Raw genomic sequence first — 72,089 nt, forward strand, 5'->3', positions numbered from 1 at the left:
ATGTTAACTGTAGAATTTCTTTCAACATGTTGCTGCGTTTGTTTTTGCTTTGTTGCCCTCAAGAATATACCTTCCCAGGGTTTAAGCCCTTGAATTATCACAGGAAGAGACAAAATACCAAAGGATGACTGGTTCTTAGAGTGACTCATTTCATCAAGGATCAGAGTGAACAGTATAACTGTAGCACTTTGAACATCCTGATGACCTCTGATTTTCAAAGGTAAACAGGATCAAGCCTGTTTAGTATTGGATGGGAAGCAGTGGTATAATACCATCTGCCTCCAGTGAGGGGTTGGAAAGAATCCTATTTGACATTCTGAAGAGCCAATGGTAGTCAAAATTGAAATACTGGGGTAGATGGACCAATAATTAGACTCAACATAAGGCAGCTTCCTATGATGCTATGCTATCTAGCCTCCAAGATTCCAGATGGTTTCCAGCAATTAGCACTCAATCAGATACGTCTGTATCTTAGCATCTGGTAGAAACAAAGAAAGAAAAGTTTTGCGATCACCACAAGTGAAATAAATGTTTGCCATACAAGAAGCCAAACACGAAACATCATGGTTTCTTTCTCCTCCTCAAACAACTGATGCATATGGGTAGATAATCAAGTTCATTCTTCACAGTTTGATTAACTTTAACATGCCTTTACCAGTATTGTGAAAGTGAAGGGTTTTGTGGAATACAGCTCCCAGAATCATCCAATGGATGTAATCCAAAAAGTTACTCTTTTGAAGTGCTGTTAATAGAATATCGGCAGAAAAATTAAGAAAGAGATTTGGTTCTGTGGTGAATTTGATTTTAAAAGTTCGAGGACATCCTGGACTCAGGTCTCCAGCTGGTTAACAGGTCAGGTATTTAGTGAAAGGAAAAGATCTTTCCCGGAGACCCTGGAGTCAGGATAAACAATACGGACCAGATAATCCAGTTGTCCAACTCAGTATTAGCTTGTGCTCATGATTTTGATCTATATCAGTGGTTTTAATGAAGAACTGGGGCCAAAATTCAATCCAGGTTAGATAATGCTGAGTACAAAGATGTGTTGCAAAACCTGTAATGTAGTGCCTAGGGTCACCCAGTCACAACCTGGAAGCACTGATTATCATAGCAAAGACTATAAAATGAATAATGTTGAACCAGGTAAAAAGACTTTCAGTTATCCTGCTTCCATCTGTTGTCATCCAGGTAACTCTGAAAAATCCACCACAGCAGCAGTAGAGAATATATGTCCCTTCAGATGCTGTCAGGTTGCAACTCCTGTCATCTGTAGTCAGCAAGGTCAGTGGTTAGGGACTGTGGAAGTAACAAGCCAACAGTATTTCGAGCACAGATTAGGTTGGGTTTTTTTAAAGACAAGGAAATCAATTCTACAGGTCAGTCATGGTTTTCATGTTGTTTTACCATCATGTTGTAATGACAGCACACACAGACAATGCCAAAGAGAGAGAAGAAGAGTCTATTTATATTGGAGATGTTCTCAGATTAAACATGAAGTAACAAGATTTACTTGCAGTGCAACAGGGGCAAGGCTCCAGTAGTGGAGTGCAGAATCAATTGGGCAGACTGGAAGGATGAATGGGGACAAATAATAAGTGTGTGTGTTTAGTCGTTTAGTCGTGTCCGACTCTTCGTGACCCCATGGACCAGAGCACGCCAGGCCCTCCTGTCTTCTACTGCCTCCCGGAGTTGTGTCAGGTTCATGTTGGTTGCTTCGCAGACACTGTCCAGCCATCTCATCCTCGGTCGTCCCCTTCTCCTCTTGCCATCTCCTCTTCTTCATGGATTGCTGCCTCTTCTTCATGGATTGCTGCCTTGTCGTGGCGAAGGGGCTTGAGTAACTCAGAGAAACTATGGGCTATGCCGTGCAGGGACACCCAAGACGGACAGGACATAGTGGAGAGTTCCGACTAAACGCAATCCACCTGGAGTAGGAAATGGCAAGCCACTCCAGTATCTTTGCCAAGAACGCCCCATGATCAGAAACAACAAATAATAAAGAAGATAGCAAAATTTTGCACAGATGGGGACACCCACTAGGAACATGTGGGACTAACATCATCACAACCCAAAGCAGAACACACCCACAGAAATTCTGGGACAATGTTTGATAGGGAGAAAAATCAGAAATGGTGCACATCAAAGCAGTTCATCATACCACACCTCTCTGGTTTTAAAATGACATGGTGAATGATAGTTTACTGTGAGACATAAATCTCAACAAGGCATATATCACGCGATTTCAAAAAAAGTAAAATGAAACACTTTTGCAAGGCCAAAGAGTGATAAACCCCATCTGCTGTTCTTGCTATCTTTCTTTAAAAAGCCAAACTACTGGAATAATCTAAAGGCACATTCACAGAACTTGGTGACATCATACAGGAAACAGTCATGATAGTGTTAAATCTAACAAACACAACAACATATTTTTAAATACTTGTCCTTTTCCTTAAGATGAACCAGGAGCTGGGGTCAGATTTACTTTGGAGAGGCTTAAATTATACCTGATGGATGTGTCCTTCTTTATTGTATGTTGGAACCAAAATAAGCCTCATGCATGCAGAGACAGCAGTGAGCATCTGAGAAGCAGAATCCATTAAGCAGCTAGTTGAGTGATCATTATGATAATAATTTTGTTACCTTGCAGACTATCAGTAAGTCAATACCATAAAGTGTTTCAGATTAAAGGGTTAAACAAAAAAAAATAGGGAGGGCTTCCTTCTTCCCTTGTGGGAACACAATTCAGATGCGTCTGATATTTACAGACAGTTGGACAGCAGCTGAAGCTTCCTTAAGAATCCCACATGTGACCCAGAGAAGCATCATCTCCTTTGGTGTGCTTCCGGGAGCTGCAGGCAGCCAGAGCAGATGGGAGAAATCATCATCCACAGGCAGTCCAACAGGGGAACCTCAGGCCACATGCTTGATTTTTTTCCCTTCTTTTTAAATCAATGAACTGCCTACAAGCGAGGCATTCAATCCATGTGACTGCAGCTGCTGGGTCCTGGGGAAGAGAGAGGCTTTTGATTGGGCAGAGCTCTTTCACAGGTTATTACCAGGTCATGCTGTGACATTAGTAGGCCGGAAACATCCCTTCTCCCAGGAGGCTGAAACAAAAGCGAGAGAGAGGTTCCTGCTCATAATTCAAGCACAGTTCAGTGCTTACAGATTACACCACATAATCTGCTTGGCAACGACATCAGCTTGCAGAGACGCTGCTATCTGATTTTAACTCTTTTCTTCTCTCTCTGTCTCTTTTTTTTTTCCATTTGGAAAGCCAAGGAAGAGTTTCTTTTTACACTCCATGCCTTTCAAAACGTCAAAGGAAAGGGATGGCTTGCTTGTAGCTTTTCAGAGTCAACTGCCCAGGGAAAGAGTAATTCTGATGGTAGCTGGCAACCCTGCTTGCCCTCAGCTGTCCTTCACTTCTTTTCTCTTTTTCATATAGTGTCTTGTTCTCCCTCCCCACCACCACCTTTTGATCACAGTGGTCTTCTGAATTGCTGAACTGATGCTGTCAGCTGTAGCACTGAAGCGTTACCTTTCTCTTGTTAAACAACCATTTCACATGCTCAGAAGGAACAAGGCTAAAAACCCGACAGGGGATCCAGTGGCCTGTTATGTCCGTGTCACCTTTTCTTTATGTTGCTGTCATGGCTGTCTCTTGCTTCAAGTACATGGCTACTCTTAGATCCTTTGGAGAAGATAGAAGCTCTCCCTTGCAATAGGCAACCCCTACTATTGAAACAGATTTTTTTTTTTTTTTTGCATTAACTGGCTTTCTACACAATGACTGCAGCCAGTGTAGCAAAAACCACAACAGAATCTAAAGACACCACGAACAAACAAACAAAAATGAGCAACACAAAACCATCTTCTAGAGCAATTTTGCCACACTTCACCATAATTCATCATAATTTGCAACATTTAACTGCAGTATTTAACATTCTGTAATATTTTGAAGACTTTGGCAAAAAAAAAAAAAACAGAACTGAACTGAAGCTAGAAAAAGCAGTAATATAAGTAGGGATGCAGGCAAGCAGAGCAGGAAAGAAAGGATTTTTATTTCACAGAGAATTACAGGAGCTCTGGGGGTCACTGAAGGTTTCCACATGGCCCCAGAGGAGGAAATGCATCACTAAGAGACAGAAGAAAAAAGGACAGGATGCAGATGAATATAACATTTCTCCATGCTTATTTTCAGTACACCAGCAACATGACATGGGCCAGTCACTACCCTTCAGTCCAGGGTTCTTGTGACAATAAAAGGTGGGAAGAAATGAGTGGGGAATATCAATCAGGTATAAAAATAAGAACAGTTATTGGTGCTACTTTCCCTGACTGCTTTGATTACAAATATATATTTTTTTGGTTTGGCAAAAGAAGGCTTTACAAAGTGAAATATTTCTTGTTGTTGTTGTTGTTGTTCTCCTCATATCCATTAAAATTATAAATAATTCCAGTTCTGCGGTTCTAAGAATATTCAATTTACATTTCTTAGCCATTATAAAAGGAGGATGGGGACCGGGGGGAAATGAACTGATGTTCTCAATGCAAATGTATGGAGGATCATTTCCAAAGATCATACAGAACAACCTTCTGGTATGTGAAAGTAAACAGATGGGATGGGAGTTCATTTTTCAGACTTCCGCTCCAGCCTTGAAAAGAATGCCAGAGGAATAGAAGCAGTGCCACGAATCAGCCATCTGTTGCAAAAGTTAGACTCTGAGGCATCCTACTCTACATTCTCTTAAGGGAACAAGGACAATGCCTCCTGCTTAGGCTAAATATGGGTTAGAAAGGAGATGTGCTGTTGGAAAAAAAAATCTATCAAATCAACTTCCTTTTTGAGGGGTGTGGAATGTGTGTTCTACTGGAGTCTTCTCCATCCTTAAAACAGACTTAAGTTTGTTTCTTATGGTTTGCCACCCCCTTTCAGGGCCAATAAAAAAGGTGAGATAGTCTTGCTATAGATCTACACAAGGCATTTTTCCTCTCTCTCCTTTTTCTTTTTCTTCTTTTGTTACAATGCCCTTTCAACTGGTAAAAGCTGTCTGTTTAATCTTGTATGTGACCTTCCTAATCTATGAATGTTGCATTTATCTTGCTTTATTTTGTGACTGCTCATTGAAAGGTAAACACAGGCTTAATTTGCAATTCTGATTGCTCATGTCCTATTTCTGAGGAAATTTCATTGTGGAAGGGAAACTAGGTTAATCCACCTTAACATCTTATTTGAGCCTTTGCTTTTCCTCCCTTTTATTCCTTTTTCCTGGGTTTCTTTGTTTTGTTTTGTCTTGTTGGGTGAAATAACACTTGAAATGACAAATTACCTTACAATGTGTTACAAGAAAATGTGGTGACTGGCAAGACTCTAGGTATGTTGGGGCAGAGAGTATGGCTGGCAATTGTACATATGTGTACTTTGGACACAAGTCTTAATATAACATGTCAGCTCAAAAGGCCCTGCCATGATCTACAGCAGAAGCCCTTACCAGGATGAATCTTAAAAGTGGTTTTAGGACAGAGGGTATGGTTGTAGAACTTAGTACAAAAACTCTCTCTCTCTCTCTCTCTCTCTCTCTCTCTCTCTCTCTCTCTCTCTCTCTCTCTCTGCAGACACACACATTGATATATTTGCACACACATGCATAAACACCCACTTGAGCTGATTGTTTCAAAATTAATGTCATGTTCTTGCTCTAATCTTCTTATCTCTAAGCTAAACATGCCTAGTTTCAGATGCCTTTCATTATATCCCCCCAATTTCAAAACAAGGAGGTACTTCCAGACAGACAGCTCCTCATGCTAATAAACTGTGGTTGACTTCTACATAATTCAGGGATGATGTGTATTTTCTCTCATAACATCCTCCCTGGGTTCCAGCTGCACCAGGACACTTCTCTTAAAGGGACATGCTTTCACACAGGTAGTGTGTTATCATGATCCTGTCGAAACTCAGCATACCTTCAATCCTATTAGTTATGTCCAGTAGTGCAACGTTCACTCGTGACATTCCTTACAGTGGCAAAATGCTGAAAGTTAAGAAGTCGGTGTAGGCATTATTCTATTTCACACCAATCAAGTGACTCTGTGTGTGATAGGAAATGTCTATTCTGACTTCTTAACCTGAGCCAATTCACCACTGACAGTTACACTGTTGGTGTTACACTAGCAGAATCAGGCAATAGGATTCTTTCTGGCCATTGAGTAGGTGCTCTCTCTGTGTGTGTATGTGTGTGTATGTGTATTAAACAGCATTAAAACTCTCTTCTAGCTATATTTTTGTAAAGATATGATAAACTAGTAGAATGCCTGTTAAGTGCAAGTGTTCAAATGTTAGATTTCCCTAGAAGTTATTTTATGGTAGAAATATTTAAAAACTGATAGGCAGAAATCACTTTTAATCACTGCCCAGTTAGCAAAGTAGTTAATGGCTTTGGCTGGACCATCTGCATTCAGCTGTTCTACTTCTCCTCTCTTGCCTTTCAACCACATGCAGTAGAGCATTGCTCAAAGGAAATGTAATGATGGACTTCCTCTTGCCTTTCAACCACATGCAGTATAGCATTGCTCAAAGGAAATGTAATGATGGACTTCCTTTATGAGCCTGTCATTGAACAAAATACCATTTCCTGGGAATACAAGAGTCCTGCTCACTATGAGACAGTCTGTGAATCTCTCAGCCATAATAAACCTTTACAATGACAGTCCCATAGGTCAGATATCAAGCACCCACCATCAGTGGATGTCACCTACTCAGAGTAGGGCTTGGGTTCATTCTCCTCAAAAGTTTTGAAACAACAAAACCACTTGGCTCCCAACTTTCTCACACTGGATTTCCTTTTCAATCCTCTTACCATCTCCTTCAGCATAGCAGGCTTTAGCTCATACTGGCCGGAGCATGTGCTGACTTGTCTGTGTTGACGTATGTTTTCAGCGCCCTGTGGCATGTTCTTAGAAGACTTGGTAGCAACAATGAGCTTTCTTGTCAGCAGAGCAGCCTAGCTGAATGCACCTTGACGCCAGAGGGAATGTGCAAAGTTCAAACCATTACAGAGCATGACGCAAAAAAGAAAATATCCACATCCCATCTATAGCTATTTTTTTTAAAGGCATGGTTATCTCAAAATATATTTATTTTATCAAGCAAACAAACCAAGTAGCCTGTACTCTCCCAGCACCCTCAGATTAAAAAACACACACAAGTCAATAAGAGTTCTGCTGTGAGACCCTGACAGACCCAGGTTGGGCACAGAAGCCCTCTTTTGACTCAGTCTGGGGATGGCACTTCAGCTAAAAAGTGAGAAGCTCATTCTGTTATGGCTACCAGCCATCACATGATGTCTAAACTATTATTTAAGCGTGATTCTTGAAATTGGTGTGTGTGTGTGTGTGTGTGTGCGCGCGCGTGCGTGCGTGCGTGCGTGTGCGCGCGCACGCGCGCAGACCATGGAAGAATGGAATGATCCTTCTCTTCCTAAACACAAATGGGTACAAATTAGGATTGCCAAATGAGCAGGATCCCATTCCCTTAAATTTCACGGGCAAAAACAGAGATTGGGCATAGGTTTTTGTGATATTACAGGAACAGGCTCTTGTGGTGTCACTGAGGTGAAACAGGAGAGGATAAAAGGGAATCAAACATAGTATACAGATAAATAACTGTGTGCTAAACCAATGAGCCCTTAATCTGGCTAGGTATCAGCAGAAATATATGTTTTGAAGAAGGCACAGCACAGATCAAACTTTCTCTTTATTTAGCACGGCTCCCTCTGAGAGTTGTCTCCCCACCTGAAGACCCAGAAAAGCATTACAGTTCCACAAGACTTCAAGTCTCCTAAGTATTAGGCATGGACTATCCATAGGTCTATGGATGTATGAATCAAGCAGGTACATTGTGTGTATCAAAAAATTGAAGCATTGCTCAGAGTGTGTTTGGGAAATGTCTCATTTGTATGTTGTATTGAGCATAACAAGGTAACATGCAGTCCCAGAATGCTAAAACTCATGTGGCCTTCATCAAATGATTGGTGCAGGTCCCAATCTGCTAGAGTGGAGGGAGAGGTGGAGGAAAGGAGGAGGAGGAGGAGGCAGAGTGTAGGGGAGGAGAGAGAGAAGAAATATATATAGATAAAGAAAAAAGAAGGGATGATCTTGCTGACTTTTGGCTGTGACCCAATCCATTGGTGGCTTCAGACCCATCCACTGCCAGCATGTGGCCTCCAATGGCTTACATCAAATGACTCAACAGGGGAGAAAAAAGGCTTGGCAAAGGTGGTCTTGTGGACTACAGTTTCTAATATTTCCCAATCAGTGTAGGGATTCTGGGAGCAGTAGTCCAAAAAATAGGTTTATTAAATTCTGATAAAAGGTGACTTATCCCTCTATTAGATAGGGGTGTTTGGGACGTCTTACTTCTTCCTTTGAAGTGAAGCCACTGGTATTAATGGCTTACTGCAAGGGCCATTTTTCTCCAACACACTTGGCAGAGTCTGTTGCTTACAAGCAATGGAAAGGTTATTGCAAGGTCATCATGGCTTATTTCATTCTTGGCATCTACATAGAAGGACAAGCCTTAGCAAGTTCAGTCACATGGACTCAAACAAATTGGTTCAATGAGTTTTGTTATAAATCAGTTTCACAAGCAGGCTCTGCCTTTGTCAGCTATCAAACTCTATTTTGTTTTTCACGTAGGTGTAGAATTCTTATGTCGTAAAACATATATAAGTGACACAAACACCACTCTATCCCTATAGTTTAGGTAATAATGATTAAAAGAAAATACATAAAGCAATGGAATTTCCTAGTGGTCTTTGCTTATTTCGCTGGAAGCAAATGGCAGACTATTGTTGTACTCAGTTTTGCAGTCATAGGATGACTGAGGAAACATTTACCTCAGATTTTTGCAGAGATTTTCCCTCAAGGGATAAAAGGCATCTGCAATCATAGGTGTGATTTTCCTCACCTACATAATTTGAATTTAGAATGCTTTGTATTCTTGAAGGCTTTCATGGCTGGGATCTGATGATTGTTGTGGGTTTTCTGGGCTGTTTGGCCATGTTCTTAAGGTTTTTCCTCCTAACGTTTTGCCAGTCTCTGTGGCTGGCATCTTCAGAGGACAGGAGTTAGAACTCTTGACTCCTGTCCTCTGAAGAGCACAGGCAGAGTGCTTTGTTTGGTGACTCATCACAGGAAAGTGAATACTATTATACGTTGCTGTTGTTGTTCAGTCATTTAGTCGTGTCCGACTCTTCATGACCCCATGGACCAGAGCACACCAGGCCCTCCAGTCTTCCATTGCCTCCCGGAGTTGGGTCAAATTCATGTTGGTAGCTTCGCTGACACTGTCCAACCATCTCATCCTCTGTTGTCCCCTTCTCCTCTTGCCTTCACACTTCCCAACATCAGGGTCTTTTCCAGGGAATCTTCTCTTCTCATGAGATGGCCAAAGTACTGGAGCCTCAGCTTCAGGATCTGTCCTTCCAGTGAGCACTCAGCGTTGGTTTCCTGCAGAATGGATAGGTTTGTTCTCCTTGCAGTCCAGGGGACTCTCAAAAGCCTCTTCCAGCATCACAATTCAAAGGCATCAATTCTTCAGCGATCAGCTTTCTTTACAGTCAGCTCTCACTTTCATACATCGCTACAGGAAAAAACATAGCTTTGACTATGCGTATTTTTCTTGGCAAGATGATATCTCTGCTTTTAAAGATGCTGTCGAGGTTTGTCATCACTTTCCTCCCAAGAAGCAGGCGTCTTTTAATTTCGGGGCTGCTGTCTCCATCTGCAGTGATCATGGAGCCCAAGAAAGTAAAATCTGTCACTGCCTCCATATCTTCCCCTTCTATTTGCAAGGAGGTGATGGGACCAGTGGCCATGATCTTGGTTTTTTTGATGTTCAGCTTCAGTCCATTTTTTGCACTCTCCTCTTTCACTCTCATTTCGAGGTTCTTTAATTCCTCCTCACTTTCTGCCATCAGAGTGGTATCATCTGCATATCTGAGGTTGTTGATATTTCTTCCGGCAATCTTAATTCCAGTTTGGGATTCCTCCAGTCCAGTCTTTCACGTGATGTATTCTGCATATAAGTTAAATAAGCAGGGAGACAATATACAGCCTTGTCGTACTCCTTTCCCAATTTTGAACCAATCAGTTGTTCCATATCCAGTTGTAACTGTTGCTTCCTGTCCCACATATAGGTTTCTCAGGAGATAGATAAGATTGTGAGGCACTCCTCATTTCTTTAAGGACTTGCCATAGTTTGCTGTGGTCCACACAATCAAAGGCTTTTGCACAGTCAATGAAGCAGAAGTCGATGTTTTTCTGGAACTCTCTGGCTTTCTCCATAATCCAGCGCATGTTAGCAATTTGGTCTCTAGTTCCTCTGCCCCTTCGAACTCCAGCTTGTACTTCTGGGAGTTCTAGGTCCATGTACTGCTGAAGACTACTGTAACATACAGCCCTGCTCTCACCTGTCCGTCACAGCTGGGCAGTGGAACATCAGCCAATGAGGGGATGGAGGGTAGTGCAGAAGGGGGAGGAGCTGAAATAGAAAAGGGGTGTGTGAGATGAAGACGAGTAGAGGGAGAGATTGATAGATTGATAATTGAGAGTTAGTGTTTAGCATGTTAATAGGCCTGTGAGCCAAATATTCAGTGAGGGAAAAGTCTGTGTGTGCTATAGTGAATGAGAAACAGTGATTTACAACTTGATTGACTACCTGTGATTTACCCATTTTCTTTTGTTAAATCAATAAACAAGTTTTGTTTTGGAAGAAACACTTGTCCTTTTTGAATATTAAATATAAGTGGTGGCAGCAGTTGAAGAAGAGTAGTGAGCACTCCTGGAGGCCTGAGTTGGCAGAGGCTTCAGAGTGGCCCGCTACAACTACCTTGTAGGATTTTGAGTATAACCTTGCTAAAATGTGAAATGAGTGCAATTGTACGGCAGTTGGAGCATTCTTTGGCACTGCTCTTCTTTGGGATCGGGATGTAGACTGATCTTTTCCAGTCCTCTGGCCAATGTTGAGTTTTCCAAACTTGCTGGCATATTGAGTGTGGTGCTTTAATAGCGTCATCTTTTAAGATTTCAAATAGTTCAACTGGAAAGCCATCACCTCCACTGGCCTTGTTGTTAACCAAGCTTTCTAAGACCCACTTGACTTCACTCTCCAGGATGTCTGGCTCAAGCTCAGCAACCACATTATCCAAATCTTTCTGCTTTAATTCCTCTATGTGTTCTTGCCACCTCTTCTTGATGTCTTCTGCTTCTGTGAGGTCCCTCCCATTTTTGTCCTTTATCACACTGGTTCTTAACCTTGGGTTACTCAGGAGTTTTGGACTGCAACTCGCAGAAGCCTTCACCACCAGCTGTCCTGACTGGGGTTTCTGGGAGTTACAGTTCAAAAGCATCCGAGTAACAAAGTTTAAGAACCACTGCTTTATCATGTTCATCTTTGCACAAAATGTTCCTTTAATATCTCCACTTTTCTTGAACAGAACTCTTTTCCTGAACTTTTCCTTTTCTATTATTTTCCTCTATTTCTTTGCATTGTTCATTTATTGTCATTATTATCATTATATGTTAGGAAATCCCATTGTGAGAGGGAAATTGGATTATTTATACAATCATGGATGAATGGGGTTGGGAAGGGTCAATAAGCCCACTGAGTCCAGCCCCTTGCTCACTGCAGGAAAGTATATCTGACAAATGTCTGTCCAACTTTTCTCTTCAATGCCTCCAGTGTTACAGCGCTCACCATCTCCTCCAGTAATTGTTTGCATTGTTGTACGGCTCTAATAGTCTGATTTTCTCAAGATTAAACATGTTTTGGTGTTCCTACCTAGCAAGGCTAAGTGTGCAATCTTATAAATGTTGGCTAATCTTTGGAGCACTGAGGGGCCAGGTTGACTCAGAGTTTTGGGGGAGGGTACTGAAGATTTGCCTCCAGCTATCAGCACATAGACCCCCTGGAACTTACCATGCATACCAGGAAAGTCTGGGTAGTACGGCCAAGTGCTTTGTGAGGACCTCTCTGTCATGCCTAACCTTGACACCATCCCAAGACATTTTCCTGCCTGAGGTGTAGCACAAAATGGCTGAAGGGGTTCTGGAAAGCTGAGGCCTCTCCATAGAGCTTTTTGAACTACGTCCCTCTCCACCATCACACTTTGGAAACACTGGCAAACCCAATCCAATCCCCACTCCATCTCGGATTGGGTAGAGCAAGATTACACTGTCACTAAAGTATAACCCTGTTACAGCACTAGGTATTAAAACATTTCTGAGAAATCTGTTGTCAAAATGGCTGTGACTTATGGTGTCAAGGCCTCCTTTTAGCATGGCTGGGTCACTAACAATAGATGCTAATTCGTGTGCAATCACTGTAGCAGGTCACTTAGCATGGCCTGTTCACATCATCCTTGCAGGGGGTCAAAGAAGTGGCAAAACCAGTTTTCCCAGATTGAGTGTGGTGCAGAGAAGACAGTACAGAGTTTATTGTGGGTTTCTGTATTTTATAAAATGGAGACAAAAACATATTTACCTTCTGCACTGTTGTACTCCTATTTCCTATGTATGAATGTGAAATACAAAAATGAAGAACGCTGAAGAAGAAGAAGAAAAGAAGAAAAACAATTCATTTGAAATATTGTGTTGGAGGAGAGGATTATGGAAAGAATTCCCTCCAGAAGTTTTTTTAAAAAATGTTAAACTAAGGGCATTGTGTTGTGGAAAAATCTTGAGGGAGCAAGAAAACACAACAATGCTAGGAAAAGCAGAAGTCAGTAAGAAAACAGGAATCATAGAATCATTGAGTTGGAAGGGGTCTGTAAGGCCATCAAGCCCAACCCCCTGCTCAATACAAGAATCCAAATCAAAGCAGATCTGACAGATGCTTGTCCAATTTATCTCTTGAATCCCTCCAGCATTGAAGTGTTTACCACCTGTCAAGGTAATTGGCTCCATTGTCATACTGCTCTAACAGCTAAGAACGTTTTCCTGATATTAAGAAGGTCTAACACGAGATGGGTTGATTCAATAAAGGAAGCCATAAGCCTTTGGTTTAGAAGACCTGAGAAGGGCTGTTAATGTTATGTATTTTAGAGGTTGCTAATTCACTGAGTCACTGTTAAGTTGGAAATGACTTCAAAGCATGTGAGAATGCAGTATTGAGTAGACCCGCCAGATCATTAAGATTTCACAGCCCAAACCTGAGACCAGGGAGCAGGTGCTAATGATGTCACAACAGTTAGCCCGTGTGAGGTAGGACATGAAAGGATTCAGAGGGTGGCTGGAACTGCTTCTGGGCCAAACAATCATGACGATGGCCACAGAAGGATTCTGTCTAGAATATGGTTAAACCCCAGCTAAAGAGATTATGCGTAGCAACCTGAAACCAGGGTTTCAGGCGCAATTCTTTCCTAGCATTACATGAAGATCACTAGTATCGCCTGTTGGTCTCCCATCCAAGTCCCATCTAGGCTTAATCCTGCTTAGTAGCCCAAATTAGATGAGATCTTTGTGTTCAGGGTGATACTATTTAATAAGGGGATTCTATGCTGTTTTTTAAAAAAACAACTTTGAGTAGATAGGAAATCAAGATAAATATGCCCATTCCTTACAAATTTGTAGGAAAATATATTTTACATTGGATTCACCATGTTTTAAATGCTTCAAGAAATTGCTCAAGTGAATAGAAAATCTGAAAACCCTGGGTTACTTTCTAACTATTTCCCATCCTTGTTTCTCCAGAGCAATATGCCAGCAACACAAATGGAAATGAGTGGAAGTTATCAGTTAATAATATGCAGTGGATTAAAGCAGCTTAATCGGAAACAACATCCAGCATGATTAATAGCTAGGAAGTACTCACTGAATTGAAGGCTTCAAGGAATTACAATCTGATTAAAATTCCATTTTAGAAATGAAGGGAAGTAGGATGCTAATCAGTCTAAACCACAGATTATTAGGGACAGCTATTTGAAACAGCTGGAGCTACTCTGACCAGAAAGAAAGAAAAAAAATGAGAAAGAACCCACTAACCTTGACTTATTTTTTAAAAATGAGAAATCTGGAACATGTCACAGTGAATTTGCCCCACATCAACATTTGGAACATGTCTGCCAATTCCATATTCAGAATTTTTGCTGTTCATGAATGGGAATTTTCAAACTTTAATTTACAAATGTTTGCTTCAGTTCATATCACGATTATAGCAAAACATGAGCAGACAGCAGTGTGAGCAACATCGAATGCCATGCACTGTAGCTACAAATAAGACAATGTCAGGTTTATAGACCTATAAGTGTGGGTCCACAGAATATATTTGAACATGCACTCATACACAGAAACTGCTTTGTGTAATTCTCTAGACCTCAGCTCTGGGAAACCAGATGTTCTTGGACTGCAACTCCCAGACACCCCAGCCAACACAGCTTCTGGGAATTGCAGTCCAAAAGCAGATCTCAGTTATCGTGGTTGGGAACCACTGCTCTAGACCATGGTCCCAGTCTGACCTATGGGACCAGTGAAGTCCAGTGAAGACTGGACTCTGGGGCTGGAAGTTGTTCATCTCGCTCCTGATACCACTTCCCCTCTCTGAAGCCCAACCTCTCACAGTTAATGGCAAGTAATTAGTGGAATCAATATGCTAGACACAAAAGCCTAAATCCAGTTACTGGCCCCAATGACTATACCTGTTGAATCAACGTGATGAATAGCGAGCCAGCACTTAATGTGAATCCAGTCGATTTAATGAGTCTGTTCTAAGGGGCTCCCAGTTGGATAGGAGCCCCTTTGGGTTGTTGGTGTTTTTCACAAGAAAACCTTTGGGTGTTTTTTTTCCACAGAGACAACAGGAAAATGGACTATATCTGTTTACTGTAACTTCATCGGAGCTTGACAGCAGACAGGTCCAATCCCATCAACAGGTAACAGGGAGATGAGATACAGGATCCACAGATAAAGAAAGGGTTTATTTATACAACAACAAGCCCAACTTGTGCAATGTACTTCTTCTTCTATTATTTGTTTATTTATTCAAGCTATACCCTGCCTTCCATCCAAAACCCGCACTCAAGGGGCTCACAGACCAAAAAGTACACACACACACACACACACACACATGCACGCACGCACGCACGCACGCACGCACGCACGCACGCACACACACACACACACACACACAAACCAAGTAGAGATAAAACACGGGAGGTTATGATATGAACACACAATTACACAAATTTTATTTAAAAGCGGTTGACTTAAAAGGAAAAAAGGGCATCATCTAGCACTTAAAAATTCCTTCTTTTGCAGTTGGTCCTTTGCCAAAAGCCAACCTGAACAAAAAAGACATTTGCCATCATGATGAAATGACTACACATAGAAGGCCAGGTTAGCTTTTGCAGCCTGGGAGCAACCACGAAGAGGGCTCTTTTTTTCTTGTTCTGCTGTTTGGCTTCTGAATGGCTTTGAGCTTTTTAAAAAATTATGTGCTTCTTTTAAATATAGTATTTGGTTGTGTTTTAGTATGGTAGCTTCCTGCAGTTTTAGTTGTACAGTATCTGTTTTTAATGTACTGTATGTGATGCATATGAGAAAGAAATGGGGGGCAGGCCATCCAACCAACCCAACATAGAGCTTTATTTTAATCCAAATGGTATGTAATGGAGAAATACAAAATCATAGCCCAATCAGACAACACAGTTCTGCATCCCCCCTCCATTCTCTCAAAAAGCAGCCGCCCATGTCTGTACAGTCGTTGTGTTATTTCATACACTTGCTGGAACCCTGCAGTTAGCTTTTAGGCTGCCTTTTGAAAGCCTTTTTTGTCCAAAAGTCTGAAACTTTCTCGTTCCCCTAAGAGTATATTCCACTGAATGGTGTTGAAATCTCCATTGTTCTATTTGGACATGTTGTTAAGTCTTGGACACACAACATGTTGACACTTGCAATGTGTAGAATTTCTTTTCTTAGCCTCTGCATGAACCTTCTTCAGTGCTTGTTACATCCTTCCTAGAAATGTTTTACGTTCTTTGTGCTTCCTTGACTTCATTATTGGCAAGACCAGTTTGTTCTGGCAAAGGTTTTGTGATTACTAGATACAAGAAAAAAGATGCATGACATTTGAAGGCAAGCTGAGCAATGCACATACTAGAGTTGAAATTGATCCTTTCTTGAAGTCAACATCTGATACCCATTCAGTGAGCGAGCATTAACCCAAATATGTAACTATTCAGCAAAATTAAATATTAAAAAAACATTTGCCATCATAATCATAAACTCAAATATATTTTGAGGACAGATGGATGAGGTCTTTGTTTGAAAGCCTCTTTTCTCATCTGTACTGTAAACATATCATTGTGCCTTCTTAATGCAAAATGTTTAGAAAGAAATCCCGATCTTCAATAACGATACTGTTCCATTTGTGAAACTAAAACAAGCAAACAAACAAACAAAAGACCCAACTTGGTTTGCTGGGGGTAAAATTATGTGGCTAATGTATGCAGAAATGAATTATATTCATTTATATTCTTATAGTAATAGACCAAGATTAATACAGTGGACCTTCGACTTACAGACTTTTTGAGTTACAGATGTCTCTGGCTGCAAAATTTAGGTTCGACTTGCAGCCAGAGAATCGACTTACAGACTAGAAAAAAACAAAAATGGAACAAAAATGGCCAGTTACAGGATTAATCGGTTTTCAATGCATTGTAGGTCAATGGAGACTCGACCTACAGACTTTTTGACCTGCAGCCACCATTCCAGTATGGATTAATTCTGTAAGCAGAGGGTCCACTGTAATGCCAATGCAACAGAATAGTAATTATGAGCTACTCCAAGATGAAGGGGTAAGTTGTAAAAATGGGTGTGGGCAAAGTGTCCAGTGAAGACTGTTCTTACAATTGGGCCAGGGGTGAGCAAAGTATGGCTTTCCAAATGCTGTTGGACTGCAATGCCCACCAACCCTTGCCAGTATAGCTGATAGTGAGAAATGCTGGGAGTTGCAGTCCTACATCACTTGGAAGTCTAAAGGTTGAGAACCAGTGCATTAGGCAGAATGAAATAAGTGCCTCAGACATCAGGTGCTGGGAATTGTAGTGTTGCCAGATTTTAGCTGTTTCTCTTGAATTCTCTGAGTGTGGCAAATTTTGCCATTGGCAAGATTTTAACAGATACTGAACATCTCAATGCGGTAAGACAGCATTTTGAAGATCCTCTTGCCCCCTCACCCAAGAGGCTGTGCCTCCACTGTGTGAGACGAAGATGCCAAATGTACTTGCAGTGGCTTGGTCAGTGTTTCTGCAATCTTGCACAAAATATATATCATACAAAATTTGTATCTGTTTGTAAAACTTGTGACTTTTCCTCTTGTAAAATTAAGGGTGTGTTGACATGCACATTCGCGTGCACACAAAACAACAATCCAAGGCTATGGCATTTGCCAAGCCATAAAAGGAAACACTTGCTCCATTTTGCATTTTTTTTACATATACTATATTCACAAAACCAGCCTTGAAAATGTATACAATATCTCTAAGACTGACCAAACCAAACAAAAACCAAACACCTCACCATCTCACAATGAAATTTTTTTTAAAAAGTTGCCTCACAATTTTCATGATTCACACAGTCTGTCCTGGGCAGCCTAAACTAGCCAGCCACTGCAGGTTGTGAAGGACACAATAACATTTTCAGTGGTGAAACAAGATTCACTGCTAGTCTAGTCAGATTCTACACGTGGACTGGGCAGGGAGCATCATCTTGTCTTTTGCCTAACATAGCAAAATATCTTGGGACAGACCTGCCTCTAGCCCTCAGTCCAAAAACATGTGACTTCTTCCAGCTTCCCCTCCTGTCAGGATTTCCCTGGATCGCAGTACTTCCATTTGACAGACATTCTTGAGATCATGGCTACCTACACATACCTCATAGATATTCATGACACAGAGTTTGAGAATGACTAACTTCTTACATAACATCATTTAATGTGTTACTGTAACCACAAATCCTGTACCTTTGTTGAAGAATCAGACATCTTACAGAGTCCCCACACACTTCTTCTGGATCATCCATTGCCTACACAGAGCTATTTTGAACATACACTTTCTTTTCTGGGAACATTTTTCCTTCTTCCTTTCTCTGTGGAAGTGCTTTCTTACATTTGTACTTAAATTTTAAACTTACCACTAGGCTTTCCCAAATGTCTGGCTGATGAAAAACAGTTGTGCAAGGGCACACCGTTCTCAAAAAAGCAATAGTCACCCGGGTTTAATTTTCTCGATAATCACTGACTGCTTTTAATGTCCAAGTATATTTCCCAATACATAGATTGAGTACTGGTAGATGCAAAGATCTTAAACAGAGAGACAACCTAAATCCCAATATTCCACATCAGATCTCCTGAGAGGCAGCCCCCAAGAAGTCTCAGGGTACAACTAGACTGGCAAATGGTGTGGGAAAGGCTCCTGGACTGGGGCAGTCTGATTTGCATTATTTTCCGTTGATTACTTGACTTAAAAGTCAATGGAAATCAGCCTGCAGTCCCCACCCTTCACCTGAATGCATAGTTTTTTCCACCACTGCTGTGTCTTCCAGTATTTTGGAATTAAATGCATTTGCATCAGTTCAGGCAGTGTGATTGCTTGAACTGTTGTTGTGGGTTTTGTAGCTGTTGTATTGAAAGTCTTTCCAGACAGCTATGCAGTAGTGAGAGACAAGGCAGCAGGAAAGCTTGCTGCTATTTGAATCCTCTCCAAGCCACACTTGGTGCTTTGGTATGCTTTCATCTGTCCCTCCTTCCTTTCCCATTCCATTCTGTTTCTTTTCTTTTGCTTTACTTTTTCCCTTTTTCCTTTTCTTTGATGGCTTCCTAATCTAACAGTAGAGCAGCTAAGCAGTGAAAGAAAGAAAGAAAAAGAATAGCGACTTGGCTAGGGTTGCCAGACGTCCAGCAAAAGGAGGACATGTCCTCCTTTTTAGCCTAATGTCCTCTGTCCAGCAGGCAGAGCTAAAAACCTTTAAAATGTCTGGCTTTTGTAATATTTTATGTTATAATTTTGGATGGGAGGGGGAGGGGTGGAAGGTAGAAAGCAGTCTCTGATGGAGTCACAATCTAAGACACCACTTTGGGCTGTAAATCAGCCATGCCCACGTGGAGCCTTTCTTTCTTTCTTTCTTTCTTTCTTTCTTTCTTTCTTTCTTTCTTTCTTTCTTTCTTTCTTTCTTTATTTATTTATTTATTTATTTATTTATTTATTTATTTATTTATTTATTTATTTATTTATTTATTTATTAGATTTTTACCCCACCCCTCTAGACAGTGTCTACTCGGAGCGGCTTACAAATAAAACAGCAATATAACATATGTAACATCTTTAGAAATTACAAGTAAAATTACAATTATAGCAATTGATTACAACCAAACATTACCAAGATGGCATTCCATAAGGAAAAAGAAAAGAAAGAAGTAAGGATGAGAATCACTTAATTGACTGGAGAGGGGGCCTGCTTGAATAGCCAAGTTTTTAACTGACTTTTAAAAACACCCAGCGAGGGTGCCAGCCGAATTTTGGTTGTAAGGGTGTTCCACAGCCAAGGGGCCACTGCTGGGAAGGCCTGGTTTCTTGTTTTTTCCTTCCGGGCCTCCCTCGGTGTCAGGCCCCTCAGCCGTCCCTGCTGGCTATGATGGGTGATTTGGGTAGATCTAGGTGGAAGAAGATGATCTGCCAAATATTGAGTGGCCTTTGCATCTGGAGGTGACTTCCTGCATTGTTTTGAGCAAGCTGCGCAGAAAGATTAGGAAGGAAAGGAGAGCAAGATATATACATACATACATGCACACACACACCACAAGTGAGAGGGAACAGACAAAACAAGAGGAAAGAGTCGAGAGAGAGCGGCAGCCAGAGAAGGGCAGGATCTCTTTTTTTTTAAGTGGAAAAAAAGTTTGTGGGTTTGCCTGGAGTTATTTGAGCAAACAGGAGGAGTCAAGAAAGGAGAGATGGTGGCGGCTAGAAAAGATTGAGGAGGACTGGCAGGGAAGAAGTGAAGCTGCAGGGAAGGGGAGCCAGAGCAAGAGCGGGGCTCCATGCCAGGCGCCTGCCAGAGAAAGAGGGAGAGGGAGAAGAGGCGGCAGCTGCTGCCACGGTGGCAAAAAGAGGCGGGAAAGAAAGGGGAACCTTCTCGCAGATCTCGCCTCAGCGCAAGTGAAGGAGCAACAACAGCAGGTGCCGGGATATGTCATGTAATTAATAACGGTTATGAAGTAACAATTGTACAATTGGCTGTTTAAATAATGTTTTTTTGATATTTTGAGAAAAAGCTTCCATTGAATTTATTTTTATTTTTTAACGTGACTAGTTCTTGGTCGGTTCACTAAGAGACATTTATTGGCAGCTATTGTAATAAAATTGTACTGATTGCGGGTTTAATCCAGAACGATTCAAATGGAACATTCAATACGTCCTCCTCTGTCCTCTTTTTTGTCTTTCTGTGTCCTCCTTTTGGTACCCATGTATCTGGCAACCCTAGACTTGGCAGAGAGTGAGAAGGAAGTTTTAAGTAGGTCTGCTCTAACTGTGCTTCCTGCAAATCTTGATGACAAGAACAGAGTTACTTTAACATGCTGGAAACAAGGATGAAAACTTCCTCCTGTCTCTCTCCCAATTTCTCACTCTTCCTCCTCCCCCAACTTTTGTCACCTAGCTGTCTAGCACTAGGACAGCAAGCCTTTAAAAGGAAGTAAAAAATGTAACAGGAAGGGAAGAGGGAAACAAGCAGACCCAAGCACCAGATGTGTGGAGGAGAGGATTCAAATGGTTAACAAGCTGCAAACAACGCTGATTCCTCCCCTGTCTCTGTTGAATCTGTTGCTGTGAGAAAATGACCAAGCTGCCTTTTGGAATTTCTGTCCAGATTATGGTCTGAAACTCTATTTTATTTTTGTTTAAGAACTCAGCTTAGGAATCCATCAATTCCTAAGGCACCCTGTAAAAAGAACTTTTCAACTAAATTTCTGATTGGTTGATTGGTCTGCTTGTATTTTCAGTGTTATACAGTGGTGCCTCGCATTACGATGTTAATTCGTTCCAGTGAAATCACTGTAGAATGAAAACATCGTAAAACGAAATTAAAAAGCCCATAGAAACACATTAAAACCTGTTTAATGCATTCCGATGGGCTTAAAACTCATCGTCCAGCGAAGATCCTCCATAGGGCAGCCATTTTCGCTGCCTATCTTGCGAGGAATCCGTCCCTAAACACAGCGGGGAGCCATTTTATTTACCCAGCATCCATTTTGAAACCGCTGATCACCTGTTGGAAAATCGTCATTTTGCGAAGAATTGGTTCCCGAAGCAGGGAACCGATCATCGCAAAGCAAAATTCCCCAATAGGAAACATCGTTTTGCGATCACAAAAGCGATTGCAAAAAGTTCATCGTAATGCGATTTCGTTGTTAAACAAAGCGATCGTAATGCGAGGCACCACTGTATTAGTGCTAAAAATGCCAGTTGTTCCTGTTCCACCTTGCTGAAGACTTCCAAGGATGAACCCTGAAATGCGGCCAGGATGAGGGAGATAAGAAACTTTTAATTCCTCCCAAATGGCTTTGACAGGGCCATGGCTTAGGGCTGCAATGGCAAAACCTGTGGCACGCATGCCACAGCTGGCACACAGAGCCCTCTCTGTGGACATGCAAGCCATAAGTCACCATCAAGAAATACTTACCCATCCCCAGTCCCAGATTTTGGCACTCCCCTCTGCTGGTACAGTGGTCCAGCGGAGGGGTGCAATGGAGTGGAATTTTTAGCACTAATCTAACACTGAAAATACAAGCAGACCAATCAACCAATCAACCAATCAGAAATTTAGCAGAAAAGTTTTTTTTTTTACAGAGTGCCTTAGGAATTGATGGATTCCTAAGCTGATTTCTTAAAAAGAAATGAAATAGAGTTTCATTACTGGTCTAGCCCAATGGGGGATTGGAGGACCAGTAAGTATTTCTTTGTTAATACCTCCCATAGGGAGAAAAAAACACAAGCATTTAACCCCTACAGTGCAGGGGCAGTTGTTTTTTCTGAACTAAAACCTCAGTATTCGGGTTTTAATTGCAGTGTTGGCACTTTAAAATAAATTAGTTGATTTTGTGTTGCGGTTTGGGTACTCGGGCTCAAAAAGTTTCACCATCACTGGCTTAGGGCATCATCAGAGTTCATGATGCAACTTATGCAACAGGATTTCTCTCTCTCTCTCTCTCTTTTTATTTATTTATTTATTTAATTATTTAATTATTTAATTATTTGTTTGTTTGTTTGTTTGTTTGTTTGTTTAATAGATTTCAACCCTGCCCCCTAGACTACTCGGGGTGGCTTACAAATATCATAAAATATCATAAATACATCATGAACAACTTGAGGAACTTTCACTCTATATGCTTAGACCCAAATAAGGAGTGTCTCAGGATTTTCTTGTTGGCTGCCCCCTCTCTCTTTAAAAATTAGGCTGCCATTTTAAGGAGTCTTATTGTTCAGGAGCAATGAAGAATTCAGGAATAAACAACAGTACAATGCAGGCTCGACATGTGTTTGAAGCCCATGGCCTCCCCTCCACTGTGCCTTCATTCCACTGGGAGTCACAAGGGTGTCAAATCCAGTCAGGCATATGGTGTTATTTAAGCATCTGTCCTGCTATTCCAAGTAGGAGGATGCAGAATACTTGGGAAAGGGGTTTCAGTTTGGGTTTGGGTTCCAACATGAAGGAGTGGGAGTCCCCCTGAAAACCATGAGTTGTGGCAAGCACCACCCTCAGGCCAACCCAAAACATTTTGCTGCCTGAGTAATGAACAAAATAACAACTGAGTCCCTACCCCTGATGCTGTCTGCAAAAACTGACTAGAGTAATCATACTTCAACACTGGCAACAGGAGGATCTCCTGCATTGCACCTGGAGGAAATAGAGAAGTGGGGGGGGGCAGAATAGGGCAGATCAGGTAGTGCCGTTACCTCTCTCTATTTTGCACCTCTTTTAACATCTGCTATCTGAGGAAATTGCCTCACTTCGCTTAATAGTAAGATTAGACCAACATGAATTTGACCAAACTCCGGGAGGCAGTGGAAGACAGGAGGGCCTGGCATGCTCTGGTCCATGGGGTCACAAAGAGTCAGACACAACCTAACGACTAAACAACAACAAAGATTAGTCCTGGCAACTCCACCACTGTTGAAGTAGACGTTCCCTGCAAGATCAGTCCATCTACCTGGGCCACAATGATAAGCACAGAGAAGGGTATCCCTTACATTATACTTTTTTTTTCAGGGTAAGAATAGCGACAATATAAATAGCAACGTGGATATCCGGCGTCACATTGTATTCACTGGAAGGGGATCCCCTGTGACATTCCAGAGCTGGCATCTGCTGGGAATAGCCATCTTTACTAGTGCTTGCTGGGTCCTTAAAGGACCGGGCTTTTGTCCAAAATGCCATGAAATGAATCCACATGAGAATATCACTCAGTAGGGAAAGTACCCTGGAGCTGCAGAGATTCAGGGCCCTAGCAGAATAATGTAGAAAATAATTAGGCTTCTCTTGGTAAAGTTTTGCTCCATTTTTCTATAAACAACAATTGATAGTGTTGGCTTGTATAAATGGGGCAACAATTCTGTGGTTGTATAAAGAAACAGGACATGAGTACGGTACTTTAATGGGGCCCAATACTGAGGGTATTATGATGGTCTTCAGAAAACAAGGCTTGCCAGGCCATCGAAAACATCCAGCTGGTAGCATTTCTTACAAAGGGAAGCAATGTTCAAGATTAGAAATAGGGAAATGTCACTTTACAGGATTCCATTCCCAGAACACCTCTGCCAGTGCAGTAACTCTGAATTTTAAGGAAGAGCTATATAATTGTGCTTATTTTAAACTTGACTAGAAAGCATTTTATCCCCTTACCTGTTTAATCTGTGTGCAGAATTAACTGATCGTTATTCTTTCTCTTTTTAATTATCTCATCTTGGCAATGATTTACGTAAGTGTTAAATTTGATGTTTTTAAATGTTTTATTATTTTGTTATTGTGATGTTTTTATCATGTATGTAAGCTGCCCCAAGTAGACTTTGTCTAGGGAGGCAGGGTAAAAATCTAATAAAAGTAAAAGTAAAAAAAAAAAAAGTAAAAGTAAGGAACATATCTTACAGAAGGCCAAACAAGAGTTAGATGAAGGAGAAGTAAAAACTGAAGGAAGAAACATCAGTAATATATGATATGCAGATCACACCATCTTACTGGAAGAAAGCAGCTTGAAATGACTTTTAGTGAAATTGAAAGAAGAAAGTACTAAAGCAGGAATGCAGTTAAACATGAAGATAAAAAAAATCATGATGACAACAGAAGAATTACACAACTTCAGTATTGACAATGAAGAAATTGAAATAGTCAGAGATTTTGTATACCTTGGTTCAGTCATCAGTCCAAATGGAGACTGTAGCCAAGAAATCAGAAGGAGACTGAGACCTGGAAGGACAGCAATGAAGGAATGAGAAAAAAGGTCATCAGGCATAAAGATGTGTCACTGAAGAACAACAAGATCATCCATACAATTGTACCAGTGGTGCCTCGCATTACGATGTTAATCCGTTCCAACGAAATCGCTGTAGAACGAAAACGTTGTAAAGCAAAAATAAAAAAGCTATTGAAATGCATTAAAACCTGGTTTATGCGTTCCAATCGGCTAAGAACTCACTGTCCAGCAAAGATCCTCCATAGGGGTGGTCATTTTCGGGTGCCTGTGCAGCAAAAAATAAACCCGATGATCAGCTGTTTTGATCGTTGGGAAGCAAAAATCGGTTCCCGAAACAGGGAACCGATCACCGCGCAGCGAAATTCCCCCATTCAAAATGTCGTTTTGCAATCGCAAAAACCTCGTCGTAATGCAGGTTCGTTGTTAAACGGAGCACCCGTCTTGCGAGGCACCACTGTATTCCTGATCACCATGAGAGCTGAAGAGAAAAGAAAGCTGATGGGGGGAAACAATGTTTCATTTGAAATGTACTGGAGGAGACTTTTGTGAAATTCCTGGACTGTCAGAAAGATGAACAAGTGGGTCCTAGATCAAATCAAGTCTGAACTATCTTCTGGAGGCAAAAAAGGATGGTTCTCCTACTTTTAGCACATCATGAGAAGGCAAGATTCTTTGGGGGAAAAAAGACAATAATGCTAGGGAAAGCTGAAGGTAGCAGGAAAACAGGAGTACTACATAGATGGATTGACTTCCTAATGAAACCAGAAACTTCAGTTGGCAAGAGCCGAGCAAGACTGTTAAGGACAGGATATGTTGGAGATGTCTTATTCACAGAGTCACATAAGTCAGGGATGACTTAACAGCACAAAACAACAACAAAATAAATTAAGAACTTGGATATAACTAGTGGCAAAAAGTTATGCCATAATTAATTCTTTTTTTGGAATAACTGAAGCATAACTAAGTTCTATTAGAGATAATGAGGGATCTCTATACTCCTTTTGCAGTATATGGGTGGCTTTTAGTTACTTTTATAGGAGACCTCAGTACTTAGGTGTGTTTTGTCTCACACAGGAGTGGCTTGTAGCATTCTGGCATTTTAAAAATGTAAACGTAACTATTTAGCTACTTCTGAATAAGGAGAGTTATTTTTTAAGAGAAAAGGAGACAGGTGAATTGTTGTTTTTAAAATGGCAACTGCAAAGGTAATAACTGCTTTGTAGGGGGGGGGACTTGGAATCTAAACGTTACTAGTTTAAAAAATACACAAATTTCCAAGCTCTGATTAGCTTAGAGGCAGCATTCTACATGTTTGGAAAGTACCTTTATAATCTAATACTTCAGTCAGTGAAAAAAAAGGAAACCCTTCCTTCCTCCTGTGTATTTATAGCTACAAGCAATGACATTCCAATGATTTCTTAGAATAAATGATTTTGGAAGTACAATCTATTGGTCCAGTATGGTATGTTTCTGCACAAGTACCACTTAATGAAATTAATGTCAATTGCACAAAAACACAGCTGGGCTCCTGTTCATTGCAATAAGGTTTGTACATGGAAAGTTCCCGGAAGATTAAGCTCTATAGGTTTACCATGTGCATTGTCAATCAGCTGTTTAGCTGGCAGCAGGCACACAGCTGAAGGAAGCAGGTGATTCCATAGACCATAAATTTTCTCAGTATGTATTCAATACCATGAGGTTTACGAGTGGGATAAAATTGGTCTCATTTCTTTACCAATCAATTTTCGTCTATATTCACACTCAGTAAATTGCTTCCTGCTAATTATTTCTGACATTATTTTAAACAAGGTTGTTATGTGTCACACAGGACTTTTGTATAATTTTTTTTAAATCACTGTCAGGCATAGTAATTTCAGTTTCTGAACTATGGGCTTGAATAGTAAAGGAGGTATAAGGAAGAGACGCAGCTATAGTGTTAAAGGCTTTGCTGCAAATTAATAACACATTCATTGTTAAAATTAAGCCTGTATTTCCATTAGGAACTTCTTTTAATAAAGCTCATCAAGCTCACTGGGGGTTGAAATTTCAAACAAGCAACACAGAGCCCTAACATTATTATTCTAAAACCATAACACAATGCTACTTTGGTCATTATTTGTTTCTTTTCTTGAGTGCTGAAATATTTAAAACTTTACATCTGAAACGTTTAAATGGCAAACAAGAAGAACAGGGATTATATTTAAAATCTTATAAAAATAAAAATGGTTAAGTGATAGTGACATGTGATTCGAAATATAGACATTTGGTGATATTGCTACAGTATTCTGATTTAGGATCTGTGTAGAACACGGAAAAACTTGTGAGCTACAAGAAGCTAACACTTAAAAGAATTTATGAAAAACATAGGTGGGGATTCATGAAAAACATAGGTGGGGATTTAAAGAACTCCCATAGTTTGGGTGTGTCAACTGGGAATGTTGATTACTTTGTTAAGAAGATTGAATACTGTTTTGGAAAGTCTCAGACGGGTTGAAAAGTGGTATTCTGGGTGGTATGGCAGGGATAAATGTACTAATCAAGAAGCACAAGCCCAAAATCTTCCTTCTGTGCCACATGAACGTAGAACTTGTCCTCTATGGGTTTGTACAAAATACTTATGACATCTGGATTCCACAGAGCTATAAATGGAGATCAGATGTGAATGATAGCTTGCAAGTATGAGCTATCAAACATACTGAGTGACCTTGAGCCATTCATCTGCCTCAGCCTGACCGGTTGGGGGAGAAGGAAATCGGTGTCAACTGCCTTAATCTCTTCAGATGAAAGGCAGAGTATAAATGTAACCAATATAGGTTTTTTAAAGTTATGGTGGTGATTTCCCTTTTTCTCTCTCCTTTTTTTTCCTCCACTGCTACAGGAAGAAAGGAAGAAAAAGATCTCTCTGGCCTCCATTATAATTCTGCTGCAAGTTATTTAGATCAGTGGTTCTTAACGTTTGTTACTCGGATGCTTTTGAACTGCAACTCCCAGAAACCCCAGTCAGGACAGTTGGTGGTGAAGGCTTCTGGGAGTTGCAGTCCAAAGCTCCTGAGTAACCCAAGGTTAAGAACCAGTGATTTAGATGGCAGTAGCAGTTAAAGTTCAGAGCCAGCTTATCTACTTCCTGTCCTGTTCAACCACTGGACTTGAGGGGTGGGGGAGAAAACACCTGCCTAGTGATTTCCCTGAATGCTAATGAGGGCACCACATGTACTCCTCATTGATGCTCATGTAACAGAGTTAAACACTTCATGCTGCCAATCTGTGTTTTTATTGTTCTTGCTCATAGGTGCCAGTGAGGAAACTGATCGTGTCCAAATGTTTCCTGTGATAATTCCCCTCCCGCTGAAAAACACATTTTTCCTCTTCCAAAGAGGAGGCTGTCATGGCTATCAGAGTGTGGAGACTCTGTAGGAGCCTGTAAGAGTGCAAAATGTTGAGTCAAGTGCTCTGTGCAGCCTGTAGACTAGCCTCTGCCCACTCCTGGGCAAGTTTAGAGCAGTTAAAACAGCCTAGGGTCAGAATATCTAAGAAATTATCTTGTCCCTTAAGATCTCCTATAGAAATCTATTTTCATCTCACCACCATGAGGAGTTACTGGGTATACATGAGATCACTTTTTTTCTGTAGCAGCACCTCAATTATAAAGATTCCTTTCAAAGGAAACTTTCTCCCAAGGAAGCTGTATCCAGACTGAGTTGTCAAAAGAGAGTTAAACTGCATTATTTCATTAGGTCCTTGGTTTTTAACATTGTTTTTAGGGTAATTTATTGTCATACATATCCAGAAATGATCCATAGTATGGCACTTGTTAAATCAACAGTTAGCCCCGTTGATTGAATGGGTCTGTTCTGCTCAGGACTAACCACTGGATTTAGCCCTTGGAAGTTTATGACGTAAATGATTTGGACTGCAGGGATAACATCTGAAGTGTGAGCTGTCGTCATGACAGTTCCTCATAGCTACACTCTCAAGCAGGGCCAAAAATTATGGGCACCTGTAAATCAATAAACCAGGTCTAGCTGGTTTTCGTGAAGGTGAAACCTGCCTGAGTTTTCACCTCAAGCAGAAGCCAGTCTTATCTGAAGTTAATGGATCGTAGTTCCTTCATCCATTCAACATGAAGCCCCCTCCCCAAATATTGTGTGTTCCAACAAGGATTGTTCAAAGCATTATAGTATTGCTGGAAAATTCCATTCTCCGCATATACTTTGAGAATCACAGATCAGGAGAAAAGTGTGAAAGAAGAAGTAGATAATATCCTTGCCTGAACTAAACAAAGAACACAAACACCTTGACCCTATGCTCCCTTGTCCCACTACAACAGTGGATGCTAATTCCATTTTGAAGTGTCCATACTTGAATAATGCAAAGAATCTACTTTAGCTCCCATTTCATCTTCACACAAACTGGGAAAGCACAGAAAAGCAAAAGTATTTGCATGTGGCTTCAGATAGACCAGAAATGCATTTTAATTAGTTCTGCTACTCTAGAGATTAAAAACTCTCCAAAGAAGGAAACAAGGAGGATAAAAACAATGACATATGGAAACATTTTGAGATGCAAAAGCGTGCCTGAAGCTACACAAGTACAATGATTCATCATCATTCAATCTAGCAGTACTTAAATCTTACCAATATACTTGATAAGAAAACTGTTGATCCACAAAAACTGTTGATTTTAATCCCATCAATGAATTAAGGTGGAAAAGGTAGTTCTTCATAAGAAGTCCCACAAGCAACTCATGACGAGGGCATAGAGTTCCCTTGGAAATTAAGTGATAAAGCAGTAACTCCTGCATGGTCTGTGAATTACCCTATCTAAGCTGCTGTAGCACTGATACTTATTTCAGCAAGCCACTACATGCAGAACTCAGAAGTAACTAGTTATAAATACTGAGTTACTTTGGAAGTAATAACTAGCACATAACTATTTCTTTTTGCAATAACTAGCACATAACTAGGGGACGTGGTGGCGCTGTGGGTTAAACCGCAAAAGCCTCTGTGCTGTAAGGTCTAGAGATCTGCAGCTGTAAGATCGAATCCACGCGACGGAGTGAGCGCCCGTCGCTTGTCCCAGCTCCCACCAACCTAGTGGTTCAAAAGCATGCAAATGTGAGTAGATAAATAGGGCCCACCTTGGTGGGAAGGTAACAGTGTTCCGTGTCTAAGTTGCACTGGCCATGTGACCACGGGAGATTGTCTTTGGACAAACGCTGGCTCTATGGCTTGGAAATGGGGATGAGCACTGCCCCCTAGAGTTGAACATGACTGGACAAAAATTGTCAAGGGGAACCTTTACCTTTACCTTTTTAGCACATAACTAAATCATCTTAAAAATATAACTTACCAAGGGATTGCATCATTCCTTCTATGGTTTAACTGTGACTTTAGCGTTACGGTTCTGTGGTCTCCCTATATGGTGAAGGAGGAATGCCACACAGTTCTGGTGTTGCATCATGTTGTACTGCATGCTGCTACATTGTGCTCTGCTGTAGGTGCTCAGTTGGCAATGAGACACATGGGAGGAAAGTGTTCACTCTAGTGGGTTTTTGTGCTGTCCAGAGTGTGCTGTCCTCTGAAGATGCCGGCCACAGAGACTGGCGAAACGTTAGGAAAAACCACCCTCAGAACACGGCCAAGAAGCCTGAAAAACCCACAACAACCATTAGATCCCGGCCGTGAAAGCCTTCGCGAATACATTGTTCACTCTAGCTTAGCCAGTGGCTTCTGGCATCCATGTGCTTCTTTAAAATGAATGTATATATACTCTTGCCATCTATAAAACATCTTTAAAATATTTTCTCTTGAGCCAAATACAGTTCTCATTCCACATTTGAGTCCAGTTGTCTACGTCTATATTAAAACCAAAATTTTGTGCCCATTTAATCATCCCCATTTTCATGTTTTCGTCTTCTAGATTATATTCTTTAAAAAAGGTACACATTTTTGTATAATCTTATCATTAGTATAAATCCATAACTCATCCACCTGTATCTTCCCCTCATAGAAACCCACTATTTTGTCTTTTTTAAACCTTGATTCTAATTTTAACATTGTCCATCAGTCTGTCTGCAGACCTATTTCCTTCAGCTCCTGTATAATATTTAATTGTTGCTCTTTAGTTAGTAGGTCTTTATATGTGTATCTCCAGTCTCTGAAAATTAACAAAGGCTGGGTAAATGCTTCCAGTGGTGCTACCCATATCAGGATTTTTTAATATGTTTTCTTCTTGAACTTTTGCCAAACCTGGTACCGTGTTTTCCTTGCCATTGCCCTTTTGTAATGCGAGAAGAGAATGGATGTTATGTTTGGAACTGTGGGAACCCTGGCATGCTTTTCTTACAGGAAAAACAACGAAGAGTTTTGTAGCAACTGCAAGGTGAAATTTCATTTTACATGAAATTGTAAAATGCTGTGCTAAATATAGTCTTTAAGGTGCCACAGGATCTTTGGTCAGAAGGCTGTTGACAGTTGGTGAAATCAAAACTGGGTGTGTGATCAAGAATGCAATCAGGACCTGGCTAATTAACAGTAATTTCCTCCCACAACTTAAAATGATTTCACTGACATGTGTGTAAATCGCCAATAGAATAGGTTATTGGTGGTTCTACTACAACAAACTAGCATGGCCATCAAATCTTCCCTACTGGACCTCTTTCCAGCAGCTTAACAACAACAACAACAACTTTACTTTTTATTATTACTTTAATAATAAACACATTGTGGAAGAAACACACTTCAATGGTCCCCGTAGTCATTGAGGCTTTGGAAACAATATCAAGAAATTTTACACAGTACTATAAGCAGTTGCAGATCTCAGAAACCACACCATCAGAGCTAGAAAAAACAGCAATATTAGGAACAGCATACATACTGTGCCGATATTTAACGGATACTTAGGTTTTTGGTTAAAACTTGTATCTGTTATATAATACCAGTCAATGTTTTTAGAATTTCGACAGTGCCTGGTGTTTTTTAACAATAACAATAACAATAACAGTAACAGTAACAATAATAATAATAATAATAATAATAATAATAATAATAATAATAATAATAACAACAACAACAACAACAACAACAACAACAACAACAACAATAATAATAATAATAATAATAATAATAATAATAATAATAATAATAATAATAATAATAATAATAATAATAATAATAATAATATGTAATTAGAACCCTAGTTTGTATACTTTTATCTGGTTGTTCTTCCTTGTTTTGTGGAGTATTATTATACATTCTTAGTACATTACCCTACAGTGAGCCCTTCAAATTAGTTGCAAATTGTTCTGCAGCAAGTTTACCCACTTGGCAACTCCTGGTCTTCCTCCTTATGCCAAATCAGTAATACACTAAGAATGCTGTAGCGACTGTTTCTTTGCCCTGGTGACGTGTGTAGCACTGAGAAATGCTAGCTATTTCTAACACTGCATTCTGTCCTCAGTGACACCTGTTCAGCATTTCATACAGCTTTCAGAGGGGTTTCCTGGATTTAAACGGAAGAGGCCTTTGGCTGCGTAACTCTGTGCTATATGCTATAGCGAAGCCCCAGCCTCTTTTTCAGTACTATTTATATTACTATCCTCATTTAAGGATTCAGTCAATAGAGGACAAGGTCATTACAGTTTAGCACTAGTGCACTGGCTAGCAACAGAGACGGAGGGGAAACCACACAGCAAAGTTGCAAACGGGAAATAAATCTGATATTCGGTCTTGATCAGGAAGGCTCCATATCCATCTTTACGAAAACATTATCTTCTATTTGAAAGTCTGTTTGAGGGCAATCTTGTATTTGAAGGCATCTGAGATTTCAGGGGGGCACACACAATGATGTGACCCTCTCCCATCCCTCAACCTACACACACACACACACACACACACACACACACACACACACACACACACACACACACATACACACACACACAAATACCATTTGGAGGGCTGATATCGTCAATGGCTTTGTGTAGGTGACACAATTTGTCATATCAAAGCCATTTTTAAAGAAATGAGTGGGTGGAGGCATCTGGGAGAGATTTCATAGATTCTGTATCTGAACAGTTGTCCAGACTAAGTCAAGTTTAAAGATAAAGAATATGAAGTTAGACCCGGGTCTTTGACTTTACTTGTTAACAGTGAGCACCTGATTGAGAAGGGAGGCATAGAGCTTACCTGATCTTCCCTTCTCTGATGGAATGTACTACATTTCAATTTCAATTTATAGTAATTTCCAAAAATGCATCTCTCTATACAAGTTAGCATATGCAAATTGGATGTAAATTTGTTTTTTCTTTTTTTGATTATCCATTCCTGCCCCCCTTTGCCACCCCAACCCCGGAATAAAGACACGAGACATCGCCTTGGGTTAATGCGGGCCACACTTTTATTCAACTTGGTAATTCAAATAACCAGCCTTTCGGCCAACAAGATATATGGGGGCCTGCTGTAGTGCGGAAAACCGTTAAACTGGGGTATAATCATACCCCAAGATGATCAAAGGGCGAGTCCCCGGCCGCCAAGCTCCTTCGGTCGAATAACCGTCGGATCCTGCCTAGCCGCTAATAAACACCCCAGACCTCAAGACATCTTTAACTGATGTCTGTTGGTCTATGAGTGGCCCAGCGCATCCTCCCCCCACAGGCACCGTGATCGCACGATCCGCAATGCCGGAAGGTCAGATGCGCTGTTAGCTTACTGATTTATCCATTGGGACACACCGAAATACCGGTTCTTTCCGCACTACCCGCCACAGCATGCGCACTAGCTCGGCTATGTCGCATGCCCGCCACAGAGCCCCTGGAGCTCACGAAGCAGGCCCCCTTTTATATCCTCCAAGAACAACTCCAATCCGACGTCTGATAGGTGTACCCCATCACTGCGGAACAATTCCAAACGTGACGTCTGGATACGCTGATGCTGTATCACTGCTCCGAGGCCGCCGCCGCAGACACCTCTACGCACTTCCTTATTCACGCCCCGCCGGGCCTTATTTATCGCATCAGTCCTCCCTGAGCCTTGCCAGGCCAACCGAGGAGTGATATTGGACCATAAAATACGCAGTGACGGATACTTGCTCTTCAGCCACCTCAGGTCCCGCAGAATATCTAATATCAATGCCTTACCGGCAATTCTGGCTAAATCATTGCCGCCTAGATGCACCACCAAAACATCAGGTGGTGAAGTGCTGAAGGCCATCGTCCTGTTGAATTGTATCCACTGCATTCCACGGATTCCTCTCCAAGTAACTTGCGCCCAAGCGCTTAAACCTAAATCTCTCCCCCAAGGGGAGGCGGCAGCATAACGCTCTGCCCAATAAATGTAACTATGACCGATGATCCACACGTCCTTCCGCCGGCCATGAACTGTAACACCTGCAAAATACAAACACACCCTACCTATTCATTAGACAAGCTCCTAACGTAATTCCGGTAACTATTTGACGACCAACGGCCCAGGTGTTTAATCTCTTCAGGGCTATAACCTAATGCCGCAGCCGTAGAGGCCGCCCCAATCCGAAATGAATGCGTACCAAAGCGCAATCCCTGCACTCCCACCTTTTGCAGTGCCAAATCCGTCATTCTCCAGAATTGATACTTCGTTAAAGGTGAATTATCAGCGTGCATAAGGAAGTACCCTTCCTCCTGTCCACGCTGTTCCATGTACACCTTTGCTGCTCTTACCGGGCAGAGCTTTTCCACGCTGCATCGCCTCAGAACCAAACGCCTTCCTTTACCCATTTGGTCGGTTTTTGAACGCCTAATAAACACCTCCAAGCTATCCTCACCTAGAAAGACATCCCTTAGCTGCAAGGCCACCCTTGACTTGTCCTCCTTACCTGTTGCCACTAACTCGCTAACTCGAAGCGCACCAAAAAATGCCAGTAACGATGCCACCCCAAACAAAGCCCTCTCGTATTCACTTCTACACAAATTCGCCCACTGCTCGCTTAACTGCTGCAGTAGCGCCGGAGAAATGGGTGACCTAGAATCCAGCACCTTCCCTCTCTTCCTTGTCCACCCCTCAAGCATCTTCCTAATCCTATAATCCTTTGAATGATCCCTATACCCTTGTACTCTCGAATAAAAAGCCAGTGCTGACAATTTTCCCTGAATGGTCCCTGGCATCAGCCCTCTTCTATGCAAATGAACCATAAATTGCTGCAAGTGTTCAACTGGCAGTGGCCAAACTTGCTCCAAGTTTACCATGTGTCTAAACTCTACGAATTCTCTACTCACAGCCGCGTAACCCTTCCGTGTCCTCTCCGCCAAAGCCAAACCTATCGCCTCAGATGCGTCGTGACGCCAATTTGCCACACCTCCTGAGGCAGGATCTCCGGCAACTCCATGGCCTCCGGTGCCAATTGCCGGAAACGGTCCATCTGCCGACGTGATAAAGCATCGGCAATGCTGTTGTCAAGACCCGGGATGTGCCTAGCATGTACTAATATGTTGTACTGGAGCGCCCTTAATGTAAATGCCCTGACTAGCCTCATGACGCGCTCTGTGAAGTGAGGCAATTGATGATACACACCACCGCCTCGTTGTCACACCAGAAACGCACAACCGAGTTAGCCCATTCTTCAGCCCATAACCACAAAGCCCCGACTATGGGAAAAAACTCTAAAAAAGTGAGATCTCTCGTAATACCCTCTTCCTGCCAGGCCTCTGGCCAAGAGCCTGCACACCACTTTCCTCGATGGTAAATGCCAAAACCGTGAGCACCCGAAGCATCTGAGTGCACCTGAAACTCTACCTGTACACTCCTCTCCGACCTCCAAAAAGAAATCCCGTTAAATCCTGACAGAAACTGCATCCAAACTCTGAGGTCCTCCTTCATACCTTGAGTTATCCGTGCCCTGTGCAACGGGCGTTTAAGACCCGTCATGGCCATGCAAAGACGCCGAACAAATGCCCGTCCGGGGGCCACTACTCTACAAGCAAAATTGAGGTGCCCGACTATCTCCTGTAGCTCCTTGAGTGTCGACTTTGACTTCCCCAGCAACGCCCCTATTTTGACTCTTAAAATTCTCAACTTCTCCTCTGGTAGCCGTGACGTTTGCTGCTCGGTATCTATCTCTATGCCTAAGAAAGTCAGGACCGTAGTTGGCCCCTCAGTCTTCTCCGCCGCTAAAGGCAACGACACCTTGCGTGCTAAATCCCTAAACGTGTCTAATAAAAACCTGCACTTACCTGAATTCCGCTCCCCACAAAAGAGAAAATCGTCGAGATAATGGGCCGTCGACGTACATCGCGATACTTGCCTAACTTTCCACTCTAAAAACGTGCTAAACTTTTCAAAAGCCGCGCATGACACGGAACAACCCATAGGCAACGCTCTGTCTACATAATATAATTCCTCAAATTGAAACCCCAACAAACAAAAATCCTCTGGGTGGACTGGCAAAATCCGGAAGGCCGATTTTACGTCACATTTCGCCAGCTTGGCACCAACTCCGCATTTTTTAACCATATTAACAGCTTCGTCAAATGACGTATATCTAACCGTGCACAATTCCGGTGGTATAGCGTCGTTAACCGACTCCCCCTCAGGAAAAGATAGATGGTGAATTAGACGAAACTCACCATGTGCCTTTTTTGGAACAATGCCCAACGGAGAAACCCTAAGGTTCCCAATGGGCGGCTCCTTGAAGGGGCCTAATACTCGCCCCTCCTGGACTTCTTTACTTATTTTCTTCCTAAAAATACTCTCCATTCCTTTAATTGAACGAAGGTTTCGCGCAACATAACTTTTACGTTCACCCACTGCCGGTATCCGAAAGCCGTTTCTAAATCCTTCCAGTAAATATATAGCCTCCTCATGCCTAGGATACCACTGCAGCCATGCCTCCAGAATCTCCAACTTAATTGGGCTGGGCCCCTTTTCCAGGAGCTCCCCCGCCTCCTTGCTTCCTAACACCACCTGCCCCTCTGTCCTGCCTCGCTTTGAAACAATTGATACTTGGGTGTTGGCCACCGCATGTGAGGCACTCATGCCTGAATCTGCAGGGCTTCCTCGCACAAGATCCTCTGGCATTGTATTGAAAGCACAACAAGCGGGGTTGAACCGCCTGACCCGCCCAAGGGCGGGCAAACTGCGCCTGCCGTGTCCGTCTATTCAGATGTCCACTATCAAACCTATCCCCCATGTTTGATTTGGCTGGCGTCATGTGCTGTAACCATAAACGTGGATGAGGCTCGTCCCACCTCAGGTTGGGCTGAATGGCGCTCCGCATGCGGAAGGCCTCGTCATATCTCAGCCATGCCAACCCTTCGAAATCAGTGGAGGCCCTAATCATTGTGTCAAGATATTGGAAAAGCGATGGTGCCCTCCAGGGCTGCATTTTTATCAATACCCCAGCATAAATCACAAATCCTGGCAGCCAGTTCGTCCAATTCCTATCGGGCTTTTTCCTCCTATGTTTTTCCTTTTCCCTTTCATCCTCCTTGTCCCAATCCTTTTTCTCACAGTCCCTATTCAGCAAGTCAAAGAAGTCCACGAATTCGCCACGCCAAATTTTCTCTTTCGTGGCCGCCGTCAGATGATCTCCCACGGGCGTTGCATAATCTGCATACGGCAAGGCCGCCGCCGGCACCGAATTGTAGCCCGTGCTAGGTACTGACGGATGCCACCCGCCTGCAACCTCAGAACTCGCTGGCTGATGTGGCGGAGGCGTGGCTCCCCATGGTGCCCCCCATGAACCCCACTGTGGTCCCATATAGGGCCAAGGCGCGTTAGGGCACCCTCTATCTAGTGGTGTCTGTGATGCGCTTCCCGGTGGTGTACCTATGGCTCCGCCCGCCCAAGGCCAGCCCGTCCCAGGAGACTGCAGCTGTGGTGCAATAATACACTCACCTTCCGAAGTTGATGCCACGCAAGGCTCCAATGGGGAATCCGCCATAATCTCCCCTTCTTCTAGCTCCTCCCGAGCTTCTTGCCTTGCCGCTGAAGCGCTGTCTCTAGGGATAGTCGTTGTCTCCTTGTCACTGCCCCTTGATCTGGAACGGACTGGTGACTTGGGGGCACCCTGTCGATTATCCAGCACCTGTGCAGACTCAAAAGCGGTAAAGCGAGCCATCAGATCTTGTGCTATCGCCTTCAACCTGGATTTCTTGAGCCCCCTTGACTCCCTAGCCGATCTACGTGGCTGCTCTCCCTCTCGCAACGCCTGCTGCGCGGCCAACCTCTGAGCTTCCATTGCAGACATTTTATCCTGTAACTCCTGCCATATCGGCCAAGAATCCTCATCTGAAGACGACTGAGGTGGAGACAGCTGCGGTACAGGTTGTCGTTTAGCGGGCTGCTTGCCCTTTGATGTACCTCGTCCTTTACGAGGCGCCATTTTCAAACCCCACTGTTCTGCCCCCTAGGGTCTATTACTTAGCCCAATTAGCGCCTCGCCTTATGCCCAGGATGACCTCCCCGACCTGCCTACCGATGCTACCTAGCCTAACAACCCGTGCTCACACCGCAGAACGCCCGGTGGGCAGTGAAGCCGACCTGCCTCCGCTGCCCCACTCCGTCTAAGATTACCCAATCCAAAAACACCACAGTAAAATACAACCTTGCACCCGATGCGTCCTTGCAACCACTGCAGTCAGCTGACCTAAAATAAAGCAATACCAGAATGATTATTGTTATGCTTGTGCACCCCCGGATGGCTAGCCACACAATTGCCGCCTACCCCCGACACCTTCTTGCCCTGGACGACCCTTCGGGAGCTCCCAAACCGCCTATGCCCAGGCATGTGCTAATCCCGCACTCATGCCCACTGCGGCCCTTATAACAGCCTCAATCCGCTCTCCCTCTCTCTCTCTTTTTTTTTTAATTATTTATTCTGTTATACGTTCTTTTATGTTATGCTTTATTATTGCTAATATTATTTATTATTATTATTATTATTATTATTATTATTATTATTATTATTATTATTATTATTATTATTATTATTATTATTATTATTATTATTATTATTATTTATTTATTTATTTATTTATTTATTTATTTATTTATTTATATATTTACTTTGGACATCCGTAACTAATAACCGATCCTCATGACCGCTACCTCACAAACCCCACTTGCCTATGCACCAAACCCATGTCCATGCTTTAGCATTGTAATCCCCCCTTTTTTTTTTTTGCCGTGTGCCAGAGTCATCAGTCTTTCCTTAGTCTCCTTTCTTAATGAACCAATCAGTTTTTTTTTCTTTAATATATATATATATGTATATATATCTTTTTGTATTCCCTCTCTTATAATTCCTTCCCTTTTTTATTTATTTAATTAAATAAGGAGCCTCCTCCACTCCCCTGCATCACACAAAATGGCGGCCGTACCCAAAATGGCCGCCGCACGTGGCCGACCGGCTCCCCTCGGGCCAAAGCCAGTAAGTCGGGCCGGCCCGAACAGAGAGGGGTGGAGGGCGGAGGGAGAGAGAGGGGAACACCTCGCGCGGGGGCGGGCGGGGGGAGGGAGGGCCGCGGGGCCGGTGCCATACTCTTCCGCCCCTTGTACCGGGGCCCAGCCGCCACAACCCCCTCGCACCCCCACCAGCCAACTCGCGCCTACTCACCTCCCGCCCCGTAACCCCCAGCACTCCAAATCAAGGCCGAGGACACGGCCGCGGGCGGTATCTCGCCCGACCTGCGCAACGGCCCCATCATACCGGGCCGCTCGCTGCCGGGCGGAGGCAGAAAAAACCAAGAAGGGAGGAGGGATGACACTAAAGCGGGGTGTGCAGGCGCGCGGGACACTACATTCCCCCGTCGCCGCTCCCACCGCTCCTCGGAACCGCCCGGCCAGCCGAACTCCGTGTGGGCTAGGGAAGCCCCGACCACCCGGCTCCCTTCTCCCACCGTATGCTCCTGGCCGCCGATGCAGCCCGACCCTCAGGCTCCTCCGCCTGCCTCGCCGTGACGCAGCTCCCAACGCTGGTCACAACGAAGCAACCCTGCTCTGCCCGGAAACGAAAGAGAGGCCGATGCAGATGGAGAGCCCCCTTATAAAGCCTGCTCTCCACGCTCGGCCTAGCCCGTTCCCGCGATGTCTTGCGTCCTTCCGGGGTGGGTGGCAAACCCCGCCCGCCAGCTCAAAGTCCGAGGACTTAGCGGCGGGCTCACTCTTCTGTGTGATATATATTAGCAGCCACCTTAGTTTTCTTAATCAGTATGAATCCATGGTTACACATTCCCTAGTTCAAACAGAGAACTATGATTTGCATGTTAGTTCAATAACTGTTAATAATTTAAACATAATATTCATTTTCTGCCTCGCCTACTCCCTCCTGGTAGAATGCTCTCAACCCCAAGATTGCTCCTGATGTTACTTTATATAATTATGAATCTTATTAAGGCCCCCATGTGTTATTGTATTCAAATACAGTGTGTCTACTCCAAACAAGTCAAATCCAGCTCAGTACTGTACCATTAACAAATATTCAGATGTTATATGTACCAAAAAGATGGGTGCCTACCTATCACCATGTCCTTCTTCCACATTAACTTGAAATAATGAGGTATCCCTAATGCTGATGAGGGCAAAAATTAAGGAAATATAAAAATTATCCCCCAGAGACATTTTCCTCCCACTAGCTCTCCAGGATTTTGATCAGGGGTATTTCCATTAATTGTTCTCTGGTTGTTTTCATTCCATACATCAAGGAGTGAATTCAGGACCTTCTATATGCAAAATACACTGTACTATATCACTCATCTATTCCCAGCTGGTAGCTCCAACTACAGCAGATCTGTCAACAAGTGGGATTTTTGAATCATCATCTGTGACTGAGTCAATGGTTGGGGCCAGAATAACTTTGCCTGATTTCTACAGAAGTTCACTAATTGTGCAGATGAAGTGCCAGGATGTATCTAAGTCACATGTCTGGCCACACCCTCAATTGCACAAATAAGTTGCAATTTGTCGATTAGCCACAATTACCCTCCTCAAGTTACATAAACCTTACAAAAATACCATCAGAATTTTGGGTACCATGTGTTTCATTTCCATTCACTGGTCCAGAGGTAGCATATGAACTTCATGGCTGAGGAGAGATTTGAACCCATCTCTCCTTTGACCTTCATTCATTGCTCCCTTCTGATTACACCACTAGTGTTTAGCCATTTGGTAATCTCCAGTACAATCTCAGCACACGGTTTGTCTCCTCGTATTTCTGCAAGAAATCTTTGTCTCAGAGCGACTTCCTTTCTTGCAACATCACTTGCACGCTGCTGTTTTGTTGCCCAAACACTTTAAATTGCTAAATAACATCCTTCTTACTGACTTGCAGCCAAATCAAACAACCAAAATGTGCGCACTGTTTCTTCTCCTTGGGTCATAAAATTGTTACACAAGGCAACTACCTGTTTATTTAACTCCTTTGCTTCCACTGATCCTGTTCCTTCTCCGTAAAACCCACATGGCTATCTCGTGCATGTAGCAGGGCTGGACAAGGAGGAGGAGGAGGAGGAGGAGGAAGAAGAAGAAGAAGAAGAAGAAGAAGAAGAAGAAGAAGAAGAAGAAGAAGAAGAAGAAGAAGAAGAAGAAGAAGAAGAAGAAGAAGAAGAAGAAGAAGAAGAAGAAGAAGAAGAAGAAGAAGAAGAAGAAGAAGAAGAATTCTTTGGCATACTGTATAAAATTGTGGTGATTTTAAAAATAGAACTGTGAACTAACAGAACTAGCATTGTAGTGCTTAGGGGAGCACCTTTTATAAGCTCGGGCTGATATATCCATCAACTGTGGTGCTGTCTGTTTATAGATAGCTTGGCAACAGTCATCCATACTCTAGTCACCTCCCAACTGGTTTACAGCAACACAATAATGCATTGTAACTCTGAAAGTAGCCTGGAAACTTCGGTTAATCCAAATCACAACTGCTAAATTACTCATTGGCATTGATTGATATGACCATGTTATAATGGGTGTTACATAAGCTAAAACTGGCTCCCAATCTGCTGCAAATGGATTGAGGCGACAGTACTCAGAACAGGGTGAGAAGCCCTTGCCATCTAGATGTTTTGGGCTGCAATGTCACGACTCACTGTAGTGGATGAGGTTTCCAGAAACTATTTATTTATTTGTTGTATTTATTTATTCTATTTGTACCCCGCCTATCTGGTCAAAACGACCACTCTAGGCGACTAGAACCCAAAGCATCTGAAAGACCAAAAGTCCCCACCATCATAGACTTGCCAGAATTCCCAGGTTGTCTTTGAAGGCTTTCTTTGGGTGAATGAAGTCAGGTCAGTGACTGCAATACAGAAGATCCTGTCTGGTCTGCCACTCTATTCATGGAAGGCCCTTCCCAAGGAGGCTTGTCTGGCACCTCACACAGTGACCTCTATGGCATGAAACCAAGACATTTTTCTTCTCCCGGGCACTTTAGATTTGCCTGTAAGTGGCTGTTTGTTCCTATTTTTATTCTCTTGTGATGATGTGGAGTTTAATGTCTATTTATTTATTTTTATTGTGCATTATATTTTTACTCTTTCTGTAATATATATTATTATATATTACAGAAATATTATATTTATTATATTTATATATTATATTTACAGTATATACAAATATATGTATATAAATATTATATATACGTTGTATATAAATAAATTTATTTATATACCAGCAGACAAAGGACCATGAACTCAGTGTCTTACTCAATGAAGATTGAAGCTAAATCTAAGGGAATTAGTAACTTGTCTTTTCAAAGGAGGAGGATTCTGGATGAGTATTTAATGATAATAACTTGAGTACATCATGTTTAAAAGTAATCTTTAGAATGATAGATTGGAAACACAATGTCAACAGCAAAGAAGAGAAGACTGGCTCAGGAAGTCACTCTGCTTGCTCTGTGAGTTAAGCATGTTTTCCAGACCTACAGAGTTCCATTAAACTGGAATACAAAATTTTACAGCTCACTTTGGAGATGTTCCTCTTATCACCTATTGATTTTTGATTGAGCGGCTGATACAACATACATTTGGCAGTGCTTTTTACCCTGTCAAATGTATCCTCTTCATAACAACCTTATCCCGAGCTCTGTAATTGTCAAACCACCCTGCGACCTTCTGAATTCTACAGACATGCTCACATACATGAAGTTGAGACCTCTTGGTTCTCCAGTTCTCATTCTCAAACTGGCAGCCCCAACAGTGACTTCTGCACATTGCTTGGCTAATGTACAGTATCTCAGAATGGCATCGGACACCCAATTGTCAATGGGGTTGCCTGATCAGAATGATTGTCTACCTGTTGGTAGTCAATAATTATATACAGTATTTAGCATTACTTGAAAATTAAGCCTGTTGACTAAATGATATATAAGGTATGTATTCGTTGCCTTATATCGTATCTGTGATTTCTAGTGAATATGTACAATGACAATTCTTATCCATGTTCAACTTATATTAACCCCAATTAATTCTAATGTTAAGGATTATGCACCCCTATTCAAGAATACCACAGAATAATTTTTCCAAAATACTACTACTACTACTACTACTACTACTACTACTACTACTACTACTACTACTAATAATAATAATAATAATAATAATAATAATAATAATAATAATAATAATACTAATAATAATAATAATAATAATAATAATAATAATAATAATAATAATAATAATATGTGCTCCACTTATGACTATGCTAAAATGTGGCCACCTCACTTCATCATAAGGATAGGTAAGAAAAAGTGTTCCAGGTATTTTCCTGAAACGTGAGTGAAAATAGAAGAGCACACAGAAGAAGCCTATTGCAATCCATATTTCTACATATGTTGAAAAAGAGTAAATATAGAGGTACTTCTCTGATTTTAAGTTTCTTTGCAGTTTCCTTGCAGTGTAATGTGTGACCTCACAAAATTCCTGTTGTTTGAAATGTAGGCCATATATCTTCTGCTGCTTTAAAACTCAGTGCTCTAAAGCTACTTGGAACTTTATGTATGTGAAGGAAATATTCTGCAAAACACAGGTGCATTGCACTTAAATTCACTTTTTCTTCAGACCTTAAAGGAAATGTATTTGAAGTAAGTTTGAATACAAAAGATGGTATGTTACAGTAGAGATTTTAATAGACTTTGGCAGGAAACAAAGACTTCTATCAGATATGTCAAGATAATACCCACAAAAATCTCCAGTAAACCATTTGACTTTCATTTTAAAAATCTAGAGTAAGCCTTTAAAGACAGAAAACTCTTTAGATTTCACAATTTTAATTTTAGAAGGAAACTTTGGCTTTTGATTTCTCAGAATAAATGCTAATTATTAATATTAGCAGAGATAGCTAATTTGAAAAATCGGGAAGAAATGTATGGCTGTGTGTGATAGAGAGACATTTACTCAGGGTAGAAAACCTTTTCCATCCCAAGAATTTCCATGTACAGTAAATGTTTGCAGATGGGACATCAGAGATTAATGTGGCAAAAACAGAGTAAGTGAAAATACAACCAAAGCTATGTGGACCAAGCCAACATTGTCTCCCTTTCTTTCTCTTTTTCTCTCCTGCTTTCACTCTCAAAGTCTTTTAATCTTTCTTCCATTTCCCCTCTCCTCCTGGTTCTTCTTTCTCATGCTCTCTCTCCTTCTCCTGTGCTCTTCCCATGTTTCCTGCAAATGCTACAATAGGGATATGGAAGAGCCAAATTATACAAGATGCTGATCTTCTATCTAGCATCAGTGCTCCCTCAAGTGAGAAAAGTAGTGTAAAAGCAAAACATGGCTCATCACTAGAATGAATATGTCAGCTTCCTTTGAAGACTTGACTGCTGAGATACATGTAGCAAAAGAGGTCACAGTGCTGGAGGGGAAGTGTGAAAACAAGAATCATGCATTCCTCTGAATATTTTTTTAATTTTTGTCAGTGCACAGGCAAAAAAGAAAAAAGAAAAACAGAGGGAGATGTCAGCCCTGGAAGATGCTGACCTGGTAAGCACATAGGTCAATTGGAGAGATGGCATGGTTGGCTGGATGGGGAGGGCGGAGCTGGCCAATGAAGTGTAGGTTCCCTGTAGCTGGTTGACTAGAATGGTAAAACTCTGCTTCTATACTGCAGTAGCAAACAATGCTGAAACTGACAGAGAAAATACCCACAAGCGCTAAACAAATGAGTTTTCTCTACAGGAACTTTTAAAGTAGTTTAACTGTTATGGTTTCCTCCAAAATATCATGGGAGCTATAACCATTTCCAGAGAGGAAGCCGCTGTGCCAGCTTTTTCTGAAGCAAAAACAAGGAAGTCCTGTAGCGCCTTAAAAACTAAGCTTTTTCATTTTACTGCATGAGCTTTCATGAATTATATAACCCACATCATTAGAGCCACAATGGTTGAAGTCACACGAAGAAGTGAGAAATCTCCAAACACGGTCTCTTTGGTCACACATTTTTGAATGACAAGTTCCAGAGTCACCTTTTTTATGTGCTCTGCTCCATAATAGGTTCTCTCTACTGTGGCTTTTGCTTTGACATTTCCTGTCCTTGCCCTCAGAAACTTTTGTAGAGGTAGCAGACACCTGTCAAAGCTCCTTTTGGTGTATCACACAGCACAAAGCACTCAATCTTTGCCTTATCAGCAAATATACTGTGAGACATTCCTTCAGGATGTCAAACATTTATTTCCTTCTAAGTTCAGAATTCTGTGGGCATCCCTTAAAATTAGAAACACTGAGACTGAGGGAAAAAAATCAGAGAAGGGCTGTGTGGTCTCCAAAACAATACAAATGCAGGAGCAAGTGATACCATTATAAGATCGTTAAAAAATCAATCAGAAGACCCAGAAGTAATCCTGACATGGATATTGCCTCCCTGTGGCTACACTTCCTTCCTCATCATCCTAGATATGTGATATTTATAGAGAAGTGTTATAATTCAATGTCAAAGCCATGTTAGGTAGAACCCTGCTGACTTCTGTGGGTGATTCATTCACTTAGTGAGTCAGCCAGGCATAAAATTAATTGCCAGGTAATACTGTGTTCTGCTTTAACACTCAACGATAATTTACTTTCCTCGTCCCTCAGCCAACCCATATTATAGAGTTCCTGTTCTCCCTTTTTTTTCCTGTGCTTAACACTCATAGAAAGAGAAAATATAAACAGCAATGCAAGACAGTACTGTTCAGTGGGAGAACACAGAAATCTGCTGGCAGATATTCAGGATATCTGAGATGAGAAACAACTACCCATAACTAATAAATTAACAACTTTTCCTCCCCCCTGGTTTTAAAATCAAGAAAGTTTGGAAGGCAGAAAGAAACATAGATTGTGCAAGTATCTACGTAAGTTCCATTTCTGGTGCTGAAAACAGATATGCTATGTTTTGCCTCAGTGAAAATACAAAGCCAACCGATACCAGAACCCTAAATACTGCTTCCTCCCACCCTCTCCATACAATGCAGCACCCATAGTTGCAGGTATCCCTTTTTTCATTCAATGTTACAACTGCTTCTGAGGTTAGGGTCCTGGACTGGGACCTGGGAGATTGATGTTCCAGTCCGGAGCGAACCACGACACTCACAGTGTGACTTTGAGCTGGTTGTACTGTTTCTCAGTCTGACCTCATAGGGTTGTTGTGAGCGTAAGCCAGCAAGGAAAGGACTCTTGCATACCACTTTGAGTTCACTGGAAGAAAGGCAGGATAGAAATATAATAACTAAACAGAATAAATAATCAAACCATAATACTGAAAAGACCAGCTTGACACCTTCAGGTACTTCATTTCCTATCTATATAATGAATGTTTGGCTGTAACATCTGGCAATCGAACCGTATAATACTGAATTAGATCCACACTAAGCTGGATCTTTTCATTCATTCATTGTGACCTCGTGTAGATTGATTTCAACAAGAAAGTAGGCCAATTAAGTCTAAATCGAAAGCATGGCATTTCAGATGGCACAAACACTGGGATGGCTCATTCACACATGCAGATCTTCATCTGGTGTTGAAGTCATCAAGTTACAGCATCCAGGTACAAAGCAGGTCATCACCATGATCCAAAATGATGTTCTCTAGGGTTTTAGAACGGGCTTGTTCATATCTCAGTATGCACACACACATGAACTCATACTTTGCCTTGGTCTTTCAGGTCCAAGTCCAGATGGGGAAGTGAAACTACTGGAAATAGAAAGCCCCACGTGAGCCTAGTCCCAAACTGCCACGGCTGTTTGTTGCTTATATTATAGCTGACAGAACAGGCTAAGGGGTAAGTAGGACCCTCTTGCAGTCTCCATCATATGCTGTTTCTTGTGTGTCAATACTGCAGCAAGGCTGAAAGACATGAAATTCCCAGTCTTTATTTTGGATTCCCTAATGTCTTCCCATTACCTCGGAACCAGACCAGACTCTTCAGAATTGAAACACCACTGAAAAATGTCTTCTGTTTCCCATTATTTCTGAGGTGCCAAGTATAAATTAACAGATCTTATTGCAGTGAATACTCATCTTACCCTGCTTCCTTTTTTTATCTTCATGTTCCTGCCTGTAGGAAATATGATGCTAGCCATTGTAACTTTTATATGGTGTGCTTTTTCTTTTCTTTATGACACAGGAAACTGAACTAAAGTCACAAGTTGTTTGCTGAACCCACAGCCTTCTCTCTCTCTCTCTCTCTCTCTCTCTCTCTCTCTTCCCCCCCGCCCCACACACATGAACGAACAATAGTATAGCTGAAATGCAACAGCACCTATTACTTCCTTCCTCTCCGGGGATATGAACCTGATCCTGAGAAAGCATGTGGAGATTTTGTCACTAACCTTTATGTGAACTAGATAAAGTCCAGATGGATGCAGGTTTCTCTTCACAAAGTGTGGCATGCTGAAATTCTAGACATGGCGGTAACCCAACAAGTAGACTACACATTCTCAGATGTGTTTTGTGGCCTTTTCTAGAAGAAGAGTATTGTGTACTTAGAACTTGGAGAGCTATTTTTTAGGAAGAACTCGATATTTTAATCATTATCTTTTTTTGGCAGCACAGTTGCCATTATCCATGCTCTGGTTACAAATGTAGTTTCTCGGGTGTATGTTAACAACCTGTTCAGTTATCATTGCCAGCAGCCAGAGAAAAGACAGGGAAAGGTTCTCTGATTCTTTCTAGTAGCTGGTTCTGATACTCAACCCTGGAAAAAAAACCACAAAGCAAACCAATGATTTCCTTGCTTGCTTGGGATTGAAAGAAGAATGGCATAGAACTTGAAAAAGTCTGGTCAAATGCCTTAAAATGCCCTTAAACAATGACTTATTTTTAAAAGTTATTCCAAAATGTAACACAACGCCTCACCTTAGTAACTTCTCATCATGTTTGCTTCAAGTGTAACTTAATCACATCCACATTACCCAAAAATTAACCAGTTACTTTCTGGGTCTGAGTGCACATTGCTACTTTGAATTCCAGTCTCTCCATTTCTTCCACTCATTATCATACTAATGAAAGATCAGGTTCTCATGACTGCATGGCTACATGCTATGGCAAGCAACTGAACCAAGTGGTTCTCTGTTCTCCCTCCAGAACAAACAATCTGGTGGCACATGTACTTCTTCCTCATAAACCGTTTTTACAGTGGCTGCATGGCCAAGCAGCATCACATCTTCATGGGTCAGTAACATTTTAAGGCATGTGCTAGAACATGCATGTGCATGAAGATATGGAAGAAGACTGAGAGGTAAGGTCTCTTGGCAATCCTTGAAACTAACACACAGAAGTGGATGCATCTGTTTGAATCAGCTATTTTGCTGCCAGGACATGTACATTTTTAATGTTAGGAACCTTTGTTTTGTATAATTTCTCTTCCATTCAGGTTGTTTCAGTATTTTTAAACATCTCCGGCTACCTTTCTTTTATTGCATTGATTGATTGATTGATTGATTGATTGATTGATTGATTGATTGATTGATTGATTTGATTTGATTTGATTTGATTTGATTTGATTTGTACCCCACCCATCTGGTCCAAAACTGTAGCTGATTCATCTCACATAGCTCCAGAGAATTAGTGGAAATACTGTAGATACGCCACAATTTTAGCACAGCTAAAAAACATTACTTTGCTGACTGAGGCATTTTGGGTACTGTAGTCCAAAAATGTAACATTTCGATAAGCTGCATTTTGGTTGGGGTGTATAAGTATAAACACTTATACTTCCAGATATAATTCAACCTATTTCCTGTGATCTGAGTGAGAAACCAAGTGAAAATTCAGGCTAGCTCATGAACCATGAGAGGTGAGCATTACATCTCCCCGCAATTAGGAGCAGTGTCCCTTGTTCCTGAAACAAGCCAGCCATGTTATTAACCTGTCCCTTTCAGTGCGCTCAGTTTCTTGACGGGCTGACCCATCTTTGGTCTCATATCATGGGAAGGTGGAAACTTTTCAGGAATCTTGATGGATCCTTTGGGAATTGTTGCTACACATGTGGCTTCAGTGCAACTCTGGATGCCCTTACTATCAGTTATTTGAACAGAGTCCATTTCTGGCCTGAATCTTGAAGCAAAAACACTTTAATCAGGAATGTTGCTGAGTGCAAAATATCAGATTATTGCCTGAAGACTAGGTACATGGAACCCATCAAGCTGGTTCTTGACCTGCTGCTAGGCTCAAACCAAGGTGCTAGTTTAAATTAGCCTTAAGCGGCTTCAAACTCCAGTACCTTAAGGGCCACATTTTCCACATGAGGATTTCTGAGTATCTCTCAAAGGTACCCCTTATCTCCCAGTACATGAGGTGAAGTTGGAAGGGATTCACAGTATGATTTTTTCTGTGGTGACATCCCCAGGTCCCAGAAGGTTCAACCTGGTACTGAAGCTGAAAATGTTTCGTCAATAAGTGAAGACTCAAGATAACTCATGGACCATGTGCTCAGAACATTGGGACCCCAAATTAGCTATGAGGCCCCTGTTTCATCCACAAGTCACCAATATTATTCACCTTTGCTTTTTAGCATGTTGATTTTTCTTAAGTGCTCATGTCTTGATTTTATTTTATCTCCTGGTCTGCTGCTATAAATATCTCAATGATTTGATCTCTGAACAATAGGGTAATTAGACTCCCCACCCCCGCCCCATTTCAGGTCATGTTCTATTTAATCCATGGAACTTACTGCCACAGGATAACTATTCACTTGGATGGCTTTAAAAGGGGGGGAGAGACAATCCGATGGAGGTGAGGGTCTTCAATGCTGGTGCTGGTCAAAATGGCTATATATCACCTCCAGTACCTCTCTTTAGAATGGCAGGTTTCCCATGGGCTACTGCCTGACTGCCATGTAAACAGAATGCTGGACTAGATCAGCCTTTGGTCTCTTCAACTAAGTTTATTAAGCCCCATAGCAAAATCACATGGAAGATCCTTACAGAAATGGAAAAGGCCCATCAGGAGATCTCAGAGGAGGTGATTTCTTCCATCCTCACAGAGTTCCTGCACACCTACAGTGGAAAGCTCTCCATCTCCTTCTCCCTATCATCTGGGGCAGTGGTTCTTAACCTTGGGTTATTCAGGTGTTTTTGAACTGCAATTCCCAGAAACCCCAGCCAGTACAGCTGGTGGTGAAGGCTTCTGGGAGTTGCAGTTCGAAAACACCTGAGTAACCCAAGGTTAAGTACCACTGATCTGGGGCACTTGAAACTCTATTCTGGAAGTCCCGACCCGCTAGAGCAGATCTTGAAATTGGGAAGAGACTGTTTGAGGAAGAGATATGCAAGATAGCTTACATCATTAAAAGACAACATTTAAATCTAGGAACATTAAGTATACAAATACTAGAGAGGGTCAAATACCACACTATAACACAGTAAGCAAAAAACAGTATCAAAAATACATTCATAACAGTAAGGCACAAGATTCCTGCTAGTCACAGAGGGAAAGCTTGCCTGAAGAGAAAGGTCTTTGCCTTCTTGCAGAAGGACAGCAAAGTTCGGGCCAGCCTGGCCTCTTGTGGGAGGGTGTTCCAAAGTCTGGGAGCAGCAGCAGAGAAGGCCCTCTCCCATGTCCCCAACAGATGCACCTGTGAGGTTGGTGGGACCGAGAGAAAGTCCTCTCCTGATGATCAAGCAGGTGCATAAAGGAAGATCCAGTCCTTGAGATAACTTGGACCCAAGCTGTTTGGGACTTTAGAACCAACACTTTAAATTGTTGGTTGTTGTGGGGTTTTTGGGTTCTTTGGCTGTGTTCTGAAGGTTGTTCTTCCTGATGTTTCGCCAGTCTCTGTGGGCGGCATCTTCAGAGGACTGTACAGAGTTCCTACTCAGTCCTCTGAAGATGCTGGCCACAGAGACTAAAGAAATGTCAGGAAGAACAACCTACAGAACACAGCCAAAAAACCCCAAAAGCCCACAACAACTATCAGATCCCGGCCATGAAAGCCTTCGAGAATACACTATGAATTGTGCCCAGTAATGGATTGGCAGCCAGTGGGGCTGCTATAAAGGGTGGGTGGGTGTGGGTGAGGGTCTTATATGATTCTTGTGACCAGCCCCAGTTAACAGTCTGGCTGTCACGTTTTGGACCTGCTGAAGTTTCTGGATACTTTCCAGAGACAGCCCCAGGTAGAGCGTTTTACAGTAATCCAGTCAGGCTGTAACTAAGGTATGTATCAAACTGCAGAAAAACTGATTTGAGAATGAAGTCAGAAGAGGAGAATGAACAGGGGGCGAAGGTGTGATCAATAAGGTAAGCGAGGGAGAAGAGAAAGAGAAGCCTTACAAAGTTTCTTTTTAGGCAAGTTTGTGGAATAAGCCTTATTTGGCAAGTCTCATCACCCAGTGAAATTTTGTTCCATATTACCGTATTTTTTGCACCATAAGACGCACTTTTTCCCCACAAAACAGGGGGGTGGAAAGTCTGTGCGTCTTATGGAGCGAACAAAACAGATTATATTTTCCTGTTTTTTTCTCCTAAAAATTGGTGCGTCTTATGGAAAGGTGCGTCTTATGGAGCGAAAAATACGGTACTTTGAAAAGTCCGGTAAATATTACTGACAGTTTCCATGCCTTTGAGGTCAAGAACCAAGCAACCAAATACCAGCTGAATGGCTCAGTGGTGTGGAGAATCGGTCTCTTATAATGCCTCTTAGGAACTTTCACAATATTAAAAACAATACCTCAAAGTAAAAAGCTGGGTAATTCAAAGCTACAGTAATTAGAATTGATTCTGCCTTGCCTCTCAACAAATGCCTTCCATTGGTCTTTGTTCTCTTTGAATGTGTTTAACTGGAATAATGTACAAAATGAAATGGAACAGAACGAAGAAATCACAGGAATTAGTGTTCAACTGCTTTATGCTGAAGACCTCTGCCATAATAATTCTATGTACCAGGATAATTTGCCCTTTCTAAAAGGTAACTCATACTGGATTTTTTTAAAGGAATACTTAATGCAATATGTTTCATTCTACTTTCCTTCGCAGCAATTCACACTGATGCCCATATTCTGAAGTCACAAATTATCTGCTGATTCAGCTGGTGCCTTCTGGGAATTGCAGCCTACTGTCCCCAAGTAAGTGATGTGAGTTCTATTGACTCTGGCCAAAAAAAAAAAATTACAATTCTCTGCTCTAATGCCATCTTGGCTTGTCTCTTAAAGAGGCAGTACACAACAATGTCTAGGGCAATGGTTCACAACCTTGGGTCCCCAGATGTTCTTGGACTAAAGTTCCCTGAAGCCTTCCCCACCAGCTGTGCTGGCCAGGATTTCTGGGAGTTGCACCTGGGTTACCCAAGGTTGAGAACCACTGGTCTAGGAGGTGGTTTATGGACTAAATGTGTGGGAGAACCTACCCCCTAATTTCAGCAAGTTAGCACCTCCCCCCTCCTTATTCCAGTCATGAGCTATTGATGACAGGATCTTTTGACCTATCATAATCGAAGAATATAAGCAGCCACTGACTAAAACTGGCTAAAACAGTTTGAACTCCTGTCCAGACTTGCTCAAATCCACAGCATGTTAATGTTCAATCTTTTTCAAGTTGGTACACGTTGGCCAGCTGCAGAGCCAAACTGTACATTACAAACAGCAGCTGAAACCCATTGGTACTATGCCACTGGAATAAGTCATTAAATCAGTAGGGATTTGGTAACTCCTATTAATTTAATGGCCTACTCTAATTGCAACTTATACAGAAGGACCCTCATATCCGCTGGGGATTGGTTCTAAGCCCCCATGGATACTGAAAACCATGGATAATAGTGAACACTCTCTCTGTGTGTATGTGTATGTGCATGTGTGTGTAATGGTAAAAGGGAAAAAAAGAAAAAAAAATCATATTACCAGAACTGGACACTGGTATACAAGAGACCATGGTATGTTAAAAAAAAAAAGCAAAGTGTGCTGCTTATATATCGCCCCATAGCACTTAAAGCACTCTCTGGGTGGTTTACAAGTTAATTATACAAACTACACATTGACACCCCCCCCCCCGCAAACAGAGTACTCATTTTACAGACCTTAGAAAGATAGAAGGCTGAGTCAACCTTGAGCCAGCTACCTGGGATTGAACCCCAGGGCGTGAGCACAGTTTTGGCTGCAGTAGAGCAGTTTAACTACTGTGCCACAAGGCTCCTATGAATACTTGTTGGTATTCTTCACTAACAAGTATTCATAGCACATTCTCTGGCTCCATCCAGTGGCCTGTTCTGGTAATGCATGTGAAAATAGTTTTTTTCTGTTTTTTTTTTTTCTTTTAATATTTTCAGACCATGGATAAGTGAAACTGTGGATACTAATTCTGTGGATACAGGGGTCCTTCATACAGCTGAAATTGACTGAGCAATCATATGGCAAAAAGCCTTGTTTCTCTCCTGATGATAAAAAAATGGTAATTTCCAAACTATAGGAAGTGTTAAACTCTCCTGCCATGAAAACCAGATCTTCTCAGCACTTAAGAAATTTACTCTTGTGGGCAGGAACTACAAATTTCAGATAACCCACAAATAAGCTTTTTACTGTGGGTTATCTCACAGCAGTAGAAAAACCACCTTTTTCACAAGTTCTGCCTTAATGAAATTCTTCACATTAAAGCAGGACATGGAACAGCTGCCACCTCAATGTGCAGGCAGTGTGGGGAGGCTTCCTGTCACTACTGAGATTGCTGGGGTCAGAGCAGTTTCACCTGCGTGCCATGCGGCAGGAGAAAGGAGCAGCTGGAGTTGCCCACACCCCTGGCAAAAACATCACCAGTCAGCCAGCCAGCTAGCCAGTGCAAAAGGCAGCCATATACTGTAGCCTCCTCAGCAGCAATATTGTTCTTGCTTGTGTTGTGTGTAGCAACTGAAACTGCTGCAAATTCCTTTAAATCTTTCCATGCATGTAGTTACAGTCCTAGCAACAGTAACTAGCATATAGATTGTCCTTAAAACACCTGATAAAAGTCACATTAATGAAGCTGTTATTAAAACTGTCCTGTTCATACCTGGGCATGGTGGCAAGGTAAATATTAATGATTTTGACAGCTTGCTACCCCCCCCCCAGAAAACATTATCCTGAGCTCTCTGTCATAAGGGGCAGGTTGTGTACCAAGCAGTAGAAGGCACATTACCCTAACATTCTGGATGGGGCACCAACAAGCCACAGAGAGAGAGAGAGAGAGAGAGAGAGAGAGAGAGATGGAGAGGGAGGGAGGGAGAGGAAAAGGGAGAAGAAAGGAGGGAGGATAATTGCTAAGATAAGTGTTATAGATGCATAAGAGTGCAGTGATGATGTGCAGCAGAGCAAATTAATATTCTATAAGGTAATTTGAAAAATGGGAGAATTCCAAAACAAAAATAAAAATAATAGTAATAATAATGCAATAATAATTGACTGCTGACATTGGTGTCACCAACATTCAGGCTCTGTAAAGTTTGGCATCCTTTTTCCTGTTCACAACATGGACATGATATTGCACAGCAATACTGGGCCATTTCCCAGTGTTTTGAATCATGGATAGAGAAGAACAATATCCCACATTCATTTTAAAAAGTTTTACAAATTGAATTTATTCCCTCTCAGTATTTTTTTTTCAGATAGAAAAGGAAGAGTCTGTAAACAGAAAGTGTTCATAAAGTGAAGGCGCTTTTCAACTGGGAACTATTAAATATTTAATTGTATTTTACACACAGACACAAACACACACACTCTCTCTCTCTCTCTTTCTCTCTCTCTTTTGGTATGGAAGCTTACAGCTTTGAATATTATGTAACATAAAGTATACCCATCACTTTCCTGAAGTGAACGTCTTGCAAAATTAAATACTGCTTTGATAACTTGTCTCCATTTCAGGTAAAAAGGGTATATTTATAGTAAATGGTCTCTTGTTGACTGTTTTTTTTCTTCATAAACAGGCATCCTGTAGTTTTTAATTAATTTGAGTGAAGACATTAAAGTAGAGAAAATGAAGAATATTGAAGATGTTATCTCTATTTAATCATCTAATCCAGCAAAGAAATTGTCTGATTTTCTGCACTTTTCTCACAAACAGATTTCTAGCATGGTTGGCTACACAGATATATCCATAAATAGCATAGTCGTGTACATGTCTATTCTGAAATAGGTCCCATTGAGTTCAATGGACTTGATCCCAGGTGAGATGTCTATTAATATGTAGGTTCACATTTTTCTGAGCTACGCAGAAACTGAATTGTTTTGAAAAGGGTAGATCATGATTACTTAATTTCTTTTCAAGGTAGCTGATACATGTATTTCTTTTTCCTAGAGGGAAAAATAATAATTTTGAGTTTGTAACTTTTTCCATGCATACGTTTGCTTCTAAAGGCAGAAGAAAAGACAGCTGGGGGTTAACTACCTTAATTTCTTCCTTAGATTGTGTTTGTTACAGAGATCTTTGCTTGGAAACCCTAATGATGCCATTAGTGTTAAAATTTAGACATTCCCAGCTATAGTTAATTCTGTTCAGCTTGTTTATTCGTTGCAGCTGGCAAAGAGGAATGCTCCCTTTTGGAACACTTATGTTTATTCTATATAAGCAGGTAATTTTTATGCATAAACGGACTGTTGTTACCAACCGTAATTGTAATCCAAACAAGTAATTTCCCTCATGTTTAGCATAGTCTGGTAGATTCTAAGTTTGAGCCCAAAAAATTGCAGACAAAAGCATTTATCAGATCACCCTTGCCATTTAATAAACAGGGGCATACATTTTGCATGGAAATTTATAGAGCAGCTTTCATTTAAGAATAAAAAAAGTGGCCCCAGAGTAGACAGTATTTCACCTCTTCTTTCCACACCCTTTCACAATTCTGAAAACCCATCCCTTTTGTTCTTTGTTCTACTGGGGGGAAAAAGCACTTCCGTCCATCCTTTTCCCCCTCATCCCTTCTTTTTGTCCAACAGAGAGTTACCAACTTAGTGCTCAACTACACAGTGGTAAAAATGGAAAGTGCTCCATTGTGAATTCGCACCTGGGAAGTTGGGTTTCCTTAAGTGAATTTGGTTTAGCTGACCAGACAGGGGTCAGGAGAGAGAAAGGAAGAAATTTCCAATCAGCCCTTGTTTGCAGTTTGCTAAGGCAGCTTTTGCTGTAGCCATTCAGACTTGGGGGAGTGGGAGGAAGCTTTCAGTTTCCAAGATTGTGAAGTGGTTTAAGAAAAGGAGCAGTTTAAGCCACCTGCTTTGGTTCAATCCCAGTGATCACACAGATTGGAAGTAAACCAAAATGGAGGGATCCTACCTACACAGTAGCCTCTGAGAGGAACCCAAAAGGTTTCAAGTAGACATGGATCAGGGATTGACTGGTTTGCAATGACCCATATGTCATGTGGTCACTGGAAAAAGAAGTGAACCAGCGTATCCTCAAACCCAGCCAAACCACAAGAAAAATTCCACTGTGATCACACCTAGAGTTAAATGAGCCTGTGTCATAGAGAGTTGTGTCAGATGTTTATTAGGGCTTGGGGGGGGGAAGGATTCTCCAAAAATCCATTGGCTAGCATGGCTGCTGGCTGTGTTATTTGAGGGGACTTGGGAGCTGTAGTCTAAAAAAAGTTGTTTCTTCAAGTTCTGCATACACATTAGGAAGAAATTGCCAGCATGTCTCCTACTGTTGGGATTTCTCCTGTATATTTGATTTCCATCTCCTTCAGCAACATCACCATATATAAATAGAGAACATCGCACTGTCAAGCTATTTAAATTAAAGGGCTGGGATTATTATAGGAAGTCCAGACAAACAAGGCCACAACCACTAACAGTGAGGATAAGTGAATACCCTCTCCTTATGTGCCATGGCCATGCATTGCCAGTTGTTTCACTGGCTGAGAGACAAAGCTGATTGATGTGAGGCAGGAGGCAGAACTGTCCTTGGATCATTTTAAAACTATATATTGGTATTTGTGCAGGAAGCAGAGGAAATTGGATGTGTGGTTCATCCCTCTCCAATCCTTTCTCCTCTGAGGGGTTTTGCACTGTGAAATTAGTCTGTCTTTGATGGGCTCTTCTCCCCTTCCGCTCTCTTTCAAGTATGTCATTCATTGAAGAAGGCTAGCCCAAGATATTCTGATACTTGAGGGAAAGGATAGAGTGGCACACCTCTTATTCCAGGAATCTCATTTCAATTCCACATTGGAAACTGGATACTGCCTCCCACTACTTCTGCCAAGTGCCTCTTCCACTACTTAGGTGGTGCAGTAAAGCAGCCATTCTCAACGGAGGTCATATGCCCTCCCCCAGGGGCCCTGGCACATTTGAAGGGGGCCGCAGACTGGAAACAATTCTTCACATACCCACCTCATAAAATTTGTTATGTGATTTATGCAATTCTATTTCAGCCTATATTTCTTTCATATTGTGTTTATGGCCGTGGCCAAAATAAACTTGAGGATGGTGGCATTCAAGGATGTGCAGCAGACAAGTCTCTCCACCACCACCTTGAGCCCACCTCCCCGAGCCCTCCATGATTCTGAGTCAGCTATGCCGCACTCCTGTTAGTAGAGCTGGTCCTATTATGAGAGGCATATTGCAAATATCAGAGTCCACGGTTACTACACTGTGTGTTGCTTGTCTCTGGGCCCTTTCTGTTGACAGCAAATTAGAAACCGTTCACTTGCCCCATGAACTCATTTCCTGTGACTGCTGTGGATGAAAAGGAGGCAGTAAAAGGAAGCTCCATAATCTGGAGACAACGGGGTTTCAGGAAATGAGATGGTAGATTGCACTGGAAAATGGGGATGACTAACACTTCAACAGGGTTTGAGATGTGGCAAAGTGATATGCCATTTCTTTGTAGGATTGTTAAAATAATAGAGCCATGTTTAGTTGATTGTGGTCTATATTCTAATTAGTCGTGTTCATTCCTGGCATATAACTACACTAGTCTTTTAGGTTTCAAAAACTTCAGGACGAAGTGAATAGTAAGTTCAGCTTGTAGCAAAAGTATTCAGCAACTAAAAAGAAATGCCATTAGAGTCCAGCCCTTCCAAGTTCACCAAGGCAGAGAGCAACTCTGCAAAGTTGCTGTCGGTATGTTCCTTCCAAGCTTCCCTTAGAAATAATACCGAGTGATCTGTGGCACTGCTGTGTTCTCCCACTGTTAACCATTCCTTCAACATTTATTTCTCAGAAATTTCAAGGTGTCGAGTCGATTTCTTCAGCATCATTAACTAGGAATATATAATGGTCTTGTGTTCCTGGTAAACTGAGCTGTGTTTTCTGTGGCCCAATTGAAGCGTCAGATCAGAACAGCTTAAAGCTTGCCGTGCACCGCATCAGAGAGCCCTGCAACACTGTGTTTCCATGGTCACAACTGGTCACGTAATATGGAATGGCTTTGTAAGTCAATTTCAGTTCTGGCCATATTCTGTTTGACATCACCTTGAGGTACCTGCAGTCAAATCTGATTTGTTACTTTCTGAGTCATCTTACCAACCTTGTTGTATATGCTGGAAAGAATATACAGCAACTTTGAACTAACTAAGGGACACTTTTCGAGCATTTACAACATATTTACCTTGTCAGAGAGATGTATACATAGGGAAGCATGGCAAATGAGTGTTCTTTGGCTAGACGCCAACAGATACTAGTTGCTCCAGCAGGGTATCAGCAAATATGAGTTGCTCTCTACAACGTAAACATTTTGTTAACAACAGTTCCCAGAATCCCAGAGCCACGATGGCCAGTATGCTGGCCATCAGATTCTGGGAGCTACTGTCGAAAAAACACAAATATTTCCAATGTCTCATTTCTATCATTACTTCTTGCAGCTTGCCAATCTCTTCTCAAGAGCTTTGAAACTGGCCCTTGGTTTTCACACAAGAATATGGGAAAGAATGGAACTTTGAATGAATTCAAAATTGCTAATTCTTTATAATGAGAGAGGGGTTTATTTTCTACCACCTGCTGAGCATATCTATGCTTCTTTTCAGAAAGAGAAACCAGAGCATAGAACGCTTACCTTTTTGAGGGGATGACTACAACTCCTAGATCTTCCAGCCAGCTTGGTCAACGCCACCATGCTGGCTGTGGGATTCTGGGCATTGTAGTACTAAGAAGTAACATTTCTGAGCTGTGAAAGAAGCAAGGACATGAAGATACACTCTGTTCAGCTGCTAAGAAACAAAGAATCAGATTCAGACTCATAACCATGATGTGAACCAGTCCTGCTTGGGATAAAGGATGAGTTGTGGTGTTTTTCCTGTTTTGTTTTGTTCTTCAAGGGGAAAACATGGCATTAATAAGCATCATATAATTAGCTGCACAACAGACTAGTAAGCATTGCTTAATGGAGTCTGCCATTCCAAATTAACCAGATGTTTTAAGACCAAAAGGGACTGGGCAATAACCAGAATGGTACACATGTTACCAATTATCTCAATTGGGGCTAAAATGAAAGCATGCCTTTAAGCTTTGATTTTATGTGCTCATTAGCTTCAGAAAATTTTGTAAATTAAAGTCCAGAACACCCCCCCCAATGAACCCCTTATTATAGATGACAAGGCCTGAGGGGTTGTTTTTACATTTCAGTAGCTGAGTATCTCAAAGCTTCACATGAATGTTCCTGTGGTGCTTTTAAGACACCGGTAATTGATAGTTCCTGCCTGCTCTTTTTTAGTTTGTGCAATCAAGTTAATTTGTGCTGGTTTCAGGTCATAAGGCATATTTCTGACCATTAAGTAGAGGTCCAACAGACTCTTTTGTGTGGCAATAGACTATGTGGCGTTCCTGTGGGGAATTAGATGTTTCTGCAGGCCACTTCTTTCTACCATTTCCACAACAGAGCCTTTAAAGCTATGACCATGCTAGCAAGCTGAATTAGAGCGGTTTGGCTTTGCTGCAGCTCAGTTCGCAGCCTATTTTATGCTCTGTTTGGATAAAATGATTACATGGAGACCACGGATTGTTTCACTTCCAGTGTCCATCCTGGCCCACCCATCCAATGTGGTGTGATCATGCCAGCCCTCCTTCCTTTGATTCCATCCTCTGCCAGTCCTTAACTTGATAGTTTTTTTTAAAAAAAATCCTTTGAGGTGACTAGGAAGAAAGATTGTGGGGTGAGTGTTCCTGCTATCCAAAACATCACACCCAACTTAGTATATCACCAAAATACCACCCATAGTCACACTCCCCATTCTTTTGGAGAAAAGCACAACTAATCACGGGGGGGGGGGGTACACTGTTTGAATTATTCCAGCTTTTAAAAAGTAGAAGCCCCCAATGGCAGGGAATAAATCTCTGAAGCACAAAGGGCCAGGCTGATGCACATTGGCCTTTACATTATGTGATTAGTTTTTAAAAGTTTGAATTCATCTGTTCTACTTCAGAAGCAAATCTCATACTATTGGCCAGTGTAGTCGCAGCCTAAGATCCCAGGTCAGGTTGTCAACAATCAAAAGGACCCTAATTCCCATTAAGTCAATTTCTGTATTAGTCTGAAAAACTGTGACTTGCCCACTATATGAGCATTGAAACAAACGACAATCTTCCACGTCTCAGACCAAAACACCATCGACTGCACCACATTGCGCATAATTATGAGCCTATTAACATCTTGTGTGTTTGTCTGTTAAGGCAGTCTTCTTTGGATCTGGGGCCAAGAAACCACAATTCCCTTGTAAATAGGAGCAGCCATTTCCTGTAGTTGCGTGTGGATGGATTGCCATGACAGACATTTCAGGGTAAGATGTTCCCCTTGCTCGTTCCATGACCTGTTCCATTTCCACAGCTGCCACTGTGTGGACCAGCATATTGGATTTATGTGTATAGATTACTCCATAAGTCAGGTTTAGTTTTTGGGGAGGCCATGAGACTCGGTGATGGTTTGCATATCAGAGGTCCTAAGTTCATCCCTCAGAACCTCCAGCTGGGACTGAGAAAGGCCTTTGCCACAAGGGTAGAAAGCAAATGGCAACCAGAGCGGAAAATACTGAGTTAGATCAGAGCTTGAGAAATTAGTTTGAAAAAGAAATTAGTTATGGTTTCCATTCCATGTGAACCCAAAGTAGTTTGTTACCATTGTAGTTACATTTAAGGTTGCCATTATGTTGATGTTTCTCAACAGTCAATTAAATAGCTTCTTTGAGTTATTTTTTAAAAATTGGGGAATGCTACAAGCCTCTGTCCTGTAAGATAAAACACATTCTTCTCCCATCCATTTCATGTCCATAGTAGAGAATGAGGTACACCCCAGAACAGCACTGCTTATGAGTAACACTGAGGCCCAAATAGAATAGACTCCTTGAATCAGTGGGATTTACCCAAGTGTCATCTTCCTATTCAACACTTGATTCCATAGGTTTACTCTAGCTGTTGCTTAGATTATTGCAACATGTTCTATGTGGGGATGTCCTTACATTTTGACCTTAGATACTAAAGTAAGGCCATATCAGGGAGTTATATGCACCCTGTAACCAATGCCAGTCTGGCTGCAGCATTTTGAACCAGATGAAGTTTCAGAACACTCTTCGAAGGCAGTCCCACATAGAGTGCATTGCAATAATCCAAATGGGATGTAACTAAGGCATCCATCAGCCTGGCCAAATCAGACATCTCAAGGAATGGGCACAGTTGATGCCACCAGCGTTAACTGTGCAAATGAACTCCTGGCCAACACTGAGACCTGTATTTCCAGACTTGAGCTGTGAACCTGACTTTTCAGAAGAATTGTAACCCTATTCAGTACAGGCTGAATCCCTATCCCAGGATCACTTCTGTCTTGTCTGAATTAAGTTCAGTGTTTGCCCTCATCCAATCCATTACTGACAGTGGACACTGGTCTAGGATCTGAACTGCTTCCTCAAAATCAGATGGAAAGGAGAGATAGAATAGAGTGTCATCAGCATACTGGTAGCATACTGGTAGCAAACCCAAAACTTTGGGCAACCTCTCCCAGTGGTTTCATGTAGATGTTAAACAGCACGGAGGGCAGAACTGAAGTTGTGAGAGACTACACAAGGTGTCATATAGGATTCCCACAACACCAGCTTCTGAGTTCATCCCTCCAGGAAGGACTGGAACCTATAAAACATCACGTCCAAGATCCATCCTAGAAAGGATTGTTACTGCCATCTTCCCAGAAGTACTAAAACAAGGGGATTGATGAGCAATTGGCCACTGCAATACTTGGCTTATTTGATAAGAGTCCCAAGTCATGCAGGTCAGTTGGCATTAGATGCATCCTATCCAAAAGGGTAAAGCCAATGCCTTAGTATAATACAGGCTAGGAAAAAGGCTTTTAAGAAAGTGCACGTGCCAACTATCTCTTTTAGGCTTTATATAGCACCTGTTCCTTGTCCTGGTATGTAAGCCCTGCACAAAAGCCCAGCTGAAAAGCAATAGGCCTCGAAAGGTATTTCATGGCCTGACATTCATAGTCTCATCTTGCAGTGACCTTTTCAGAAAGCTTGTCAGCCAGGCATAAAAGCAAGACATTTCTGTACACGTGGAAAACTGTGACATGAGAGAAGAGTTGGGGGATCATTGAACTTTGAAAGAAATTCCACACAAAATCGTATCGAAGTGGAAGGAAGGAAGGAAGCCTTGAAGAAAAACTCAGTTTGTGAGGAGTCACGAGGATGGTGAAATCATTATGCATTAAAACATATGGTCCTTACAGCTTACGACAGGCAGTGTGATTTGAGCAGAAATGGAAACATTCATGGGGTTCTGTAAAAAGGACTGTGGAAAATGGGAAGGATGGTAATGAAGTTTGGAGAAATGGTGGTGATAGAGAGGAAAGAACATAGAAAATCTTGCAAAAAGCCAGAACTGGAGAGTTAAGCCTTGTACAAGTGGGTGAGGGATAAAAAAGAGAGTCACCACCAAGCCAATCCATACAAACAGTCTACTTATGGCGGACTGTTTTGCTCCTGCTTGCATTCAGCCAGACACATGTTAAAATCATGATTGGTGCACCTTGAGTATCAAGCACAGTTCTGCATTTCATCTTGAAACTTCCAAGTGTAGCCTGAAAGATGGCGTTCTGACTTCTCAACCCAACATGTCACTTTTCTTTTAAAAAAATGCTCATGTTGTAGCTTAACAATTGTTTGTCATCTCTTTCTTCCAAGGACATATAAATGGAGACGATCCTACTTTATCCTCAGTAACAAACTTGTGAGTTATAGAAGGCTGCATGACTGCCCACAGGTGAATCATGAAATATGTTCCTAATCTAGCAATACTCCCCATTATATCACATGGTCTCTAAATTAACATATATATCAAATGGAACTCATTGAGACATATTTCCCAACAAAGAACATAAGAACATAAGAAGAGCCCTGCTAGATCAGGCCAACGGCCAATTTAATCCAGCTTCCTGTATTTCATAGTGGCCCCACCAGATGCTTCTGGGAGCACACGAGACAACTTGATACCTGTCTCCTAATACCCCTCCCCTGCATCTGGCATTTGGAGGTACCTTCCTTTTAAGCTTGGAGATTAAACATCCCCATTATGGCTTGTAACCTGCCATGGACTTTTGCTGCAGGAATCTGTCCAGTCCCCTTTTAAAGGCATCTAGGCCAGATGCTATCACCACATCCTGTGGCAAGGAGTTCCACAGACTAACAATACACTGGGTAAAGAAAGATTTTCTTTTGTCTGTTCTCGCTCTCCCAAAACTCAATTTGAGTGGAAGTCTCCTGGTTCTAGTATTGCACAAGATGGAAAAGAGCTTCCCTCTATCCATTTTATCCATCCCCTGCATAATTTTATATGTCTCAATCATGTCCCCCCATAGGTGCCTTTTCTCTAGACTGGTGGTGGTGGTGGTTACGTGCCATCAAGTCACCTCTGACACATGGCATCCCTATGAATGCAATCACCAAAATGTCCTGTCCTCAACTGCCCTGTCCAGCTCTTGTAAACTTAAGCCTGTGGCTTCCTTTAGGGAGTCAGTCCATCTTGTATTTGCTCTTCCTCTTTTCCTGCTACCTTCAATCTTTCCTGGGTTTATAGTCTTTTCCAGCAAATACTGCCTTCGATGAGGTGCCCAAAGTAGGACAGCCTCGGTTTCATTTTTTTGTTGTTGTTCTAGAGATAGTTCAGGCTTGATTTGATCTAGGACCCACTTCTTCATCTTTCTAGCAGTCTAGAGTATCCACAAAGCTTTCTTTTAGCACCACATTTCAAAGAATCTAATTTTCGTTGTCAGCTTTCTTTTACTGTCCAGCTTTCACACTCATACATGAGGATCAGAACAACAGTGTGGATTATCTTGGTTTTGGTCTCCAGTGACGCATCCTTACACTTGATGATCTTTTCTAGTTCTTTCATTGCTGCCCTTCTTAGTCTCAATCTTCTTCTGATTTCTTGGCTGCAGTCTCCATTTGGATGTGCTTCTGAAGTTATTTGGTGTGCTCTTCAGTAGCCAGTTGATATTTGGAATATGATCTTGAGTGTCTCCTCCTTTTCAGAACATCAGGCTGTGTTGCTGTGTTTGTTTGTTTATATCCCGCCTATCTGGTAACATGACCACTCTAGGCGGCTCACAACATCATAATACAATAATAGAATAATAACAGCAGCAATAAAAAAAGAATTATTACAATCAATATTGTTGTAATATGCCAATTATGGCATTTCTCTCTCTATTGTAGTAGGGTTTTTTGTATCAAGGTTCTCAAGCATCAGGCAGATTGATTCGATCCATCCCATTCTGCGCATGACACATTTGCAAAGTGGAGAACACAATTCCATCATGTTGAGATCATTATTAAGTTTAAGGAGAAAAGAAATCACATTGGCACAACAGAGACAAACAACTCCATTGTCTGTGGATGGGGCACGAGATTTCTCACTCATTCCTTTAAAAAAAAGAGATATTTCAAACACTAGGATACACTAGTATCCCTTACTCGCCAGCCATGTTAAGATACACGTATTTTTGTGTGCTTATACTGGGACAAAGCTAAATGGTTTGAAATTAATCTCCCTCACGCCCCACACAAAAACAGGTAGGCGGTGAGAGGGCAAGACTGAATGAAAGAAGCAGTACTGACTCATATAGCTGGGGGGTGGGAATCCACTCTTTAACCAACACTCTAGTTTTCTGTTTGCTGATTCACCACTTCCTACACTCATTGAAAAGTTAGTCCTGCCTTTTCCAAGAGACAGAGGATAAAAGAAACAACACAAACAGCCCCCCACCGCACCTCCAAAAAAGTAAGACAGGAGATTTGAAGCACTCAAAACACTTGGCTCCTTACCAGAAAATGCTGCCATTAAATATTTTCTGACTGAGGAAAAAGAAAAAAAATGCTTGTCTGAACATTATAGAAAAATCTAAATAAGAGATGAAGTCTAGACTGCCGTCTGATGAAATGCTTTGGCAATGCAAGGCCAGCCCTACCATTAGAGAGTATGAGGCAGGTGTCTCAGAAAAACAGTGGCAGTACTCACCAGAGTTATTCTTCCTGGCCATTCTGCCACTCTTAGAGAGCTGTGTGCATCATATAGACTCTCCTGTCCCTCTTCAAAGAGCTTGTGGCATTATGTGTGGTGGACGTCCCTGCACCACTGTCAGTGTTGAAGTAAGGGATGCCTGCTAGTCCTGTCAGTTTCTTGCACATTGACTGGAGAAAGGGACTGTGACGTTTACCATGTGGCCCCTGCTTGTTTCACCAAACAAAGGGTTCATGCTATGTCATCTCACCAGCAGATACCAATTGTGATATTCCCACCTTTCCTCACTGCCACCAGTGGATTTCCTTTATCCATAATGTAAAAGACTTTAGTCAGACACTTGTCTGGTTATGGGACGTGGTGGCGCTGCGGGCTAAACCGCAGAAGCCTGTGCTGCAGGGTCAGAAGACCAAGCAGTCGTAAGATCGAATCCACGTGACGGAGTGAGCGCCCGTCGCTTGCCCCAGCTCCCGCCAACCTAGCGGTTCGAAAGCATGCAAATGCAAGTAGATAAATAGGGACCACTTTGGTGGGAAGGTAACAGCGTTCCGTGTCTAAGTCGCACTGTCTTCGGACAAACGCTGGCTCTATGGCTTGGAAACGGGGATGAGCACTGCCCCCTAGAGTCGAACACGACTGGACAAAAATTGTCAAGGGGAACCTTTACTTTTACCTTTACCTTGTCTGGTTTCTGCCAACAGAACTTATTTATTGAAGTGTATTAAAGATAATCAGAATCACAGATGTTCTTTATTCAATGCATACAATCAAATTATTAAAATATCACATATATTGCCACATAACCAATCACCGCCTGCTCTGTCTATTAACCTTGACCAGCTTATCTCTATTAGTATATGTTCTCACTATCTTCCTGACTATCTCTCTCTCTCTCTCTGCAACTTCTATCTCTCTTCTTTCTCTGCAAATTCTATCTCCTCCTTTCATCTCTTCTGCCAAACCTTTTTATATTATTTGAATCCACCCCTCCACTCCTCTCATAGGCTCATGCAAATGAGATCCTGAATATGAGTGACAGGAGTGACGTGGGGCAATCGTCACAGGGACCACTTTGCATTTTGCCTCAAGCAGCAAAATGTTTTTGACCAACCCTTTGGGGGAACATCCCTTGTATGTAATGGGATGCCGAACACAACTTTAGCAGGTGAAAATATAGGAACTGCTGCCCTGTCTAAGATGATCTTAATAGAAAAACAGTGGCTGCAGATACCTACTGTGGTAGGTGGAGTGTGAGACACAGCAACCAATGTGGATTGATATTTATGTACATGCACAAAGAGATGGGGGGCAGATAAGTAAGCAAGTATTTACACATGCATAGGTCTTCTGCTTCTACTGAGGAATCAGGTTAGAGTGGCATGGTTGGGGGTAAAGAAAAGTGGGCCTGTATCTGAGGGGAAAAATCCTTTCAATATTGTCCAAGCACATTTTGTTCACCACACTTGCTGTGCTATGAAATGCCTTTAACCTCGCAAGGCAAATGTGCAAAGTGCCCACACTTTGCTTGTGTAGCCCCATTTCCTCCTGTTCTGTCTTCTTCCCATTTAGCTCACAGCAGTCAGGCAATTATCCCCCTTGCATGGCAAAAGGCCACAAACAGGAAGAGCCAATCTCTTTTGTCTGCATATCCTTTTTTACAGTATTTTCTTTGTATGTTATAAACTACACACACACACACAGGATAGTCTATGGTGGAGAGACGTGTGAGGCAGAGAGTGCATTAACATTGAATATGGATCTGTTAGCTTACATAACATATAGTGGGAGGAAAAAATAATGTGCAGTTCCCTGTTCTACAATCTCATTGTGTCCTTTTTTTCCTCTGTGTTTTCTGAAGTTTATTCTGCTCAGAGTTTGGAAAAGTTCTGAGCTTTTTGGACTACAGGTCACAAAATGCTCTGACCAGCATATGGAATTGACAAATGCCTGAGGTTGGTCAGTCTGTCCCTCACCGGAGGCCTTCAAGCAGAAGCTGCACAGCCACCTCCAGGAGTTACCTTGCTCTGGATTCCCTACAGTGAGCAGTGATTTAGACCTGAAGCCCTATAAAACCCACTTCTGACTTGGTTATATAATTATGGATCGATTCAACCTTAAAAAGTTACATTTGTTGGACTACAAACTCCTCCTAGTGATGGTGGATGGAAGATTCGGAGAGTTGTCATTGGAAAAAGTCATTATTGATCAAATATCAATAGAGAACCAAATGCTAAGTTGCAAGTCCTGTTAATCAAAATCACAAAAGTACAATTAAATTTAAAAATAAATACCATAAATACCATAATTCTTCATGACTTTAACAAGACAAGAAACTCTTGTTCTTCCCCCCCCCCCCCGCACCCAAGCCTGCATGCTTTCCACTAGACAGCTGCAAAGGAAAACAATGGAATTGTACTCCTAGTTCTTTTGGAAGTGCCATTCATTTTTAATAACGCTTTCAGGGCTTAACCAAAAGGCCATTAACTCAAGGAGAACTATTTTCCCTATTTCTTTTCCTATAACAATAAGAGGAGGTATGAAAGAGAGGGAGAGAGAAAGGAGTTTTTTAAATTGCTTCCTTCGAGTGTTTGCATCAAGTCTCAGGTGGCACTTGTTTCCAGTTACAAGAGTATAAGTCTCTTGAAACCTGTCCTTATGTAATATAGACAGACACACACACACACACACACACACACACACACACACACACACACACACACACACACACACACACACACACACACACACACACACACACACACACACACACACGACCGCCCACCATCCAGCCATTGTATTAACATGTGGAAACCAATGTTTTTAGAATAAGGATAGAAAAGAAATTTACTGAGTTTGTGTTTCTCTACAGGAGAAGTGGGGAACCTACTAGCCCTCTTGGGATTCCTACTCCAGGCCTCTGAGTGTCCCACAAGACTACCTTCTCTTCACCATCACAACACTGTTTGGTGGTTTCTCAGCTTTTGTGCAGGCCTTTCTTTCATGCTGAAAGGCTGAAATGGCTCCATAGAGAATTTGTGACTAAGTGATTTAAGATAAATTTCTCCTATACATTTGCCTTTCACCTGGCCCCTCATTGTAATGATCCCCAACAGAACTTTTCTAAATTGAATTTAGGCCTCAAGTGGAAAAATGCTTTCCATCTTTGCCCCACAAAAATATCCATATTTGACTCTGAAAGAGTGACGAAAGGGAATGTATCTCGGTCTCCAAAATCTATGCATTTCTAAGGCTTACATGGCACTTTGGTGGGCAGAGGGAGTGCACCTCAAACCATGTAGTCCAGTACAGCTGGAAAATGTGTACAACTAAAAATACATAAAGTCATGTGAAGAATTAAGTACACCCTCTTTGAACTCTATGGTTTTACATATCAGGACATAATAAAAATCATCTGGTCCCCAGCAAGTCTGAAAATTAGGTAAATACAAACTCAGATGAACAACAGGACATGACATATTACATTGTGTTGCAATTTATTTACAAAAGTAAAGCCAAAGTGGAGAAGCCATATGTGAAAAACTAAGTACACCTTATGATTCAATAGCTTGTAGAACCACTTTTAGCAGCAATAACTCATTTTCTGTATGATTTGATCAGTCTCTCACACCATGGAGAAATTTTGGCCCACTTTTCTTTACAACATTGCTAAAGTTCATTGAAGTTTGTGGGCATTTCTTTATGCAGAGTGCTCTGAAGGTCCTGCCACAGCATTTCAATCAGGATGAGGTCTGGCCTTTGACTGGGCCATTGCAACACCTTGATTCTTTTCTTTTTCTGCCATCTGTTGTAGATTTGCTGGTGTGCTTGGGATCATTGTCCTGTTGCATGACCCAGTTTCAACCAAGCTGTTGGACAGATGGCCTAACATTTGACTCTAGAATCCTTTGCTATACAGAGGAGTTCATAGTCGACTCAGTGACCGCAAGATGCACAGGTCCTGTGGTTGCAAAACGAGGACCAGATGATTTTTATTATGTCTTGATACATAAAAACGTAGAATTCAAAGAAGGTGTACTTTTTTTCACATGACTATATATTTCCGATATATACACAAATACACACTAGTCAGTTGGAAGAAAACGTATTCTAAAAATGAATTGAGGAGTGGAGGAAAGAAATCTATGCTTGAATTCATTTATTTGTTTGTTTATTGGATTTGTATACCACCAATCTAGTGGCATGCCACTACTCTGGGCGGTTTACACAGATGAAAACATTTAAAAGCAGCAACCCTCTATCTGATGAACATACAAACAAACAAAAAAATAACCAATAACCCACTTCCATTGGAGAAGAGAGAAAGAAAGCCTAACAACCAAACAAATAACTGGGATAGAATGAGAAATTCTGGTAGGATTCTGAGAACCACAAGGAGTTGGAGAAGAACAGATTTCCCCGCCCTTGGTTTGTGAGCAACAGAGCCAGGAGGAATAGGTTCTTCCTATTCTGGTCAGCATTAGGAGAATCTCAAGTGACATGCACTGTTAGACACAAGGGGTATGAGGGAGGAGGCATTTCCAGAATTTAGACACATCCTTTATGGCCTAAATATCCCATGATCCCTCTGCCTACAGTGGCAACTTGTCCACCACTCCATCTCAGGCTGTGACAAACCCCAGCTGCCTTACTCCAAGCTGCCTCCTTACTAGAGGCAGAGGGGGAAGAGACCATCTCTCTGTTCCCTTTCTGTTGTGTGCATGGGTCTTTTTTCTGTGTATTTATGTGTAGCCCTATATGTATGCAAATACTCATTTTTACCCCAGCTCTGCCACAAAACACAATGGGCACGAACCCCAATTTCATACCAATATGGCCATAAGCCATACTCGATTGCGGTTTCGGGAAGTTGTTGTGCCCCATGAGGCCCAGGTTCTGAATATTTATTTCTGGTTGGCAGACTGACTCTATTCTGGGACATAACTGAGACACAAGCCTTGGACACATTGACATTGGGCCACCCTTCCTTTGCAGAGGCAGATGCTTATACTTGCTGACCATCTAGGTAGAGGCCATTCACATGAACCACTGGAGTGCAAAGGAAGTTGGTTTATTTCACCTGGGATGCCCATTATCAGCTACTCTATATGGCAGCAGCTCTCCAGAAGTCTCGGGCAGATCATTTACCCATCATCAGCTACTTTTTTTTTCAAAAGGGAAAGCACTAGAGATTGAACCTGCAATGTTTCTAGCTACTCTAGGCCACTCCAAATCTTGCCCCACCCAAGGACATCAGCATGGTGTACAAGGTAGTCTTCCATGCACTGTACTTTTCATTGAAACCAATTTATAAGATAACTTAGCCTGAGAAACGATGCTGAAGTTAATGGCTGAGTGGACTTCTGACTCAAGGTCCCTCTGCTACCCAGTGTGTTACAGTGGATACAGTGATGGGCTAGGAGACCTGCTTCAGGTTTCAAATCCCTGCTCAGCCATGGAAACTCAGCAGGGTGTGTGTGCTATGGAACAGGTAAAACTACTCCCTAAATATCTCACTTACCTTGAAACCCCTATTAGGGTTGCTATAAGTTGGTTCCAGCTTGACAGTACATAGTACTTTCTGGTTCATGTCCTCAACACAAGCCACTGTATCACACTAGTGAGGATGGATGTCCACCCAGCAGTGAGCCATAGGAATTATGGCCCACTTTAAAATCTGATACTAGTCTTGGTGGACATTTCTCCTGCAGTGTCATAAACAAGATAAAAGAGGAAGATACATACAGTCTACTTGCTGCTAAGTAGCTGCTGCTGCCTGAAAGAAACTCTTATTCACCTTTGTTTTTGGAGCTCAAAGATTACATGCTTCACATGTGAAATGTCCCAGGTGCAATTCCAAATAAGGTTAAAAGAATAACTCCTGCCAATAACACTGGACAGTCTTCTGAAGCCTGTTGTGTACAGCTCATTGGACTACAACCCCCATCATTTTCAGCTAGCATGTTGTCTTACAGTGATAGGAATTGTAGCCTGATACATCTGGAAGGCACTAGTTTCTAGAAGGTAAATGTAGATAATAATGGTAAATGCTACGCTAAAGAACTTTCCTAAAAACAGTTTTTAATGCATTGCTTATCAATTGATGTGCATATAAGAGACACTAGCTTAGCCTCAACTAGAATAAATCCATTTATTCCAAGAGATTTAAATATGAGTCAACTTACCATTCAGCAATAGATTCAATGGGTCAACTATCTAGTTGGGAATTCCCAGTGTGGTGAGGTAGATAGCATGACAGACTAGGACTCTGGAGAACAGGGTTCAAATCCCGACTTGGCTATGGAAACTCACTGGGGGAGTGGAAATGGCAAAACCGCTCTTTCAATATCTCACTTACCTTGAAAGCCCTACTAGGGTCGCTGTAAGTCAGCTCTGACTTGACAGTACAGAACAAACATACACTCTCTAGTTCAGACTAACAATAGGTTACTAGCTAAACACAGGCAAATTTCAAGTTTCCTTTTTTTTCCCCTTCCGTTTCCATGGACACAGTCTTCTAATTCTGTGTAAAAGTGATATGCATTTTTCCTAATCTACCAGCCCTATTCATTTTCTTCTGAAAGATTCATTTAATAGCTTGTACAAACATACTGAGGAAAAAGTGGCATCAGCAAAGAAAATAAACAAAAAAAAAATAGAAGACAAAGTACTTTTTTTCTAAATATGTTCAAATGTGTTTGGGGGTGATGATGAATGGAAGACACGAGCCTCCTTAATCATT

General features: G+C 41.8%; 1 long non-coding RNA gene across 1 annotated transcript; it reads left to right on the top strand.

Moving 5' to 3' along the window:
• Positions 1–7,496: 7,496 nt before the first annotated feature.
• Positions 7,497–49,579, top strand: LOC144589654 (uncharacterized). Its single transcript, XR_013545902.1, has 3 exons — positions 7,497–14,930; positions 44,399–44,462; positions 46,615–49,579. It is a non-coding gene; the product is annotated as an uncharacterized LOC144589654 (long non-coding RNA).
• Positions 49,580–72,089: the final 22,510 nt, after the last annotated feature.

Source organism: Pogona vitticeps, chromosome 5 (assembly GCF_051106095.1).
Source record: "Pogona vitticeps strain Pit_001003342236 chromosome 5, PviZW2.1, whole genome shotgun sequence".
In the NCBI taxonomy this organism is placed as follows: Eukaryota; Metazoa; Chordata; class Lepidosauria; order Squamata; family Agamidae; genus Pogona; species Pogona vitticeps.